Below are 72,089 nucleotides of genomic sequence, written 5' to 3' on the forward strand. Positions count from 1 at the left end.
GTAACAATTTTGTTGTACGGACGTTGCCTGTTGCAAGAGATGTTTGTTTACTCCTTTTAAACATGCCCTCATCCATCAGGCGTGATAAATGATGTTCGATTCAAAAACATGAAAATATATTACAACGTGTTATCTGATATAAGTAATTAGTTTTCTGCAGCAGTGGTCTTTTTATCAGGAAGTTCTCAAGTCAGTACTCGCTTTCTACAATCAGATCTGTCCGCTTGAAATAAATGATGGTTAGTCGTTGTTTAATCTATCTATTTATAACAAATAATCTCTATTTCAGAAACCAATTTTTAGTGAGTTCCATTTCTAGCTATTTAATTCAATTGTGTCTTCTTAATACATTTAGATTAACAATTCGTACTTTTTTTCTTGTTTATGTGTAGTCTTGATTTATATTGGCTAGCTGTTAACCTAAAACAAAATCGAATGACTATCGACGAATTTAAGATGATAAGTGCATCAACATGATGATTTCTCTATGTATAACCGTATAAACAACTACTGCTAGAATACAATAAAAATGTAAACGTACAAAACCCGTTTATTTCAATCATTCAAAATAGGTAAATTTTCGTCCAATTCCTGAGGCGAGTTTACATTGAGATCAATATCAACATTACACACTGGTATAGTCAGTTCCTTAAGGTCCATATTTCCGTTTGAATCCCATGTGTCCGGAACACACGTGTGATGTGTGTCATGGTCTATAGCATATGTTTTTGAACGTGATGACATGTTGCTTTGACGACGCATTATTCGCCGACGACGCCAATGCTTCTTGATTTCTCTTTGAACCTGCGAATTACAATCAATAAATGAAATACACTCAATGAATGGTTTTAAACTGATACAAATGTCATTGGAGCCAATGGAATTCGGCAAGCGTATACAAATCATATAAATTTCTCATCTAAATTTGGGATACAGCATATGATGTGTCAAGTGTCAAGATATATCATGGTTACTCCTTATTAAAGGTTTTGAACGTGACAAGTTGTTTTTCTTAAATATCATACGCTGTCCCTGCCAATCATTCCTGATCTCTGTCTGAACCTGTCAATTAAAATCGCTCTATGTCAAAAATTAAAGAAAACACAATCTCCGAATAACTTTGTTTGTACGTTGGTTAATACTAACTTTGCCGATCATTCACGAATGGTGTTTTCAGTGACGTAGACAGCATATTAATCAAGATTACCTTACTGACTTATATTAAACCAATGTAATTTTTTTATACTTATATAGCAGACACATCACTATTATTTTATCCCTTTGCGTCTTAGGCTTAATTCCCAAAATTTCAAGTATGGATAGCTCTTATATCCTTTTATTACATTCACTGTAGTCAGAGCAATACATTGCAACTTGTCTTTTCTTATACTGACAACATCAGCATGATCAACATAACTGAAATTGAACTGAATTCTGCATCGGTTCCAAAACATTTCTGTAAGTTACACCTATGCGTAGGAACTATTTTGTTTTAATCTTAATAATTTTCTGGTATGTTCTGTAATTTTGGGGGACGAACTTGTGGTGTTACACCTTTAACTTATTATAAACACAGAAAACTCAATATTGAGTATATGTCATACTATCTGTCACTCACATATAATGGTCAACATGAATGCACTACGGACAGAAGAAGGGTTGTAAAATAAATGTCTTCGTAGAATTAACACTTTTGAACTATATTTTAAAATCGTTCTGAATTTAAAATGATTTAAAAAAAAATATGATGTTCAGTTTACCAAATGTCCGTCATCTTCACATTTCTCGTTTGTTAAAATTCTTTTCTGTCCTATCGTTTAGCTTACTCAAATTGTAATGGATTGCATACACACGTTTGTATGCTGTATTTATCAAGGCGTTCTCTTAACGTTTAATCGACCAAGCAGGGATTTGAACGAAACAAACATATTAAAATTGATGACAGCAATCAACAGCAAACTAACAAGAAACATGTTTTCTGAATCGTTCGTTTAAAGACAGCAGAACAATAGTCTAATTTGCACATCTTCCAATTGTGGCGTATTCCTTATCGAGTGGAATTGCACTGTTGGTTAAGACATTATTAAATTGACTCAGACCACTGCGCTCTGTTCTGAGTTTAAGTTTGACCCCTTTAGGGGTTGTGTTCTGTTCTCTCTTAGTTGAGTTATGATCATAGCCTAACTACTAATACGCTTAACAAGTCTAGAGCAATTCAAAATCTTGTTAGATGTCACCAAAGATACAAGTATAATTGAAAATCAATTTAACAAACAATTTTAAAGATAGGCATAATTTTTTGATATGGCAATTTCGTGCGATTATGAATTTTTCATTCAATTTATCTCAACAAAAAATGTAGTTTATCACTTTATATTTGTTGCGAGACCAAAATGAAATTTAAGCTTTTTGTAGTTAATCATCTATGATAGTATGTCACGATATTGTTTAAGATGCGTTATATTTACCTCTCCGTTCATAAAGCAAAATAATAAGGCAACTGCAAATCCCTGAAACGAAATAAAAACCAATCATTAATTTGATATGTCATATTTCTTAACATTTAATGTATGCAAAAGAAACCGTGAACCTTTATCCCCTGTAAAACTGGTAAAGACCACCATTATTATACCTGTACCATATATATATATTGCTTCTTGTCCTTGTTTTGGTTTTTCGGTCGGGTGTTGGTTGTCGATGAGTTTAGATGTCCTGTGCAGTATTCCTGGCAATTCCAGGTATCTCTTTTTATTATTATGTAGAACTGTAATAAACTGTATACATTTGTGTTTACATCTTTACCACTTACCTGGAATGAATTGAAGAACATTTCTGAATACATCCATATGACCTCTAAATTAGGGTCCATACATATAGGCACTGCTATAAAAACTGCATAATACACACCAAACAAAGGAATAAGTACCAATGTTGATCTGGCTAACTTTCTACAAAATATAACAACTATTCACATATAGCGTTAGTAAATACTATACCATATACTTTTTAAGGCTTAATAATAAGATTATTGATATAAAAAGATGTGGTATGAGTGCAAATGAGACAACTCTCAATCCATGTCACTATTTGTAAAAGTAAACCATTATAGGTCAAAGTGCGGCCTATGTCTTGAAATTGTCAGCTCCGTTAAAATAACCTGATACTATGGACCTCTGTTTATTTCTATGGTTATCATAAAATCAAGGTTAATAGAAACCTTATTTTCTAGATTTGTTTTCAACAAGCACTCTTAAAATCTTCTAAAACGAAAACCTTCAAGTATGTCCACACCTTGAGGGTTGGTTTTTAGATTAGACTGTCCGAAATAAGATAATCATATCCATATATACTTTATTTTTTTGAGAAATTTATGGAATGTTTCATTTGAGTTTGATAAATCTAACATGGCTAATTTTAAACAGCTGTTTATGTCGATGATGGTTTTTAGATTAGACTGTCCGAAATAAGATAATCATATCCATATATACTTTATTTTTTTGAGAAATTTATGAAATGTTTCATTTGGATTTGATAAATCTAACATGGCTAATTTTAAACAGCTGTTTATGTCGATGATGGTAGGTATACAGTATGACAGTCATATCATTAGTTCAATGATCACAAATAAATACCTATATCAGCACCAATTCAATCTGCCTCACAAAGTTATCATTCGTTTATTCTTTTCATTGTTTGAATGTCTGTTTTTTGTGTGTGTACTGGTGTTGGTCGTTTTTGTAGTATGATGTACTAAAAGGCAACTCCTGCTTTCCCAAAATGTATGTATCACTTGATGACACATCTATTGAACCACGTAATGATGGCTACACATGTACAAAAGGGAAGAACAAATGATAAACATTGTTATCAAAGTTAAAACTTGGTATAATATAGATATAGGAAGGTGTGGTATGAGTGCCTATGAGACAACTCTCCATCCAAATAACAATTTATAAAAGTAAACCATTATAGGTCAATGTACGGCCTTCAACACGGAGTCTTGGCTCACACCGAACAACAAGCTATATAGGGCCCCAAAATTACTAGTGTAAAACCATTCAAACGGGAAAACCAACGGTTTAATCTTTATAAAATAACGAGATACCTGAATTTATTTGGATCTTTTGTGTGTGCTGCATTCAATTTAGTATACAACACTCGGATAATATTAATGAAAAACACTAGGTTTATCTGCAATAAAAAAAAAATAGAAGATATAATTTTCCATGAACTTATAATATTGGATCAATTACGTAATCAAATTAAATTGTAGCTCCATTGTGTCTGAATAGATGACCTTGCAATGCAATTTTTACCAACAAATACCATACATCTTTCACACACAGGAAAACGACTAACCGTATTTAATATCGATCTACACGGAAGACATTTTGAAAATAGGGAGACATATTGCCATTTCCGACTATTTTTATTTATTTAAACTGTTGCTGGTAATTTTGACTGAAGTAAAAAAAATTCTTACTGCTGACAAAATCTGCTTAATTCATATTTATTTTTCTGTTAAACGGGATGACTATACACTTGCAACTTTGTATATATACCTATCTATTGTTGACAGTGAGATTACTATCGAACAGAGTTCCAAAGTCCAGGAGTATAGCAACTATATGTCACAAAACGACCTGTCACGTATAGTTTCGGTTTGTGCTTTTTGAACTTAAGGACGCTTAACTATGGCAACAGAATACGCATGCTCGAAAATCCTTTCTGTGATTGGACAAAATGCTGTCATGGTGGGTGATTTTGTTGTGTTTGAAAAAAACGTCTCGTAAATTATATCGTGATTGAAAGCAAGTGAAAAAATATAAATATTTGAACTAGATCTTACAAAGATTTATATTTTTATTAAAATAATTGTTTCTCCAATAGCTCTTTGCGTTCATAACATCTGTTTATTCGGGACAATTATATAATTTTCAATGTAAATTTTGTTGTACGAACGTACATGACTTTTAGAACGCACCTACGCATGTGTGATTTCCGCGGGGTTTTGGTGAATGTAAACAAAAAGATACGAGGACCGAGAATACTGAACACAAACAAAGAAAACGTTATTTAAATGGTAAATCGAAATGATAGTTTTAAACAGATACTCAAATTTAAATACGTCGGATATCTTTTTTAAAGATAGTTCTTGTTTAAACTATATTGATCTGATCGTCACTGATGAGACTTATGTACACGAAACGCGCGTCTGGCAAACATTCAAATAATAGTACAGAAGACACATCATGGAAACGTAAAGACTAAACAACACGAACCCCACAAAAACTGGGGGTGGGGGTCTCAGGTGCTCCGTAAGCAGATCTTCCTCCACATGTGGCACCCGTCGTATTGTAATTAATCCTCAAAATAACAATGCTAAATAATTCTAATTACAGTGTCACTATTTATTAGAAAAATATTGTTATTGCTAAATTGACATGTTTCGCAATAATTTATATAGCTATTGAGTGTCGTATTTTAGGAAGTATGCTACTATAAATCGTTAACTTACAATACATGTTACCATAATCGGACCTTTGATTATCCAGAAAAATCTATTGTCCATAGTGTTCCAACACCTAAAAATATAAAATTATAATTAATATATATAAATATATATATGCATGCTAATAAAATAGTGTGAATTCGAATCGCTTTTAACGAGCCTCCTACATCCGTAGCATGTTTTAGGCGTGCTCCTACCTTATCTTTTGAAAGCAATAGATTTACAAGTAGAAACTATTGCAGCTATATGACTTTGTAAAGGAATATATATTTCACTTTATCCCAAGAAACCTAAGAATAACTCTTATCAGTTTATGAAACCAACGTTAATCTTAATCGAGTAGACTCTGTCTACGTTTTCTGATATACTTGTTATATACTTGTTTTTTGTCTTTATGTTTTACTGCAATTTTGTTCAACAGTTCAACGTGATCGTAACTGTACACACCCGTCATTAGGCTAATGACTTGACTTTTCCTTTGTCAAATCCGTGTTGTGTACCCCAGTTAACATGTATGAAGAACCAATTCCTTAGTATTTGTTTGTTATCGTGGTCTGTCTTTTAAATCCCTCAATTTTAGTTTGTAACCCGGATTGGTTTTTTCTCTATCGATTTATGAATTTCGAACGGTGGTATACTACTGTTGCCTTTATAAATCGAATTTCTAAATTTGTACATAAGAAAACCACTGTTGCCATCTAGTTTAATTTTGTGATTATCCAACCATTACTAGTATAAAATGTTCATACGCATTCATAAAAATAATCATAGTGTAAAGGGTTCTTTTCTAGTTAATATAAGTTTTGTTATATGACTACGATATTTGTCAGAATAAAAAATCTGGTTATTCGACAGTACAGTTTTTACTATAGCTATATGTATACAAAACAAACCACATTACTCATAACAGACCGAAAAAACAATCAAGGTAATTTTTAGAATATCTCATATCTCGGTAGTATTGAATGCAAAACCGTAAATGATGCAACTGCACTGCTAAATTTTGTTATTCAACTTAAATGTATAATAATTCAAAGTTTGTTTTCATGTCCAAAAAAAAAATAAAAAAAATAATACAAATTTCACAAATTGTATTATAACGTCAATATTGTATAGTGTTTACTTACAGTGTGTTTTCGAACATATATCGCACAATTAACCATGGTATAACTGACAATAAAGGCACACCTGAATAAAAGAGTTCTGTTATTAAAATATGTAAAGACAAGCTACTTCCATTTTGCTTGAATAGGTAAATGTGTTAAATCTACGTAGTGATATGTAATTGTTTAGAGATATGGTAAATAGTTTTCCGTGTTCACCCCCAAAAACGTATCAAATAATCAAACGTTTCAATGTAACGTCACTGAAATCCAAAATGTGTCTTGTTGAGGAAGGACGGCCAAAGTGGTCTTGTCATGATCCAATTTTGTTAACATTTTCAAAAGCGCTTAATCAAGAAGGTTTTTTTTTCACATATGCTTTTTGAAATCAAATATAATCAAATATAATCGAAAGTATTAACATATTTGTGTTAATTTTTTTAGGGGGGCATTTTATACTGCAGTTTTGATAATTCTTTTCAAAATGTAATTGATGTATACGAAACTCTCTCTTGCTTAAATTTATATTCTGTATAGTAGGTTTTCACTCTGGTAAATACAACTGTTACATATAAAGCTCAAATATTTTAAGCACTCGTATGTTCCAATTGTCGTAGCAAAAACCCCGTCCATCACTATTATTAAACAAATCTTCATCTAAAAGGTCATTCTGATCTGAACATCTTTGAAAATCTATTCTATGGTTTGTTATACTGTCGTTTGTTTTGAAGTCGTTTTGGTTTTTTGTTAGCTGTCCAATTTTATTCGACTTATGAGTTTCAAAATCTCTTTGTGCATCTATCTTCCGTCTTTGTTTTTAATATCAAAATATTCTAATATATACTTATATCTATTAATACAGTTTTGTAACTCAGTTAGTTGGGTTAAATGTACAGTAACAAAAGAAGACTATTGCCAGTTTTTTTAAAGCAATGACATCATCAAAATGTTAAATATACTCACACCATCCTAATATAAGAAATGTTCTGTATATATGTCGTGATACGTTGTATTTTGTAGACAAAACAAATGTATGTAAAAATAGTCCTTCAACAAATATCCACATAAAATTTGCAGTTAACACATAGTAGAAGATGACGTAAACCGATTTACATATCCATGCCTACAAATTGAGCTAAAGATTAATATGCTATATTGATATTACATCGTTGAACGAATTGAAGCATTATATGACCGAAAGGTTCAACTTTGAGTGCATACATTATTTTAATGAGTAAGGTATGGCTAAATAAGATCTAGAGGTGTTATATTAAAGACATATTACACAAGTCAAATGTTAATGATAACTAGAGAAGTTGATAAAAAACAAGACTGGGCGCGTAGAAAGTGTACACGTCTCCTAATACACACGCCTCATTTAGACTATTTACCGACTTAGTAATAGCATAAGCAACAAAACGGGTGAAACATATGGAGCAGGATCTGCTTACCCTTCCGAGCACCTGAGATCGCCGCAGTTTAAGGTGTTGCTTAGTCTATAGTTTTCTAGGCAGTTTCATTGTTCTATTATTTAGATATAGGAAGATGTGGTGTGAGTGCCAATGAGACAACTCTCCATACAAATAACAATTTAAAAAGTAAACCATTATAGGTTAAAGTACGGCCTTCAACACGGAGCCTTAGCTCACACCGAACAACAAGCTATAAAGGGCCCCAAAATTACTAGTGTAAAACCATTCAAACGGGAAAACCAACGGTCTAATCTATATTAACAAAACGAGAAACGAGAAACACGTATATATTACATAAACAAACGACAACTACTGTACATCAGATTCCTGACTTAGGACAGGTGCAAACATTTGCAGCGGGATTAAACGTTTTAATGGATCCAAACCTTCTCCCTTTTTCTGAAACAATAGCATAACATCACAACAAAGAAAAACATACGATAAAATATCAATTGGCAGACTTAACTCAATCAAAAAATGTTTGCTTGTCTTTTTCTTTTTCAACCGTGGCGTTGTCAGTTTATTTTCGATCTTCGACTTAAAATGTCTCTTTGGTATCTTTTGCACCTCTTTTACAATGAACCAAAATGTCCAAATTGGGAGTAGAATCAATCGACATAATAAAATTTTAAAGACTGTTTTGATATCTTCAGATTTAAATCGCGAAAAACGTAAATATATTGTCAAATTGCCTTTTTGTTTATAGATCACGTAGCTTCTCTCTGACCTTCATTGACCTAACGGAACACTGTAATAAGGGTTAGGATTTTGTGTTATCGAAAACATTAAATCTTAAAAGTATAAATACATTGCTGTCATGTCACGCTTGTTATTGCAGTTTCTTGTGATTCACGGACTTTTAATACATTTCCATGATGATGATGATAAAGCAACAGTTCACTGTAAGTGGTCAATAAGTTAATATAACTGAAATCTAGTCATGTTCGTGCGAATTTACTCAAAAAATAATAACGGTTTACATTTCAAAGTACACAATGAGAGTTGTTTCTAGCATTTCTGCGTTTCATAAGTGGTGTACAACCTAAATGTAGCCTCTCAGTTGACAGTAGTTTAATGTGAACTCTGCTCCTGTTTAGTCTACTTGTTATTTTAGTGAATACAATATTGCTTAACTCGTAAAAATGGATATCAATTTATAAATCAATCTTAGCAAATAATGTGCCACTTCCGTATTGCATTAGTAATTATTTTTATTTGTAGAAAACAATACAATAATTACTGATAGAACACCAGATTTGTTATAAGGGAAGTATCTATTTAGTGTGGTTGTATAATGTCACATCGTTGTTGCATTGTATGTTTGATATCTTTAACTTTTTTACATTAAACATATTTTAGAGCCTTGCATTGATTTTGAAAGTTCTTTATCATATAAATGTTTAAGTGGTTGTGTGCCAAGGTATTATTTGGTAGTCATAATTGATATATAAGAATCTCTTGAGTTATCTATGGCTTGAACTAAGTATTAATGTTGACCATAGCACTCGTATTTAAATTCTATTTTAAATATTAATGCATACTTGAATATTCGCAATCTTTCTCAATGCTTATCATTTTTGGTTATTAACTACAAAATATAGAAAGTTAAGATGAAGTTTTTACCTGACCAAATGATGTTTCTCCTTCTATGGTGGAGGAGTAATATACCTCAGGTGTTATATCTATGTCCTTGATGAAACAAATTATTGATCGTAATATAAATGAAATAAACATGTTTATGTGAACAGTATTCCTCTGGCAATGAAGTTTTCTGAAATAAACAAAAGATATCTTTATTCACATATTTATTCATCGGATTTAAAAAAAAAAAAAAGAAAAAAAAGAGTGTTTTTTGTATTTCTTGGGCTGCTTTCATGTTCATATTTGACCTTCTTTTGTAAAAGATCATTCGTTAGAAAATACAAACAATTACACCATAACAAACACAATTCAATTGTTATATTCTTGTTATGGTTAGAAAATATATAAAATAACATTACTAGAAGCTCAATCCCAATTTTATATTCTATTTTTCGAAATTTACCCGTGATAAATAAACGTCACAAAAATACGTTGATAAACACTTACATTTTATAATTCTATTGTCATGTTCTGGTGTGCTATAATGCCCGTTGTTTTTATGGGGTTTACATCTTTTAATGCACTATTATATATTATTCGTTCATGTATTTCTTTGTCCTGAGTGTATCTGCGAATATGTTTACTAAATTCATTTCACGTTATGATGTCATTCTAGCGGAAATTTTAATATTGCCATTTAAGCGGGAAGTATGGATAGTCTTTAAATCAGGTTTAAGCAACCATTTTACCTTTTAAAAAATGATACAGAAATTGACAACTTTAGGTCAGAAGACGACTTTCAACAATGAGAAAATCGCATACCGCTTACTCAGCTATAAAAGTCCCCTAAATTCATGTTTTGTCCTTTTAATTTGTATCTTAATATTTGTTAATCATAATAATTTAAGAACAATTTTTATCTGAAACAAGTATAAAATTGCGTTATTTAGCCCATTCACGTGTTTCTTTATATTTCTACGGCAACAAAATGTCCATAAAAACTGCATTTATCATGTATTTGGTTTTCATGTTATATTTGTTATTCTCGTGATGTTTTGTCTGATGCTTGGTCCGTTTCTGTGTGTGTTACGTTTCGGTGTTATGTCGTTGTTCTCCTCTTATATTTAATGCGTTTCCCTCGGTTTTAGTTTGTTATCCCGATTTTGTTTTTTTTTTTGTCCCTGGATTTATGAGTTTTGAACAGCGGTATACTACTGTTGCCTTTATTTATGCTATATTAACTTTAAATATTCAAATCCGAAAATATGAATGTAAGCACCCAAATATATAATCCAAAAGCTTATTAAAATTTAGTTAAACATGACGACATTGTTAATGCGACTGTCCCCCTAAAAACCGTAACAAAAGTATAAGTCAGAATTCCGTTTTGTAGTTTTATGAGTTTTTTGGAAAAGAGGGGCGAAAGATACCAAAGGGACAGTCAACTCAGAGATCGAAAAAAAAAACTGACAATGTTATGGCTAAAAAAGAAAAAGACAAACAGACAAATAATAGTACACAAGACACAACATAGAAAACTAAAGACTAAGCAACACGAGCATCACCAAAAAAACTGGGGGTGATCTCATGTGCTCCGGAAGGGTAAACAGATCCTGTGGAAGTATTTGTACTTATTCTTTTTAGGACTGATCTCCTGGCGTCAGATCTTGGATGTTTTGAGGTGTAGTATAAATTTTCACTGTCTATTAAATTGGAGATTTATTAATGATTCGTAATACTTGCAATCAGTAAAACACCGGATAATGGTCTCTTAATCTTTGAATACTTTATTTCTGGTTTGTCTAAGTTTGTTTATTCGAAAAAAGAAATGTGATGCCTTAGGTTCGAGGAATACAATTTTGACTTGATGGAAATCTAATTATTATAACTGCTATTCAACTAAAATAAGTTTATCGTCAAAACAATGTTACTTAGCAATATTTGCTATGTTTTTAAATGAAAACAAAATATAGCAGGATATAAACATTTAAACGTTTGAAGCTGAATTAAGTGCCTTTTTTAATTGAATCACAGTAATAATATAGTACAATCAAGTAAACATTTAAAAAAAATCATAGTTATATGCATGTTTATGGTGTAATCAAAAGCCGCAGGAGATACAATATAAAAGATATATAATAAAAATGACTACCTAAAATAAATCATCAGTATAACTGCAACAAGAAGTGAAACCAGCGAAATACCATAACCAATGTTGTAGAATATCTGGATCCTAGGCATATGTTCCTGTTATAAACATACAGTATATATCTAATGAAGGAAATAATGTACAGAATTCCCGACCAGATGATGTAATGGTCAATTTATATACCATAATGATTGTAGGTTGGCTAGTCCTAATATCTACGACATGGCAAATTTGATGAGACTTGAAGCACTTATCATTATAACACAACCATTTCGTGAAGTCGGATGATAAAGCATATTTTTTTTTCTTTCTTAAAATAGTAATATCAAAGAAAGACGAACACTTATATTAATCGTTTCTTTATGATCAGTATAATGTTGACGAACCACGCGTTGAACGTAATAAATCATAATAAATCTGTTGCTTGCAAAGATGCGTATAATTATCCTGGACGATACGTAGTTGAGGCAATACATGGTTGCGTCAACTCTAGATTTCAACACAGCAAACATAAAAACCTCTGTTATTATGATGTTTACTTTTTTAAATCTTCAATATTGCAATCAGGTAGAAAAGTTATTTCTTCTCATTCGTTATTTATACAATTTCATAAACATATCATATATACAGCATGACAGAAATAGGTGGAAAACTTTCATTAGTCAAAAATTGTTCAAGCTACATACTTTCATCTCATTGAAATGTTATTACATAATCATGTAATTGATAAAAGATAAATAGATATCTAAATTGAAGTCGGTTGAATTATATAGCGATTGATGTTGGGGTTTTTTTAAACTCCAAACGGAAGTACAAAATGTAGTCCAGATAAGAGTTCGTCGTACTGTAAAGTAACCCATTTACTATGTTATACCTGAATGACATCGGGCACTAGTGATTGGTTATCTGTATTGTTTCCAACACATCCGGAATAGTTTGTCCATGTTTTGTTTAATTCGGGATGAAAAAACCAGTCGCCGTTTTCCAAACATATCCGCGTTGCAAAGCCTATTAAAATGGAAATAATTTTATTGCATATGAAACATTCAGAGTTCATACATAATTTATTGTCCCGTATAATTTATTTTATTGTGCGAAATAGCTTAAGACACGTTATTAATAAAATTAGTTTCGCCCTTTGTAATTTCACTATTCACTATTTGACATAACTCTACGATCTATACAATGATGTCAAGGCAAACACTGAAAAAATAGGAAAATACCAGAGTATTCAACAATCTTTGAAAAGGTGTTTAAATAGAATAGCAGAAATAAAATCGAAGGAAATTGTAATTCCAATAACGAATACATTTGGTATAAAAAATTATTAGCCTTGTATCGATGACATTTCTTGTGAATGTGTTCTCCCTAATAGTCGACACTTATGTGTTGACATTAAAAATCATTGATATGTTTATTTTTTGTAAAAGAATTACGAAGAAACTAAGGTTTAGTCGCTATAAACACCAATGCGATACTGCCGTCAAGCATATATTTCCGTAGTAGTATTTGCAGTACTTTTCGTTACGTGGGTTGTTAAATGCTATTCAACTTCTCATTTTAGTTGGTCTTCTAACTATATCTATTTAAGAGCTACGGGTGAGTTTTATGCAAACAATGACTTATTATAGTCATTCTTAACAAAAAGAATAAGTGAGCAAAATTCTGATAAAACAGGACATTCATTTTAAAACTTTTGAGGACGACGTCAAACGGACAGCGCACCGGTATATGATATGTATGTATGGTTCATACAGCATATGTTCAATCACATTTTGATATACTAGTATTGAGTTTCTTAGGTGAGCTCAACTAGTGTAAAATAGATTGCTCCGTCCGACTTAACTGAAATAAACCGCACAATAACCTTACATTTCGGTCGTTTAGTCACAAATGATTGCAAATGTATTTCCTGAAAGGTTCTGTGTTCTTTTATCGATTCCTACTAATCTTACTTAATGCTTGTCTTTTGTCAATAGTCATTACGAAGCAAGATATAATGTTATACCTATAGATTGCTTGATGTAACTCTAGGTTTCGAATATACATTAGTTTCAACTGTTCACTGTTTTATACTTCTGTCTTGTAAATAAGTACAAACGCCTCATAGCTTGTGGTTTTTCTAATTTAAGAAAGGCATTTTTTTTATTCCCGTAACGATAAAGCTTTCTTTACTTTCTTCCTATTTTTTTTTTTTTTTGTTGTTGCCTATTTACATCCAGAAATCTACAAAATTCTCACACAACGATTTAGATACAGACAGGAATTGTCTTTTTCTTTATACCCATGACGATTATTTTTATAACACATTATTTTGTAATTTATTGGACAAACACATTAAACTATTTCCGTTCAATTCCCATTTACTCTCTATTTTATAGATGTACATTGATTAATATGTCTGCTGATTCACGATTGTATCATCATCGATGTCAAAATCAGAAAGACAAATACGAATAAAGACAAAACTTATACATTAAGTAAAAAATACATACAGTTACAAAGTGCTTATAATATTAAGTAGACGTGTCTTTGTGTATCTCAAAATGATAAAGTTGTGTTAAACTATGGATGTGTACAGACTTTTGAAAAAATCTTCTTATCCTTTTTCATGATTAGTGGGATCAAATTGATAAAGACGGATTCATAATTGTATAGGTCAAGTTTAGACCACCTGGTTCACACGACACAAAGAGATGTAAATTAAAACAAAAATATAATTTCCAGGGAAGAACAAAGTAAAAGAAACTGCATAAAAAATAAAATGCTGATCACACTTCAAATTGTTAAAACAAACATATTTCTGTAAGTCATGTTAAATAGGTTTGGCCCATTTTCCCTTAGATTTGTTTCCATAATAGGGTCATCAACTAATTTGTTTATGGAAGTCACAGACCTTCATTATTTTAGAGCTTAAAAACATACAGAAGAAGTCTTCACATTTAAAAGACATACATTTCTTTTCAATATGACCTTTAAACATTGTGCTATAACATCACAGAAGCCTTTTATATACTGTTGTTACTTTTGTCTACCTATTAACCTTGGTGATTGCCTTCAGCGTTTACTGCTCTTACGCAAGTCATTGTATTAAATGATCAATAAAAGAATCACTGTAATTGGAGAGAACCAATTATATTAAGATATTCCTTAGAGATATTCCAACTATTACTGGTTGAACAATTAGATAACTTGACGTACATACATTGAAGTAAACACTATTCGATGCAAGAAATCGGTCCCCAATAACGCCATTGGAAACTTGATGATAACTCTTTAATTGGAACCGTAAATGAAATGGGTTTATTTATTGATTAAGTTTAAGAAGGTTTCTTGTCATTTAAAATTTGTTTTGTACCATAGTCAGCATTTAAAAAAATGTTTATCTCCAAGTTTTGAAAGGCTTTATTATTATTTAGGTGATTAAAATATACAAGAAAGACAGAAACAACACATATGTACAGGCAGATTCCAGCCAAAATGTTGTGTTTTCAGTAGATTTAATAACGCATTTCTAGAAGACAACACCTACACTAACCATTATTGTAAAACATGTATAATTTTTCTAACATAAATGTAAGAAAATTTTACTAGGATAATTTGATATAGTTCATGAGGGTGTCGTGATAAGAAAGTGTGAACACAAAATAATAACAAAATTAAACAAGTAGGAAGAACATTCGGGTTTTAACTCGACAAATGTCAAGTTCTTAATCGCCTTAAGTACAAAATCAACTTTCAAACCTGTTATCAACACATGTTTTCTTAAAGGACGAGAAACATGAGAATACAATTGGGACAAAATATTCAATATATGACGGGGTATCATAAGTTCTTTTAGCATTCATGATTATCAAACCTCTTTTTATTACAACCAGTTAAATCACTAATGGTAAATTAACTAGTTCAAAACAGCACTTTATATAGGGGTAATACCACAAATCAGAGTAAGTCAAATCAAGTTGCATACGAAAAACAATCGAAATAAAATATTCCCTTGAAATTGACAGTTGTAGGAAAACTATCCTACATTTCATTGCAGTAAAAAAATATATATCTTGGGTGTTTTAAAGCACCATATTTTTCATTTGGTGTTTCTATAAAATAATTTGGAAAATTGAGATTATATGGTTAATATAGCTTATACACAGGAAGAAAAAGGGAGAAAATGTGATTGATTAACTTCAAGCAATGGTTATTTTCTTATATGAACTGAAACATTATGTGAAATATATTCTATAGTACTGGACAGTATAAAAACTTTACTCATGCTAAGTATTTCTTTATTTGAAATGAAAGCTAAATTCGGCGCTTTTTTTTGAAAAGTGCAAGAAAAAACATAATAGGGGAAAATCAAGGTGGTATAAGTGTAATAGTATTAACGGTTCAAGTGTACTGACTTGATGCACATTTTAACATTTATGTCTCTTTATAGATGTTTTAAGTGAAAACCTGATATAATTGTTGAGAGATTATAAAACCAAATACGAGGAAAACATAAAGCCAAACCCGAGGACTGAATCAGTAATATGTAGATAAACTCATCATAGAAACCAGGACTAAAGTTTTACACTTACGCCAGATGCGCGTTTCGTCTACAAAACTCATTAATGACGCTTGAATAAAAAAATGTTTAAAAGGCCAAATACAGTACAAAGTTGAAGAGCATTGAGGAGCGAGATGCATTCCTTAATTCAAAATGATTTTGGAAGTAAATTAAAACAATATTCGTATTTTAATGCCAGTACCAACGTACTTGCTACTTGACTTGATATTAGATATCATCTGATAATAATCTGGCGATTTATAAGTCTCATAAAAGAATGAAGCTTTTGTATAATGGAATGTGTTTGACGATTTCACTCAAACGGAACACTATATATAGATAGCTATATAACACTTAAGGTACTATTTGTATTACACCATATGCATATTTCGACACTTGACATTTCTTTAGTGATGCCAGAAATTCAAAACCTATAACTGGCGAGGAATAAATGACTAAAAGCTCATCCGGCCTTGTACTGCCATTATTTAACTGTTCTATCTAAGTAATAAAACTGTGGTGAAATAAAGAATTTCCCAAGCGTACTTTATGCATTGAAATTTCCGCGCTTGGTTGAGTGCCATTTTCATAATCAGAGAAAAAAAAGTTATCAAAGGTACCAGGATTATAATTTAGTACGCCAGACGCGCGTTTCGTCTACATAAGACTATCAGTGACGCTCATATCAAAATATTTATAAAGCCAAACAAGTACAAAGTTGAAGAGCATTGAGTATCCAAAATTCCAAAAAGTTATGCCACATACGGCTAAGGTAATCTATGCCTGGGATAAGAAAATCCCTAGTATTTTGAAAAATTCAAAATTTTGTAAACAGGAAATTTATAAAAATGACCACATTATTGATATTCATGTCAACACCGACGTGTTGACTACTGAGCTGATGAAAAGAGAATAAAGTGGTGGCTTCGACTTCGGGGGCATATTGCAAGGTTTTGTTTTGTGATCTGTGATACAAGTATTCGATATGTTCAACTTTGACATAATGGTTTCTGTAAAATATGATGAGATGCCTTTAACTTAATGAAGGATATATAGACACTAAAGTATATTCTTCTTGGCTTTTCTGTAAGCATTCAAATATAGTCAGTCGTTCTTACGGTCCCTCATTTTATTCTTAATAGTCCCAAATCTATTTATATTAATAAAAGACTTTAGTTAAAACTGAACATGTAGGCTCAAAACACTGTTTACCTAAAATATATTTGACTTCCAGTTTTGAAACCTGATGCAGACATTTACACATAGTTTTGTTTTTTCTATTTTACATTTTTATTAATTTTTGTAATGAAGTTTGAAATGCTCGGTGTGTATTGCCTTACAGCATGTATTTTTTTCAAACTCATGCATAATGTTATAGCATTACGAAAAGACTGTTCTAAAATTGTATGAATTAAAGACAGCAATCTTACCATCTGGTTTAAACTTATGGATATATCTTGGACATTGCTGAACGCTTGTGGTTCCATGTTCGACCGGCGGCCAACACATAACACCGTCCCATACTTGTCCACATTGGCTTGCTGCAATATATTACAGTTTAAGGTATTGATAGTATTGTCGATCTTACCACACAACTTCAATTTTGTTTCTGCAACATTTCTAAATATTTCAAATAAGGTTATTTATTATAAGGTTATAACGCATTTGATTAACATAAAATGGAAGTGATTTTTCATGATTTTTGTTTATTTCTGTATATTTCAAACCTTTTTATACTTACAGTTTTTAGCATTTTGGTTTTTAATATTGGTAAAACATCGTATCAGTTCTTGTTCAATCAAGGCTTGTTGTTGATGTTTTGACAAAATTTGCGTCTGAAAATACAATTACATGAATTATCAAAAGACAAGTTCGCGTATGAAAAGACAGAAACTGACGGTGATTGATGTATTCTAAAATAAAGTAATATATATATATACAGTATATGTTGTTTCTGTGTAGACTTGTAATATTTTAGACATAATCATGTGGTATGATTTTTTATTTTGTCTTAGTTAATAGCAAAGGTTAAATCAAAATGACCTATTGCTAGCTAATAGTGTTTTAAAAAAGTTAATTAAGATAGGGGTGCTATATAGTTTCAACTCAAAATATAATCTAAAAATTAAGGAGTACCTGTAAATAAGAAACCGAATCAAAATCTTGACAAATGAATTTCTACTTTTTGGGTAGATAAAGCGAGAACACTAGACTAGAGGAAACACTTGTTGATGAGCAAAATTATGCAAACAGAATCTTTAGTTATGAAAGCTGCGACACTATATGCAGTTTGCGTGTTTATTCATACCAAAAGTGTTGAAAAGGCTTGTGAACTATTTTTCATAATAAAAACACAACACTCACTAAAAGCTACCATTGGTTGATGCAAACACAAATAAAAACCATAAAATCTCCCGAATACAAAACGTTGACAAAAACAAAACAAAACATTTGGTTCTGTATGTGTGCGTGAGATAATATAAGCGCATGACGTCTATTACAATCGCTGCAGTATGATTTTAGTCGATTCTTCAAGATTTCCGTAATGATTTAACTTTTCTGAGAGATTAGCTATCTTGAATATTGGTCATTTGCAAGGTACTTCCTGTTTAATTTATCTTATCACGTTTTGTTAGTCGCTTGAGAGTTTTCCTGAAATATCTAATCAATATATGATTTTGTTATAAAATATGAATTGCAACTATTCAAGATATATAACACCACGATATGTATGAAGGAATACCATCTGTCAAACTTAAACAACAAATCAAAAACAGGAGAGACCGAGTGTAAGCACATATTTTCTATTCACCTGGTTGACCGTACCAAAAATGTTTATTATATGAGGTTTTCACAGTTCATGTTTATTTGTTTTTGGCTTGAAGCAATCACATAAAAAAATGACGCTAAATTCACAATCTGGTCGAAAACAAGTTCGTTATGAAATGCTTGTTGTGTGTGTAATTATAATGGTTTTATAATTAGTTATTTTTTGCTTTCTATAACTATTCATTATTTCACAGGCTATGTAAGCCAAGGAACCTAATCTATTGAAGACAGTAATGGGTAAATGCATGAAGAGATTTTAATCAATTTTTGCCTTTGTTCTAAGCGTATAATTCATATTAAACGTCAGTTAATTTTTCTACATCAATGTTGATAAATTAATACTCGATTAAAGTGACATGAAAATGAAAAACATCCATTTATTCCACTACATTAAATAAAAAACAGTACGTGAAGTGTCAATAAAACTAGAAAGCTAATTAGGGGTAATTGTTTTAAGCGTTGAAGACAATATGCCATATGTTATTGTAGCGTTAATTTTCCTATATTTGAATAAAAAAAAAACAGGACAACTCTCAAGAATTATAAAACCATAACATATTTTTAACAGTAATGCAAAATCTTTATAATACTGTAGAGACATTCCTGCTGTTTTGGTTTTAGAACTACTGGTATGTAAACAAAACTTGTGTCTTGTTTACAATGTTGTAAATAAAGGCAACAGTAGTATGCCGCTGTTCAAAATTCACAAATCGTAAGTCTTGATTTTTTTTATTGATTTTATCATTAATATCATTGCCATTATTGTTGCTTTTATATCAAATATGTCTGGTCTGCTGTAATGTAAAAATATTTCCTCGGCAATAAACTACTATTCTGAGGTCAAGGTAAATTTAAAACAAAATGCAAGAAGTAACACATCAAGAATATTAAAAGTTAAATGGTTCACTAATGACCCCTACGAATCTTTATCGCACCGCAAGTAAATTTTGACGTTGTGATTGGTACAACGCCGTCACGTGGTGACCCCCTATGGATCCCGATTTCATAGGGGTTCATGACGTCACGTATTCTGTTAATGTTGACGTCATCTATTGATGTTGTATTTCATTGCTTATTTTTCTACAAAACGCAGCAATAAAAGTCCTGCTTGTGATAAATTCGACATACGGTTCACTACTGGTCCTATATTATTCTAAATATTTATTATTGGTTTGCCTTTATGTAATTCTTTTCATAATACTGATCTATTTGCTGTTTATAGCACTATTTTTGTAATTGGGAAAGACAAAGACAAAGGGTGTATAAGTCAGACACTTAATGTTGTATTAGAAAATATTTGTCATTGGGTTGATGAAAACAAAATGTGTCAAAAACTGAGACAATGTGTTTAGGTTCAAAACAAAAACTATCTGTCATGTGCAATGACACATTAAATATATCTTTTAATTGCCAACAAATTAATGAAAGTCACTGTGAAAAAGTCCTTGCAATTTTTGTTGATGCAACTCTTTCTTGGTATGATCAAATTAATCATATAATCCAAAAAGTTAATTCTTCATTAACTTTATTAAAAATAATAAAGAAATACTTGAATCATTTTGCACGAATTCTATTTTACAATGCGTATATTCTTACAAATTTAGATGAATGTTGTTCAGTATGGGGAAAATGTAACAAGATTTTAGTTGACAGTTTACTAAAATTGCAAAAAAACGCAGCTAGAATTATTTTAAACGAACACAATATTCGTAAACCATCTATTGAACTATTTAAGGATTCTGGAATTATACCCGTTACTATGAGAATACTTCAAAGGTCATTATTTTTGTGTAAATCTAAACGTGAACTGTCACCTAAAATCAATCTTATTGTGCCCCCAAATAGTAAACAATCGTACAATACTCGACTTTCATCATCGAATAATTGGATTGTCCCTAAATCAATTACAGAATAATACAAATCAAGTATTACTTTTGGTTGCCCAAAAGTGTGGAATTCACTATCCAGTGAAGTTAAAAAGTCAAAAAGTATATCAGCATTCAAATATTCTTACAAGTCATTATATTTAAAAAACAAAACAAGAGTTTCTATCTTTAAATAAAGATATTATCGTTATTATTATAACTGATACCATAAGAATCCATAGAGAGTTAGTAAAATCCATAGGTGACTCGGCCTATAGTCTCACCCCAAATCTTCCATGAATTTTACTTCCCCTCTATGGTTTGGAGGTGGTCAGTAGTGAATCGTATAACGAATTTATCTCACGAACATTAACTGATGCATTTTATAGAAAAATAGGCAATGAAATACAACAACATCAATATATGACGTCACCAACAGTAGACGTGCAGGCATGAACCCACCTATGAAATTGATTAGCCCCAATAGGGGTCACCACGTGATGGCACTAAACTGATCACAACGTCATAATTTACCCGTGGTGCGATAAAAAAAAACCATTATCAATATACAAACAAAATATTGTTGACTAAATGTAAGGTTACAATTTTTTTTACTGAAAAATTCACCTTAATAGTAAAGTTCAAAAAAATCAAAAATCGCCAAAACTTGCTGAAAAGAGTTAGATATATAATTTTTGTGGTTATCCTTAGTGAACTTAGGGATAATTTATTCCGAAGTTTTCAACTGTTAACTCAATCATTTCTATTCTAAAAATCTAAAAGATATCTCACGGTATGTGTTTTGCGAAATATGTGAATAAAAGAGGGACGAAAGATACCAAAGGGACAGTCAAACTCATAAATCTAAAACAAACTGACAGCGCCATGGCTAAAAATGAAAAAGACAAACAGAAAAACAATAGTACACACGACACAACATAGAAAACTAAAGAATAAACAACACGAACCCCACCAAAAACTAGGGGTGATCTCAGGTGCTCCGGAAGGGTAAGCAGATCCTGCTCCACAAATAAGGTATGTTTCGATTTAATATAATACCTTGTACGTTAAGTAATGTTGTATACACATGGATTATATCATATCTTTTCAATGTTGCTGCTTTCGTTTTCATATACTACTTACAGCATGAATTAACCATGAGTAAATAAAACGATAGAATTGCATGCGCAAGACAGAACCATTAATCATGTCAAAGTATTCCTTTTATCAGGTATAAGCCTGAACAAAGAAAGATATTAAGAATAATAGAACTGATTAAAATGGCTTAGTACGAGCTTTGATACTATCGTGAAATTTGTGATTTTTCTTCACGCAACACAACCATTCAATTAATATTACTTCATAAAATATAAAATAAGGCTTTAGATACCGAAAAGGATTTTTATACTCATGAGTTGAGGACATTCAAACTAAAAACGCCTTTGTTAAATATAGACAAAAAAACAAGAGAAACACAATTTGGACAACTAAAGACACAGCAACACAAACCCACTCAAAAGCCAAGGGTGTTTACAGGTGCTAAGCAGACACTGTTTCACTTTTGGCATCCGTCGTTCATGTGAGGATACACTAGATGATAACTGTAATTTATTAACGTCAGAAATGACGAAAAGACGATGAGTGTGTGATAACAAAAACTGGAACGTATATGTAATTTTCTGTTAAACAGATATTCCTTAATGGTCAACTAACTCGTTTTCGTCCATTAATTCAACCTTATCAGTACAATATACTTTTCAGGATTTCTTTTTAATGGCTTTAAATTATCAAATTGTATCTTTTACATTCATGCGGCACTAAAAAATCATGGTTTATGGATTTTAATCATATTGTACAGAAAAAAAAACTTTTAAGGAAAAATACTATTTTCTGTTACGTAACAAACTTTACTTATTTTGAAATTATTAAGAAACTAAGGTTTCAACTCCCTCAGGCAAAGTTAGTTTTAGATGAATTTGGCTACCTATTTTAGGTATTTATGACATATTACTAGCTCTGCTACTGTTTCGGTACTTATACATCTTCGGATTTCAAATATTTGGCTATGAGCGTTCCTAATGAAGGTAAATCCAGAAAAGCGCTTCGGACGCCAGAAATTATTAACGTGTTGTTTTCAATTTTTTATTTTCTTGTTCCTTGTCAGATATAAAACTATTCTATCAACGTATCCCACAAAAATAGTGCAAACGTTTACTATCAGAATCCGCGGTGAAACATCTGCCCATAAAAGGGTTCTTTGGAACTACCTTGATTTATAAAATATCTTTCTTAAATTGAACGTTTTAAGAGAAGGTCCCAACTAAGTTAAGGTTGACTCAAGATTTATTGTAGGTCGTATAGTTTTTATTTGGTACTTATTTTTTATCATCCTCGACTTTCAAAGATATGACTTTTACCGTTCCTGAAGAGCACTTCGAACTCCTTAAATTTCTATATGTATTATAATTAATCATTGACCATGTTGATGTCAAATCGTTGATAATTGCAATTTTATTTAAAGCCGCAAAATGATAAAATGTGAAACATTTAAAGCAAAAAAAACTAACGGCATGATTTATAACAGAACGAAACAAAAAAGCAAAGCACTTTAATTTTCAAACGATAGGTTTATCTTTGATCAGAAGTACATGTATCGCAGGTGAATTAACATGGGATAAAAAATAACAGTCTAAGAAATGATTTATTGTGTTCCTCATTTTTACAGTTGAGATATTACTGTCAAAATATAGAGAACAGTTTAGTGACATACCAGTATACTCTTCCAACTGTATCTTTATTTTCAACCTATCATATATGTACTAAATACATGTTCGAATATTTATAGAAATAAAGGATGCACTAACTGTTAAGTCGGCCTCATATCATGACTTACATCTAGAAATTGACAATGAGGGTCGATTGAAAACAAAACTTTACAACAAAGAGATGATTTCAGCTTTCCAATTGTGAACTTTCCATTTCTAAGTAGCAACATTCCAGCAGCACCTGCATACGGTGTATATATCTCCCAATATATACGATATTCCCTATCTTGCATTTCCTATCATGATTTTCTTGATAGAGGGTTGTTGCTCACAAGGAAGCTATTAAATCAAGAGTTCCAAATGGTGAAGTTGAAATCATCACTTCGTGAATTTTACGGACGCCATCACGAGTTGGTTGACCGTTATAGAATAACCGTTTCACAAATAATATCGGATATGTTTCTGACGTCGTAACTACAATCCCCTTTCCTTTCATGAATGTGACCTACCGAATAAGACTATTTACCGGATTTGTTATCTTATAAACAACACGACGGGTGCCACATGTGCAGCAGGATATGCTTACCCTTCCGGAGCACCTGAGATCACCCCTAGTTTTTGGTGGGATTCGTGTTGTTTATTCTTTAGTTTTCTAGGTTGTGTCATGTGTACTACTGTTTGTATGTTTGTCCTTTTTATTTTTAGTCATGGCGTTGTCAGTTTATTTTCGATTTATGAGTTTGGCTGTCCCTCTGGTATCTTTCGTCCCTCTTTCATTATAATTTAATCGAAAAATCAATGTAAACTAAAATTGTTGCTTTGTTTTCATTGCTCTAAAAAAATTGTTTAAATGCAAAATCGAGATAACTTTAAAATAAAAACAGACTTACGTTTTGCTCATGACAAATCTTGCTTAATGCTGTTCCCATAAATCCAAAAAGGAATACCAGCATTAACGATAAGTTCAACATGTCAGTTATTTAGTTATCACTGTTTAATGAATTATATATTTATCACAGATTAATCAAACGTATTATAAAGTCCTTTCCAGGAATGATCATATTCTTCCTCATGTCTTGCTTTGTCATACAGTCTTATTACAATCTGGAATTAAAAATAATTGACATTTTATTTAGATGACTGAGACTACTTGACAATGAATACCATTAACCAATTGGCTTCGTTTGCATATTGCGACACTTTATTAGTTTGATCAATACCAGTAGTTACAGTCCTCCTAATGATGTTATATATTACTTAGTTGCTACATTCTCAATTGAATTTTACCACTAAGTTTTTTATTCAATAAGTCTGAAACAGATATTTAGTTATATGAAGAGCTCGATAATTGATCAGTAAACCTAAGATAGCACCTCAGTGCTTTAACTTCTTAAATGAAGTCATTTAGTACAGTAAATAAAAAGTTTACACGGTATTCTGATATTCAAGTATTTGTACTGAATTAATTCTTAGATTTAAATGTGTAAATCCAATGTCATATATATATATTATTCCCTGGTATCAACACTTTTTTATTTGCCCTTAAGTATCTGCTTAAGTTTTTAAGTTTTTTTGTCGTTTTTGATAGTATGAAATTTTAAGTACAATGTGTAACGGTTGATTTGAAGTCAACTGAACCATTAAACAAAAAAATATTATGAAATATTAAGTTGCAAAAACATATCGTTATTTGAATTTTAGATCAATATTTCTTTTATCTATTGTTTGCCTAAATACAAAATAACAAAGTTAGAAATTATTTGTACTTACGAGTTCCCAACTTTTTTTTAAAAATAAAATGTTTTAATACGTCGCTGAAAGTTTCTTTCAATAAATTAAAAACAAATATTTGATCTTCGTTTCTTTTATGGTTTCGATTTTGATTATTTGATTAATTTACGTCACATATATATAGTGTTACATTTTTGTGCAAACCATTGACACATTCTGAACTACATTGTCTATGAAGATTTTTTTTTCATACTAAACTTTTAAGAATATGATATCGAAACCATATAACCTAGAGGTAAATTTTAACTCCATAGAGTTATGAGATTAAAAAGAAACATGCATTTTAGCCTTTTAATGGGAAATTCTTAATTTTAAAGACACATTTCGAATAAGTAAAGGCTGATGATCACTCCTTGAAAATAAAGTGTAATCAAATGCATGTACAATATTTCGGGAGGAATATAGGATATATAAATGCTTATTGGGTCTTTGCATCAGAAATAAACACATTTTTTTTTTAAACAGTTATTGGCATGACACGGGTTATGTTCTTATGTTCTCATATATTTTATGATAGTATGATACTAAACCCCTAACGGGAGGAATTGTGCCTGATATTCATATGATGAAGACATAATCTTTCAATCAGTTTAATTGAGGTCTGGAGCTGGCATGTCAGTTAACTGCTAGTAGTCTGTTGTTATTTATGTATTATTGTCATTTTATTTATTTTCTTTTGTTACATCTTTTGACATCGGACTCGGACTTCTCTTGAACTGAATTTTAATGTGCATATTGTTATGCGTTTACTTTTCTACATTGGCTAAAGGTATAGGGGGAGGGTTGAGATCTCATAAACATGTTTAACCCCGCCGCAATTTTGCGCCTGTCCCAAGTCAGGAGCCTTTAGCCTTTGTTAGTCTTGTATGATTTTTAATTTTAGTTTCTTGTGTATAATCCGGAGTTTAGTATGACGTCCATTATCACTGTACTAGTATACATATTTTTAGGGGCCAGCTGAAGGACACCTACGGATGCGGGAATTCTCGCTACATTGAAGACCCATTGGTGGCCTTCGGCTGTTGTCTGCTCTATAGTCCGGTTGTTGTCGCTTTGGCACATTTCCCATTTCCTTTCTCAATTTTATTCAATATGAAAATAAGCAGATCTTTACAAATAAGACAACTATCAACATTTAATGCTCTTCAACTTTGTACTTGTTCGGCTTTATAAATATTTTGATATGAGCATCACTGATGAGACTTATGTATCCTGGTACCTTTGATGACTATTATGTTGACGAAATGCGCGTTTGGCGTACTAAATTATAATTCTGGTACCTTTGATAACTATTTTACCAAATATGACCACACTATGGCATAAAAGACTAGAAGACAAACAAGAGTACAAAAACCACAACATAGAAAACTGACGACATAGCAACACGAACCCCACAAAAACTGGAGACGGGATTGGAGTAACGACATTAGGAACTTATCCAATATCATCTGAGTTGCGGATATTCCATCACGATCAACGAACTCGTGATGGCGTCGTTAATAGTTATCAAAGTTACCAGGATTATAATTAAATACGCGAAAACTTATAAAGGGATGATTTCATCTTTAGGACTCTGAACTCGTTGTTTAATTGGTTTCTTGTGAGCAGCGATAGGAAATACAAACCCTGAAATATCGTATCAACTGGGAGATATATACTCCGAAAGCGGCGCTTCTGGAATGGATGGTGCTATGTAGAAATGGAAAGTTCACGATTCAGAAGCTAAATTTTAAGAGACAATTAAAGTTTACCGATGTTCAACCTCATATAATATGTCGACAGGGTAAACGCTTCTATATATATTCATCCCACACATCAAACGAATCCACACTCAAAATATCACAATCGATACATTCGATTTTATAGATGGTTGTAAAAAATCAAAATCGACGTTTTCAGACAACCAGGCGTTGATGATACGCTAATTTTTTTTATGGAATTCCAATTTTGGAATTTACCTTGTTAAACGGTTTTTTTTTTCGACGTTCTGTGGTATTTTTCATCTCGAGATCAACTTTGTATGATGAATACTAATACTATTGTATCGAAGTCCTTGATCGTACCATATTGTTTTTTACAATATTCATAAGTTAAAATTCTATGGATTTGAAATTTGAGATTTGGTGGTTTTAAAAAAAAAATGTGAACGTTGTTTGCCGATATTATGTGATTTCTACAGAAATATTCACTTAATTTCAGTGAATTCAATTAATAATATTTGAAAACATAAAGAGCAAAGATTTTCAGTTAGTTTAATTGAAAGAGCCAAAGGTTATTGTATTCAAATTTTCACCAAAATCTGTGACATATGTAGCCCATTTATTGATTTTTTTTTACCATTACAAATATTTTACATTCAATACATTAACAATTATCTCCGGACAAAGTAAAACAATCACCAGGGCACAAAACGGTACATTTACATTGTGTTCACGGCAGTATTTTAAGTCACAGTCTTGGTATTAAATATGTATAAACCCGTACATATACAACATAACAAAAATGTAAAGAAGGACAGCTGAATTCAAGAAAAATGTTATGTTGTTGAATGATCTTCAAAGCTTGAGTAAAAATTATGCACGTACTTATCCAACTGAAAATACACACTGCTATCTTCCAGTCTGGAATTGTATCTGACTTTTTAATGATTTATATAAATGATGGACCAAAAACTAGCCGGATAGCTGCATCTGCATCGCAACGCTTAAAAAAATAATAACCTGGGATAACCTAGTACTCCAAATACACATCCGGAGAAAATACTGTAATGCTGATTTTTTTCTTAACAAAATTTTTATCAGTAGGTCAATAAATTGAACTACATACTCGCTATTGGTAGTGTTAATTGAATGCTCTCGTGGATTCAAGTAGTTATTGTGAGGCAAGTGGCCTCTAAAAGTACACTCTGTTTTGTATATTCAGAAATATTGAAGCAGTAATATTAGAATTAACAGATAAGAAAATAATAATTTACGTTAGTTGATTCTGCTAGCTTGACTCGTGAAGAAGTTGTTCAATGCGTTTTATAAATATCATAACAATAGAAAATTCACGATTACTTGTAATCTTTATAAATTTCTAAACGTTAACTTTGATATAAAATTTAAAAAAATAAAGGCCGCAAACGTTTGTGTTTCTATTTATAATTAAATAGTTCATGTCATTCATTTATATAATGACATATTCTTCGGACGCCCTGCACACATAATCACATTATCCAGTCAATCTGTTTACGACAAAAGCCGAGTGTTTTGATTGCAAAGTCATCGTAGGAATGTTCATATTTTCAAAATTGTACAAATAGCAACGTTGAAAATGCGAACGTAAGTGTTTTTGTCATCTTAAAGTATTACCGTAACTGTCTTCTATTTGTTTCTTTGGAGTAATTACAAATACAAAAACCTTACCTTGTTTTTTAAATAACGCAAAAGCTCGCATTATGTTCGAGTACTAGTGTCTATTTATCGTAGATGCAAAACAAGTCAGCAACACATTTCGATTCGATGTTATTGGACACATTTCGTTGAACAACTTGACATAATTGGCACAGTATTTAACATTATATATATGTTTTGTTTGATTTTACTTCAATAATATTTATATAATGTGAATTTTCATAATTCAAACATTTAAGTTTTAATTGTTGCAGATATTTTTGTTATGTAAATTATTTTAATCCGCTTTGGTATGAATTGAATATATGAATTAAGACTTCTTCAATTCCGACCCTCTCGTTTTATTTTACATATTCGATGTAAACAAAATATTAAATTTTTCATTAGGGAGGTGACATATGATCAATATACATAAATTATTAATTTATTAAAACTTTAAAAGACCTAAAAAATAAAAGAAGATTTGAGCGTCACTGATGAGTCTTTTGTAGACTTAACGCGCGTCTGACCAATATACAAATTTTCAATCGTGGTATCTTTGATGAGATTATTCCAAATAGTGATAAACATTCAGATATGCAGATATGACATATTATTTTACCTCCTATACATTTCCAGGAATATGATTGGTTAAAAGCGTCCGCGTGCAAACCGTGTATATTTGATATTAGGTTATAAGTAGGGAGGCGGAGTACTGGAGTTACGTCCCTTTATATTCCTTATTAGGTAAGAAGGGGGGGCTTATTTCATACACGGTTAGTAATGGTGTTATGTCCCTTTGTAAAAAAACAAAACGGTGCTGAGAAAAAATCTTAAAAGTTCCAACAGACGAAGAAATTGATGATTAAGATTGAAACAAATTCATAAAACACATTTAAACCTTACAAGTCGTTATTGTTGGCATCTGTTTTTGTAGGATCAATGGAAGTATTTTCTTAGCGCTAACAGTATTGAAGACTTGCTCGTTTTGAGAATCACTAGTCTTAATTTCACACGTTAAGATAGTCGGTAAGATAAATTCGTTACATAGTGTGCTAGTGACGTAATACGGTATATATGGGGTCCTCATGGAATTTACTGACCCCATATATACCGTATTAGGTCACTAGCACACTATGTAACTAATAATACAACAACTGGCGATGTTTCTGGTTCGTGAAAAAAACAATTGAGAATATAAAGGGGATCTAAATAGTTTTTCATCTCGTCTATGTACCTTCTTTGATAAGCAAATTCACTAAGAAAAAAACAAAGGGCATATTTGTTTATTTTCTTATTATTATCAGAATCTAAGAGCATCAAGCAGAATATTATATCTTTTATGTAGTGTTCATTTCCCCTCTCGGTGCATTTTGTTTTATAAGCATGATAAAATAAGATTAAAAGTCTTGAACGCAGAATTGAACTTAAATGACTGACAATAAATATCCTTGAAGAAGGCATATCCACACTACATGTATATCTGGTATTGATATTCAAAGCAACTTCAATTAAAAAGGAAGAACTAACAGTAACTACTTTACGTGAACGGTTGAAGTTTATCACATATTTACTACAATATATATATGTTTCACTTACATGGGCTTATGTATCCTAATATTGTATTGGTACTAAAGATTGTTTTATTTTAAGATATAAGCATATCACGCATATGCATTTCAAGATATGCGTGCATCCATTGTTATCTTTTAAAGTTTTCCTTATAAAATTCATAGAACCCTTTACATTGTGACGTATCTCGAACGTTAAATTCACATCCGATATTACCTTTTTTTAAATGAGAGGCGAAAGATGACCAGAGTGACATTATAATCCACACATCGAAAATAAACAGCCAACACAATGGCTAAGGAAGAAAAAGACCATCAAACATATAAACAATAACACACAAAAATACAACATAGACAACTTAATAATGATCTACATGAACCGCAGAGAAAACAGGGGTTGGTCTCAGGGGCCTTGGAAGAGTGATCAGATCCTAATCCACATCTGGCATCCGTTGTGTTACTCATTTGAGTTCAAACCAGGTTATAAATTTAATTCGTTATGTCACATTAGAGAAAAGAGGATGGGCTTGAAGTAACGACATAAGGAACATATCTATATCATCTGTGAGACGGATATAACAGTCAACCAATTCTTGATGTCGTCCGTAAAACTCATGTTAACTTTATTTGACCGGTACTTTTAATACAATGCTATTCAACGCAAAATAAAGTTAGAGCAACAGCCTTGTTCGTGTTCAAAATATAAATGTTCTGAATGACTGTGTTACTGATAATACTTTAAGACCGGACGTAAGACGACTTTATATCTTATCTTAGTACAACCAATTTTGGCTATATTTTCTGAATTTTTTTATTAGAGGAGCTTTTTCACTACAACTAATGATGTATTATGTTCTTGAATATTTGGGTTAAAGAACTTTTACACTACAACAAGTGTGTCTTAATTGAATAAATATTTCGTAAATTTGTTCATACAATTAAATCGTATGTAGTTTTCTTTCCCTTTGAATGGAAAAAGTAATTTTAATGAAAAAATACGCTTCAAAGATTTAATAAAAGTAAAATAGTGTTTTAATTTTTCAATTAACAGTGTTGACATTCCTCAACATGAAAATGACTTTTGCAAAATTAGATTTTGGTTACTAATTTCTAAAATTTATCCTTTTTGAAACAGTATTATATCTCAAGGTAAAAATGTTGAAAGTTTAATTTATTTCAAGTGCTTCTTTCTGTATTTTTATAAAAGTAGTTACCTGACATATAATTCGAGTCTTTTATTTACATATCTTCTCACTTCAATATGGATAAATATTTACATAAAAATTTATATCAATATCCAGACCAGTTGACATGAGATGACCTTTTTGAAATGTCAGTTCATCAATACTATTTTAAGATTGTATTTTATTTCGGACGATATTTAAAAAAAATAATAATACTGACTTTCGTAGATTAGAATGCAAAAAAACAACACGGAAACTAAGGAAAAATACATAGGTCAACACTACAACAATTAAGGCTGCACACACATGTTTAGCTAAAACTCTTTCAAGTGCATTTCGACAGGAAAAGAATGCCAAAATTGTTTACCACTATTAGGAAATGGGTTAATGCATGTGGTTGTTTTCTGTAAAATAGTTGACTAAGTAGAGATAAGTATATGCATACTAAAATAAGCGCTTTAAATAAGGAACATAAGTTTGTGTATTAATCATTTTTTCAAGGAAATCAAATACTATCGAAACAATAGAGTAAGCAGTCTAAAGTTATTTTAACAGAAAAGAATAACAATGTTTATTCTAGTTCAAGTATAGCGTTTATAAACTTCAGATTTTTAAAGACGAACTGATACATATTTAAGAAAATCAGAAGGTATCAAATGTATATTTCATATTTTTTTTTGCCTAAATATGACTGCAAATTAAAAAGTTATCATTCATATTCTCAAATTTGTTCTACCTTGACTGAGGTACAAGGTGAAAACAAATATAAGTTTCACATTTATTGAGAAACCATAGCAACAAACAATGCCGAAATTTGTAGCATTTGTAAACATTCTTGTTCAAATTATTTTTTGAATTGGCAGTTTGTGCAAACGCAAAGAAACTGCTGAAATGTTGGTGAGATTATATCGATAGTTATGACAAAGCTCCTTTAGAAATTATTTTGTTATAGACGACTAACTGCATGATTATTTTTATTTTTCATCGTTTTCACAGTACTTCTATGTCATTTGATCCTCAGACGCTTACATTAGGACTTCTATGTACGATTTTCTCAATCATTAATTATTTTTTACGCTTATTTGCGGTCCATTTGTTACAAGTATTACACAATGAATAAAAAATGCAAAACTCATAACAATTGCTATGGATTAATGGTTTTTGACATTTTACCTATTATGTCTGTTTGTTTGTTAACACATCGTTGTCAATATAATGGAACTTTTCGACTGCCATACAAGTGAAAGGTTTTGATAGCTATTAAAGCAGGTTCAATCCACCGTTTTTTACATTATAAATTGCCTGAACTAAGAAAAGAATATTACGGTTGTCATCCATCTGTTTGATGTGTTTTAGCTTTTGATTCGGCCACATGATAAGGGGTATTGCGTTATTAATTTTCCTTGGAGTTCAGTATTTTTTTATTTTACATTTTAAAGAATTATGTATAGTCCGACGGTTTATGAAGTTCATACAATCAGTTTTAAAATGAAAATTAGAAGAGGTGAACCAAGTTTCTACAAAATTTATTTCAACAAATCAGGAAATCACTAAAATTCATAGTATCTTTTAAACAATATCCACAACTCGTTTGATGATATGTTGTATGCATTTTTTGTCAGCTAAAATTTTTAAAAAATGAATCTGAGCTGAATGATGAACGATGTTGTATTCATATTAGTTATAACAACCTGCAATCATCACATCAATTATGCTGAAAACCACTTAAAAGATATATGAACCTATACATATAATCATAAAAAAATCCTGCTATCTATAAAAAACATTATAATGCGTTATATTTGTTTATTTGTGTGTGCATTTGATAAGATTATGTAATAATTCTGTTTGAACTTTCATAATTCAGTGTGATTAAACTACACCTGATCGAACATGAACATATGCATGTGTAAGTATAAGGTTACCTTGTTAGTCGTTAAATATAGTATATAAGATAGTTAAATTTTAAGCTGAATGTCATAAAGTTATGAGGGGAGAATAAAAATTCAGAATACTGTCGTTGAACGATTCCAAGCAGAAAATATGTCTAAAAAATTGTCAGATATCAAGAGCAGTCATAATTCTGATAGAAAGTTATTGCATAATACATGATATGCCTTTTTTATAACAATAGATTTTTTTCTCGTCAGCATTTTAAGTAGTAGAAAATTTCAGCTCGCATGGATATCTCCAAATATACCAACACGATTCTTATCATCTTCATGAAAAAGTCATCCAAATATACAGTCATAAAATTAGAAATTTCAAAAATAAAGCAAAACATTTAAGGGATACCTTTTCCGTCCCAGATAAAATATAAAATACAAAGTAATTGCTTTGTACCTGACCATCGATTTGAATATATTTATCACTACGTAGTTAATTGTTCAAATGAATGTCATTTCCTATTGAACACTATTCCCTTTTTAAATCATACACCAATTGCACAATTCAAAATTACCGTAAAACAATGTGTATAGAAATTGAATTAGTGATTGCAGGTTTCGCTATTTATCTTTGAATTAACGATATGCATTGAAAAAAGGAAAGAAATCGATGTACTTAAAGTTTAACAGAATAATAAAATGATAATACAGAATAATTGTTGAACTTTTATTGATAACACAACATGTTTTTAAAAACATCATAAATTGCCTGAACTTAGTAAAGAATATTACGGTTGTTATCCATCCGTTTGATATGTTTTAGCTTTTGTTTGGCCACATGATAAGGGGTTTTTCGTTGGAGTTCAGTATTTTTTTATTTTACATTTTTAAGAATTATGTATAGTCCGACGGTTTATGAAGTTCATACAATCAGTCTTAAAATGAAAATTAGAAGAGGTGAATTAATACTCTTGCAAGAACCAGGTTTCTACAAAATTTATTTCAACAAATCAGGAAATCACTAAAATTCATAGTATCTTTTAAACAATAACCACAACTCGTTTGATGATATGTTGTATGCATTTTTTGTCAGCTAAAATAAAAAAAAATGCATCTGAGCTGAATGATCAACGATGTTGCATTCGTATTAGTTATAACAACCTGCAATCATTACATCAAATTATGCTGAAAACCACTAACAAAAAATATATGAACATATACATATAATCATAAAATCCTGCTATTTATATAAAAAATTATAATGCGTTACATTTGTTTATTTGTGTGTGCAATTGATAAGATTATGTAATAAATCTGTTTGAACTTTCAAAAGGTGTTTGGTGAATGTAAATCCTCTATGACAGTTTCTATAGGATTGAAGGATTTTTATTGACCTGACTGAAATTCTTTTAATCAATGTATTTTAGTTTTTTTTTTAAATCTAAATAGTAAACATTCAATGTCATTTTCTCTGAATCATGAAAGCTCGATCAGAGAACTAACTTATGTTTTATAAAAGATCGTAAACAAAATCGAACAGAACAACGCCTTGCGCTAAAATAACGAATACTAAGGAACAAAAACATAAATACAAACAAAAAAGGAAAAGCAATGATTATATAAATAGTAATTATAATAGCAAGCTTAAGTTATTTAACCTGTTGATATCAAGAAGTTTTACACTCTGATATTAGTGACTGTATATAATAACATATCATATACAATAAAAAACATTAATAGTACACAGAAAGGTCTCTCTTCCAACTTTTTTGTTTATAATATTTCCGTATCAATGAATGCCTACGCATTCTTTTTTATCCGCCAAGGACAAATAGGATGCAACATAGCTTTGAATTATCAAAATTAATAATTTGAAAAAAACAAACTTGGGTTGTTTTTCTTCTTGGAATAAATGAAAATACGCGTGAATCATTGGGCGTTTTGATTTGAAAAAATTAAATATATAATTCGCTTTTTAAATAAGGTATAAATGAAAAATTGCTTTCCAAAATTTCCATATTAAAGACTAAAAGAGAAAAGACTATTGTTTTTTTTTTGTATGGATAAAGAAGTTATTTCTTGATTTCTTCATATTAAATTTCCAGACTAAGTTCACTTTTATTTTCAAAAGGAAAATCAAATTCGCATGCAGAAACCTTTATTTGTTATAAGTGTATTTCAAAAACCAAAATTGAAATGATGTTTGTCTTTTAGTACATTTTTTGTGTATTTTTCATAATTTGAAATAAATAAGTAAATGTATCAGGAGGAAACGAGGTGGTCCAGATTCGTACTAAATTGTGGAACGGATTATTATATTTCTAGTATTCATTGTAGAGACAACAAAAAACGTCGTGACGATAACAAAATTAATGAAAATGTCTAAAGGTCAATGGTGTCAGGTCAAATCCGTGGGATTAAAATTCTTTAAAAAAAGTTTTGATTATTAACCAGACATCTTCATACAGAAATATCTGTATATTAATCCAAAATTTATGGTAATATTCGGTACATAGCATAAAACGTGTCGCCAATCACCTCAAAAGTTAACTAAACCTTTAAAAAATACTTATTCAGAAGTGATATAGTAACGATACTGTTGTCAAGTAATTAAAGACATACCACTCCAGGGCTTCCGTAAAAGACGGCATTTTTTGGATAAATATTGATTCACTCAGAAATAAACACCACTATTCTAAAACCAGCTGTTGGCATTAAACATGTTGTTTTCTGTTCGTTTAATTTATGATGATATGAAACTAAACACCTAAAGTGAGGACTTGTGCTTGATTTTCATATGAGGAAGACATACATTTTCGATCACTTTTATTGAGGTATGGCGCTGGCATGTCATAAGCTGCTTTATTCCATTATTAACACATGTTAATCATTGTCATTTTGCTTAATTTCTTCTGTTACCTATTCGAAAATCGGACCTAGATTTCTTTTAAACCAAGTTTTACTCTGCGTATTGCTGTGTGTTTAGAGATACGTCAATTTCGCTGAATCAGTTTACATCATTGTTAAGGGGCACCCTGAGCCCGACTCTGGATGAGCCACGTTACAGACCTATTGATGGGTTAGCCTTGTTTCTTGTTGATACGCTCTGCGTTTCACTTTTCTCAATTCTATTCTAAGCAGGGAAATTTGAATAGATCTTAGAATAAGCCTTACATCATAAAGATGTGCCTCTGTTTTCACGTGCAAGATTTACAAATTAATATTTGTAAGGCCGCTTAAAATCATGCATACTCTATTCAGCTTACACATTATTAATAGCAACAATGCATTAATTACAATCGGATGTGTGTAGGGTAATATAATATTTTATAATGACATTCATTAAGGAAACAAGTGACCGTATATAAATCTATAGTATGAAATAGTCAGGGAATCAAACAATATTTTTATCATGTATACCATACATAATATATCAATGACCTAGATAGTTAATATTAAGTTTAAAATGTTAGTTTAAAGATAAAGTACTCACCTTTACTGTTAATGAGGTATTGTTGTTTATTTTTTCCTTGTCATACGTAAAAATCTATCATCTATTAAACATCCGTGTTTCGATATGTATTTTCACTTCTATTATAAACAAAAAGCAATGATTATAAAATAGTAATAATAATAGCAAGCTCAACTTATTTAACCTGCTGAAATCAAATAGTTTTACGCTCTAATATAAGTGACGGTATATAATAACATACCATATACCATAAATCATTAACAGTACACAGAAAGGTCTCTGTTCCAACTGTTTGTTTATAATATTTCCGTATAAATAAATGCATATGCATTCTTTTTTATCCGGCAAGGACAAATAGGATGCAAAAAAGCTTTGACTTATTGAAATTAATAATTTGAAAAAAAACCAAATAAAAAGATGCATGAATCATTGTGCGTTTTGATTTGAAAAAAACTCAAAATTAACATATAGTTCGTTTAAAATTAGGTATGAAATTTGAAAAATTGCTTCTAAAATTTTCATATAAAAGACAAAAGAGAAAAGACTATTTTTTTTTGTATGGAGAAAGAAGTGATTTCTTGATTATTTGAAATTTGTAACTACTTTACGTGAACTGTTGACGTTTATCATATATTTACTACATTATATATATGTTTCACTTACTTATGTATCCTAATATTGCATTGGTACTAAAGATTGTTTTATTTTAAGATATAAGCATATCACGCATATGTATTTCAAGATATGCGTGCATCAATTGTTATATTTTAAAGTTTTCCGTATAAAATTCATAGAACCCTTTACATTGTGACGTATCTCGAACGTTAAATTCACATCCGATATTACCTTCTTTTTAAATGAGAGGCGAAAGATGACCAGAGCGACTTTATAATCCACACATCGAAAACAAACCAACAACATAATGGCTAAAGAAGAAAAAGACCAACAAACAAATAAACAATAACACACAAAAATACAACATAGACAACTTAATTCTGATCTACATGAACCGCAGAGAAAACAGGAGGTGGTCTCAGGGGCATTGGAAGAGTGAACCGATCCTAATCCACATCTGGCATCCGTCGTGTTACTCATTTGAGTTCAAACCCGGTTATAAATTTTATTCGTTAGTTCACATTAGAGAAAAGAGGACGGGCTTGTAGTTACGACATAAGGAACATATCTATATCATCTGTGAAACGGATATAACAGTCAACCAACTCTTGATGTCGTCCGTAAAACTCATGTTAACTTTATTTGACCGGTAATTTAAATACAATGCTATTCAACGCAAAATAAAGTTAGAGCAACAGCCTTGTTCGTGTTCAAAATATAAATGTTTTTCATGACTGTGTTACTGATAATACTTTAAGACCGGACGTTAGACGACTTTATATCTTATCATAATAGTACAACCAGTTTTGGCTATATTTTCTGAATTTTCTTGTTATAGGAGCTTTTACACTACAACTAATGATGTATTATGTTCTTGAATATTTGGGTTAAAGAACTTTTACACTACAACAAGTGTGTCTTAATTGAATGAATATTTCGTAAATTTGTTCATACAATTAAATCGTATGTCGTTTTCTTTCCCTTTGAATGGAAAAAGTAATTTTAATGAAAAAATACGCTTCAAAGATTTAATAAAAGTAAAATAGTGTTTTCATTTTACAATTAACACAGTGTTGACATTCCTCAACATGAAAATGACTTTTGCAAAATTGGATTTCGATTACTAATTTCTAAAATTTATCCTTTTTGAAACAGTATTATATCTCAAGGTAAAAATGTTGAAAGTTTAATTTATATCAAGTGCTTCTTTCTGTATTTTTATAAAAGACGTTACCTGACATATAATTTGAGTCTTTTATTTACATATCTTCTCACTTCAATGTGGATAAATATTTACATAAAAATTTATATAAATATCCAGACCAGTTGACATGAGATGACCTTTTTGAAATGTCAGTGCATCAATACTATTTTAAGATTGTATTTTATTTCCGATGATATTTTAAAAAAATAATAAAACTGACTTTCGTAGATTAGAATGCAAACAAACAACAAGGAAACTAAGGAAAAATACATAGGTCAACACTACAACAATTAAGGCTGCACACACATGTTTAGCTAAAACTCATTCAAGTGCATTTCGACAGGAAAAGAATGCCAAAATTGTTTACCACTATTAGGAAATGGGTTAATGCATGTGGTTGTTTTCTGTAAAATAGTTGACTAAGTAGAGATAAGTATATGCATACTAAAATAAGCGCTTTAAATAAGGAACATAAGTTTGTGTATTAATCATTTTTTCAAGGAAATCAAATACTATCGAAACAATAGAGTAAGCAGTCTAAAGTTATTTTAACAGAAAAGAATAACAATGTTTATTCTAGTTCAAGTATAGCGTTTATAAACTTCAGATTTTTAAAGACGAACTGATACATATTTAAGAAAATCAGAAGGTATCTAATGTATATTTCATATTTTTGTTTGCCTAAATATGACTGCAAATTAAAAAGTTATCATTCATATTCTCAAATTTGTTCTACCTTGACTGAGGTACAAGGTGAAAACAAATATAAGTTTCACATTTATTGAGAAACCATAGCAACAAACAATGACGAAATTTGTAGCATTTGTAAACATTCTTGTTCAAATTATTTTTTGAATTGGCAGTTTGTGCAAACGCAAAGAAACTGCTTAAATGTTGGTGAGATTATATCAATAGTTATGACAACGCTCCTTTAGAAACTATTTTGTTATAGACGGAAAACTGCATAATTATTATTATTTTTTTTTTATCGTTTTCTAAGTACTTTTATGTCATTTTTTTCCTCAGACGCTTACATTAGGACTTTTATGTACGATTTCTCAATCATTAATTTTTTTTACGCTTATTTGCGGTCCATTTGTTACAAGTATTACACAATGAATAAAAAATGCAAAACTCATAACAATTGCTATGGATTAAAGGTTTTGGACATTTTACCAATATAATGGAACTTTTCAATATAATGGAACTTTTCGACTGCAATACAAGTGAAAGGTTTTGATAGCTAATCAAGCAGGTTCAATCCACCGTTTTTTACATCATAAATTGCCTGAACTAAGAAAAGAATATTACGGTTGTCATCCATCTGTTTGATGTGTTTTAGCTTTTAATTCGGCCACATGATAAGGGGTATTGCGTTTTCAATTTTCCTTGGAGTTCAGTATTTTTTTATTTTACATTTTAAAGAATTATGTATAGTCCGACGGTTTATGAAGTTCATACAATTAGTTTTAAAATGAAAATTAGAAGAGGTGAACCAGGTTTCTACAAAATTTATTTCAACAAATCAGGAAATCACTAAAATTCATAGTATCTTTTAAACAATATCCACAACTCGTTTGATGATATGTTGTATGCATTTTTTGTCAGCTAAAATTTTTAAAAAATGAATCTGAGCTGAATGATGAACGATGTTGTATTCATATTAGTTATAACAACCTGCAATCATCACATCAATTATGCTGAAAACCACTTAAAAGATATATGAACCTATACATATAATCATAAAAAAATCCTGCTATCTATAAAAAACATTATAATGCGTTATATTTGTTTATTTGTGTGTGCATTTGATAAGATTATGTAATAATTCTGTTTGAACTTTCATAATTCAGTGTGATTAAACTACACCTGATCGAACATGAACATATGCATGTGTAAGTATAAGGTTACCTTGTTAGTCGTTAAATATAGTATATAAGATAGTTAAATTTTAAGCTGAATGTCATAAAGTTATGAGGGGAGAATAAAAATTCAGAATACTGTCGTTGAACGATTCCAAGCAGAAAATATGTCTAAACAATTGTCAGATAACAAGAGCAGTCATAATTCTGATAGAAAGTTATTGCATAATACCTGATATGCCTTTTTTATAACAATAGATTTTTTTCTCGTTAGCATTTTAAGTAGTAGAAAATTTCAGCTCGCATGGATATCTCCAAATATACCAACACGATTCTTATCATCTTCATGAAAAAGTCATCCAAATATACAGTCATAAAATTAGAAATTTCAAAAATAAAGCAAAACATTTAAGGGATACCTTTTCCGTCCCAGATAAAATATAAAAAACAAAGTAATTGCTTTGTACCTGACCATCGATTTGAATATATTTATCACTACGTAGTTAATCGTTCAAATGAATGTCATTTCCTATTGAACACTATTCCCTTTTTAAATCATACATCAATTGCACAATTCAAAATTACCATAAAACAATGTGTATAGAAATTGAATTAGTGAGTGCAGGTTTCGCTATTTATCTTTGAATTAACGATATGCATTGAAAAAAGGAAAGAAATCGATGTACTTAAAGTTTAACAGAATAATAAAATGATAATACCGAATAATTGTTGAACTTTTATTGATAACACAACATGTTTTTAAAAACAAAAGGTGTTTGATGCATGTAAATACTCTATGACAGTTTCTATAGGATTGAAGGATTTTATTGACATGACTGAAACTTTTAATCAATGTATTTTAGTTTTAAAAAAAATGTAAATAGTAAACGTTCAATGTCATTTTCTCTGAATCATAAAAGCTCGATCAGAGAACTAACTTATGATTTATGAAAGAACGTAAACAAAATCGAACAGAACAATGCGTTACGTTAAAATAACGAATACTAAGGAACAAAAACATAAATACGAAAAAAAAGGAAAAGCAATGATTATAAAATAGTAATTATAATAGCAAGCTCACGTTATTTAACCTGCTGAAAATCAAGTAGTTCTACACTCTGATATTAGTGACGGTATATCATAACATATTACACACCATAAAATCATAACAGTACACAGAAAGGTCTCTGTTCCAACTGTTTGTTTATAATGTTTCCGTATTAATAAATGCATATGCATTCTTTTTTTATCCGGCAAGGACAAATAGGATGCAACATAGCTTTGAATTATCAAAATTAATAATTTGAAAAAAACAAACTTGGGTTCTTTTTCTTCTTGGAAAAAATGAAAATACGCGTGAATCATTGGGCGTTTTGATTTGAAAAAAAAATAATATATAATTCGCTTTTTAAATAAGGAATGAATGAAAAATTGCTTCCTATTAAAGACAAAAGAGAAAAGACTATTGTTTTTTTTTTGTATGGAGAAAGAAGTTATTTATTGATTATTTCAAATCAAATTTCCAGACTAAGTTCACTTTTATTGTCAAATGGAAAATCAAATTCGCATGCAGAAACCTTTATTTGATATAAGTGTTTTTTAAAAACAAAAATTGAAATGATGTTTGTCTTTCAGTGCATTTTTGAGTATTTTTCATAACTTGAAATAAATAAGTAAATGTATCAGGAGGAAACGAGGTGGTCCAGATTCGTACTGAATTGTGAAACGGATTATTATATTTCTAGTATTCATTGTAGAGACAACAAAAAACGTCGTGACGATAACAAGATTAATGAAAATGTCTGAAGGTCAATGGTGTCAGGTCAAATCCGTGGGATTAAAATTCTTTAAAAAAGGTTTTGATTATTAACATTTCTTTCAGATAAAACAAGACATCTGCATACAGAAATATTTGTATATTAATCCAAAATTTATGGTAATATTCGGTACAAAGCATAAAACGTCTCACCAATCACCTCAAAAAGTAACTAAACCTTTAAAGAATACTTATTCAGAAGTGATATAGTTACGATAATGTTGTTAAGTCTTTAAAGACACGGCATGTTTTGGATAATTATTGATTCACTCAGAAATAAACACAATTATTCTGTTGGTATTAAATATGTTGTTTTCTGTTCGTTTAATATATGATGATATGAAACTAAATACCTAACGGGAGGACTTGTGCTTGATTTTCATATGAGGAAGACATACATTTTCGATCACTTTAATTGAGGTATGGCGCTGGCATGTCATTAGCTGCTTGTAGTCTATTATTAACCCATGTGAATCATTGTCATTTTGCTTCATTTTTTCTGTTACCTATTCGAAAATCGGATCTAGACTTCTTTTAAACCTAGTTTAACTCTGCGTATTGCTGTGTGTTTAGAGATACGTCAATTTCGCTGAATCAGTTTACATCATTGTTAAGGGGCAACCTGAGCCCGACTCTGGGTGAACCACGTTACAGACCTATTGATGTGTTAACCTTGTTTCTTGTTGACACGCTCTGCGTTTCTCTTTTCTCAATTCTATTTTAAGCAGGGAAATTTTATTAGATCTAAGAGTAAGCCTTACATCATTAAGATATGCCACTGTTTTCACGTGTAAGATTTACAAATTAATATTTGTAAGGCCGCTTAAAATCATGCATACTCTATTCAGCTTAAACATCATTAATAGCAACAATGTATTAATTACAATCGGATGTGCGTAGGTTAATATAATATTTTATAATGACATTCATTCACAAATGATTAAGGAAACAAGTGACCGTATATAAATCTATAGTATGAAATAGTCAGGGAATCAAACAATATTTTTTATCATGTATGCCATACATAATATATTACTGACCTAGATAGTTAATATTAAGTTAAAAATGTTAGTTTAAAGATAAAGTACTCACCTTTACTGTTGATGAGGTGTTGTTGTTTATTTTTTCCTTGTCATACGTAAAAATCTTTCATCTATTAAACATCCGTGTTTCAGATATGTATTTTCACTTCCCTTATAACCAAGGTAAAATCAAAGTTTTGCACTTGGTCATAATTATTGTTGTTTGATATTAATTACAGTACATTAATATGGATCGGTCATGCGTGGGGTAAAAATACATCCGTATCAAACATCTGGATTCAAACAATGAAGTTGAATTTCCGTAGAAATTGTATAGGGACGTGTTATTTAACGATTCCTTTAACTATAGTACATCATCATCCGAGATTTTATGTATATTCAACGACAGTAAGTACAAATAGTAGTTACCAGTCTAAGAGTAATTGATTATATTACACATGTTACATAAGTAGTATTTCATGGCGTTGTGCTCTATAACTGTCCTGATCATTCACTTGGTTATATAAAATGTATGTTAAAGTTTTATTGCAGACTCAATATCATATTCCAGGACATCTTCATATTGTTGAAAAAATAATAGCGAAAAGTACGTCGAGGTCAAACAAAGCAGAATTGCCTATTAGAATAAATCAACGAGTTAGATGAATAGAATTTGTGAATGATAAGATTTACATTTTTGTATTTGACAAGATTTTGAAATGTTGATCTAATTTATAATAAAATATTTTAAAAGGACAAAAATTATCTTGTCACTACTTATATTTGCCTAGCCTTCCGTTTAACCTACCATAAAGGATAATCAAATATTTAAGTTCGCGTTCATTAGACCTTCATCTATCAATTACCCCTTTTGGTAGATTAACACCATTCTTTGATTTCCCTTGTCACCTGAAACCTCGCTTTAGAAATATTCTGATTGAAAATTAACAACACGGAGCATAAGAGGTTATTTATTAACACATTCATCAAAAGTCTTTTGTTAAAATGTGTAAAATATTATAAAGTTAAATAAAAACATATCTTATATTTGAACTTTAAGAAAAAAAATATATATCTTATCATTTTCGAAATAACTGTTCCGTTGTTCAAGTTTGCAAGTTACCTTGTTGTATTCGACGTTGGTAACACAGTGGATTAAATGGGTATTGTATACTATATTATTATTACCTCCTATCCTAAAAACTCAATATTTGATTGGTTTAATCCAAACATCTGGTATGTGTTGTGAGTTGAGTTATGGATAAATAAAAAAAAAAATTCTAAAAGAAAGACCACAAGTGGGTACCATTTAATTATTCTTAAACGAAATCCTGTATTTGGTTTAATATTATATTGATAAGAAAAATGAAGCACTTAGAGTATTGATCTTTTCAATTTAAAAAAAATCTATCTATATACAAATAAAAAATAAAAAAACAAGACCATTCAACAAATAGTGGCAATGGTAATGTCCTTTCACAATAGCATTGGTAGAGCAGATCCGCTTTATTCTGATGGCATGGCTGAAGATATTTCTCTTTTTGTCGTGTTTTGGATGCCAACTCAGTGTTTAGTAGGATCAAGAAATGCACGAAAAAATATTTACTGTGGATTCATCATTATTCGTTGGATACTAATTTTCGTCGATTTCGTGGGTACAGGTAAACCACGAAACTAAATGTAAAACGAATAACAAATTTCCTATAGTCTTGTCTGCAGTGCTTTAATTTAATTTTGATTCTTGATCATTGAAATCTTACAGTTATATAGAATACATTGCGCAAAAAGAATCAATTACTTTGAGGTTGTCATATCACTAATTGAAGCAGACCACGACTTCTCCAGAAAACACACCATGAGAATGGCGGTTTATTCTATTATCGTTGAGTTGCAGTTCCTGTAAGTTTATGTTTGCAGTTAGGCATAAAAAAATACGGTCATAAAATCTTTGTCTAATGTTCAAAGATATCTAAGGACCAATGCAGATCTATATTACTGTAACAAGTTTTACTGTAAACATTAAAGGTATTTTTTCTGGTTATTATATTTGTTCTTTTTCGCTGTGTAAATATTTACTAACATGACCTTTAATTACAGATTAAACATATTAATTACTCAACGCAACATTTTAATTTGCGCATAACGGTGTGATAGTATATTTACTTTTGTTTGAAGTGTGACTAATTATTTGAACAAATTGTCAGACGAGAGTTTTTCTTCCCTGTTGGGATAATTACGCCGATATTTCAAATTGGTTATAATAATGATTGAATCAATTTGATCTACATTTGTACTTATTTTATTGCTTCATTCATGTTACTGCTTCATGCGTCAATTTTCAAATGACATATAATATATTTGATAACAGAAAAACATTGTGTTGGTACAACTGTTTCCAGAGGGAATATCAAGAAAGGTTTTTGAAGGACAGCCAGTTTAAATCTGTTTACGTATAACACAAACAATTTCTATGCGTAGAGTTTTAAGAGGATTGAACTCAATTTAAGTAGTCCAACTGATTTTGCGCATCAATAATACAGCCGGAAAAACAAGCTAGTTCAATGGTTACCCTTCTTTAACACAATAAAGAATTTCAAGTAGGAATATTTGTAGCCGTTCAAATAATTGATTATAGTTTTTGATTTATTTATCAGATTTAATTAAACAAAAATGTAAGCTTCCCATCTGTTATATATCCTACAGAACATGTTTAAGTTTAAGTAACAACTTACAAGGCTTACTCAGTCTCGTTATTGGACGTATACATCGAATTTGACATAAGCGGTTATCTCAGTTCCAGCATCATAGACAAACTCATCATTGTTCTAAAAAAAAAAGTTCCATTTGAACAGCACGCGGTATATTACTGTTGCCCTTTTTCATCTAAAGATACTAAAACCTTGTTCATAAATATTCTATACATTATTCAACTTAAAATGATACATGATGGTTTTAAGTATGGATTGTAGGTACTGACGTTGTTTGGCATCTTGGTTACGTGTTGTAGTGTTCTTTTTTTCGTCTTTGTAAAAATTTAATCATTACTGTTTAGTTCAGTTTTGGTAATATCATGTTGGCTTAGCTCAATACTAATACAGTACATATACGCCATTGTGTTATTGTGCTATGATATTTTTTTGTATTCGTGTCTTCCATTTTTGCTTACGTACTAGTCTACATGACATTTTGTTTTTCTATATTGACTTGTTTGTTTTTTATAGTGATTCAGATTATAACACAATGTTGACTGTTGTACTCCTTTATTTTACTTTATTGAAATGCCTGTACCAAGTCAGTAATAAGACAGCTGTTTTCCATCAATGTAATATGTTAAAGCTTTTGGTTTGCCGTATGATAATGAATGTTGCGATTTGAAATTTCCTTTGGGTTTGGTATTTCCGTTATATCTAACTGAAAATGATACCACGCAAATTTACATCTCCACTCTTTTCCTGTGGAATTCCACCTCGGAGACCTTCCGTAAACGTGTCAGATGAAATATATAGGTCTTGAATACTTTTTTTTATTATCCCATTTCATTCATTATTTCATTCATTACAGGATTTTTAAGGCATAGCCACAAGAACGTATCAAAGGGCTTTCCAGGGAATCTCATAAACTAACCTGACATGTTTAAAATAAAAGATGTCACATATCAAACCGATAATTAAACCCGATACAAATTGACAAGTCAATTACAGAATACAAGATACGAACGAGCAAGAAACAAACCAAGAAACAATATTCAAAACACAACATAGACAACTAAAGACTTCACAACATTAACAACACTAATCCCACCAAAATTACAAAAACATCTTTGAACAGAAAAAAACTGTTCGGGGCAATCATGTAAAAATAATCTGTCAGTGAACTTCTAACGGTAGGGAGATTAAATATGCTTTAGTTTGGAAAGTGATCACAGCTTGCATTGAACAAATAGATCTTGACAATCGATTTTAACTTTAAAGCGTCATATAAACAGAAAGAAAATAAGGATTTTAGACTGTCAACCGAATTTTGTTGGTAAAACTATATTAAGAAGTTTAATATTTAGGTACACGGTGACTAGACAAATATAAACCTTCTACTATAATATGTATAATTTGTCACATTTTCATCTAGTAGACATATTGGAAATGAATCCTCCTTTTCGTGAAAGTTTATTTTGTTAAGTACTATAAGTCATCATTTAGTTATGTGTCTCCTTCAATTTTTTGTCTGTATCAAATCTGTTTTGATTACAAGATTTTCGTGTTTATTTTCAAAAATCAGTCTTTTGTAATTCTCTCATTTGATTTTAAACTTTCTATCTGATATTTAATTTATAACCATTTACATTATAGTATATAAAATCATTTATAGATAAACAAATAAAACTCTTGTGTGACAAAAAAAAATCAACAATAATTTGAAACTAAAGAAAGTGTTTATCTTTAATTCTGATGACATCAGCCGACAGGTGTGCATATACTCCAATAATAATTAAAAAAAAATAGAAAAAAAAGGTACATACAGTATGTTTGCAATGAGACATTTATCCACGATCGTCGTAGTGTTTCCGGTGTTGAGAAAGTACGAAGTAATAACGTTACGTTTCCCGTATTTACCGCCATGATAAATATTGCACGCAAAGTAAACACAACGCAAAGTACATAATTATACAACTTACTTAGATTATTCCATACATTTATGGTGCCGTAACCATTAGATAAGACAGACAGCAAGCTAAAATCAGTCAGAGCCGGTCACAAAAATGCAATAAAGAGACTTTAACGGAAAGTGGAAGATGCTTCAAACTTTGACAGTGAAGAAAGTGCTGAACATTTATTCAAAAACACAAAACAATTAGTGCATTAGACAAAGATATAATGAATTCTTTAAAGGAGGAGGACATTAAAGAAGAAATTCGTAATGCAAATGAGTACAAATTCTTTTTGAACACCAAAATACGACATATACGGAAAACATTTGCAAACAAAGTATGTTCTAATATCCTACAGCATGATCACGCATTACATTCTCACACTTTGAAAACATTAATCAACACAGTTCTGTTCCGTACACAACACACTTAGCTTGTATCCCATACAGCAACCTAGCAACAAAAATTACCATTTGCCGAAACTTACGCTACCCATCATTTGGGACTCTTTTGAAACTTCCGTAGATTACAATGTAACACTCACAGACTTACAGAAATTTAGTTATTTAAAATCCTAGCTTGTTAATGATGCTGCAAGAACTATTGACGGGTTATCGATCACAAACTCAAATTACGTGGAAGCTAAAAAAAAAACATGTAAAGGAGCGATTTAGACAATCGCATAAGATTACAAAAGCTTATATGCAAGCTATGCTAGAACTTATAGCACCACAAAACAACCTACTCACTGTGCATGGTTATTACGACAAGTTAGAGAGGCATATTTAAGAGGTCTTTTAAAATCGTTAGGCCGCTCCGGAGAATCGTATGGTGCATTACTTATTTCGATAATACTGAACAAGCTTCTGTCAGAAATACGACAACACTTAGCCCGTGAAAACGTTTCCGATAATTGGGAAGTGATTGATTTGAGACGTGTAATTTTGAAAGAAATCACTATAATTGAAGCTGGACAACGCTTGTCGTCGTTTATGGATTTAATGCAGCCTATCACAATGTCCGCATCGTGTTTGACAAGCGCTAACAAAAAAAAACGACTTAAGTCGATACATTCGATAACCGTGAGAGACAAACACCAAATATTCGACAAATACTGAGAATATTCTGCTAGAATTTACATGACCCTGCAAAAAGCTAATTTAACTTATCATAGATACCAAAATCAAAATTTATATTTACGCCAGACGTGCGTTTCGTCTAAAAAAAAAGACTCATGTTAATGGCTTTGAGCTAGCCGTCAGATAACTGCGAGTACTCTCAGATCTGTTCTTTGTTTCTTTTTGTGTCGGGATGTATAAGTACCGGGCCACGTCCACTTGTATGTTTGTCCATCTGATGAGTTAAGCCTTTTTCAACTGATTTTTATAGTTCGTTCTTATGTTGTACTGTTATACCACTGTCTCATGTTAGGGGGAGGGTTGGGATCCCGCTAACATGTTTAACCCCGCCACATTATTTATGTATGTGCCTGTCCCAAGTCAGGAGCCTGTAAGTCAGTGGTTGTCGTTTGTTTATGCTTTACATATTTGTTTTTCGTTGTTCATTGTTTTACATAAATAAGGCCGTTAGTTTTCTCGTTTGAATTGTTTTACATTGTCTTATCGGGGCCTATTATAGCTGACTATGCGGTATGGGCTTTCCTCATTGTTGAAGGCCGTACGGTGACCTATAGTTGTTAATGTCTGTGTCATTTTGGTCTTTTGTGTATAGTTGTCTCATTGGCAATCATACCACATCTTCTTTTTTATATCATCAGTGACCCGAATCAAAAAATGTTTAAAAGGCTAAATAGAGTACAAAGTTAAAGAGCATTGAGGGCCACAAATTCCTATAAGTTTTGCCAAATACAGTTAAAGTGATATATTCCTGAATGTTACATATAACAAAAAAGTTATGCTGTAACTGCTTAGGATCACACCATTCCGTAAATTGTAAATCGAAATTTCGCTGCCGCCAGTGCCATAAAAGAGGGATGAAAATAAACTGATAACGCCATTGCTAAAAATGAAAAAGACAAACAGACAAACAATAGTACACATGACACAAAATAGTAAACTAAAGAATAAGCAACACGAACCCACCAAAAATAGGAGTGATCTCAGGTGCTCCGGAAGGGTAAGCAGATCCTGCTCCACATGTCGCACCCGTCGTGATGCTTATGGGATAACAAATTCGATAAATAGTCTTATTCGGTAGGTCACATTCATGAAAGGGAAGGGGATTGAAGTTACGACATAAGGAACATATGTGATATTATTTATTCAATAACGGTCAGCCAACTCGTGATGGCGTCCGTAAAATTTACGAAGGGATGATTTCAAATTCACCATTTGGAACGAAAATTCAAGTACCTGTTCAATGATTACGTTTAGCTCATCTGTTTACAAAAGACAACTCTTCTTTTGAAATTTCCTTTCTCATCGGAGATGATTTCTATTGGGATTTCGTAGAGGATACAGACCTTCTAAAATTCAAACTGACCATTATTCCGTGCGTTCATCGTGTATCGTGCGTGTTGCGTGCGTGCATCGTGCGTGTATCGTGCGTGTACCAATCGTGCATTCATCATTCATCGTTCCGTGTATTTTCCGTGTAACGTGCGTGCATCGTGTATTCTTAATCGTGTATCGTGCGTGTATCGTGCGCTCATCAATCATTCATTCTTAACCGTGTATCGTGCGTGTATCGTGCGTGTATCAATCATTCATTCTTAACCGTGTATCGTGCGTTCGTCAATCGTGTATAATTGTGTATATCAGATAACTTGCATTTGTCAAACGTTCATCTCTAATTGTGTAACGTTCATACATTGCGGTTTTTATATGATAGTCGGTTATAGAGCTCACCAAAGCTTATATTTTTTCTCACGGTTAAAGTATATGTATATATATATATATATATGTATGTTCCGACTTTAGATAAAATTTACAGTCATACTTACTTTCTTGTGAACACTTAATTAACTTCATCGTACATAACATTCATACAGATTCATGACTTTTTGTGTAAATATTTTATCATCTGTAAATATTTCATGGTTATTCAGTGAATCTTGACTGGGACTGACACATTTTGATATAATGATACATGTTGTACGTACAAACAATAACATGATATTGACATTTCTACGACAGAAGAGTTAAAATTTGAACTTCTATTCAGCTGAGTGAAAATGGACTTAAAAATATACTGTTGGCCAACTGTTATTTACGGAAGCGTATAAGCGCCACACATTTTTTTTTTATTTTTCTTCCTATGTTTGCGTTATAACGCAAACCTTTGCGTTATAACGCAAATATCTTTATTTAAATTATTCATTAAGTTTTGTATATATGTCCGTCTGTCATTCATTTCAGATGTGATTTACTAGTAGATAAAAAAAAAAGAAACATACATACAAGGCCAAATCATTATAATAAATATGCATAGGAATAATGGAATAATTGAAGTGCAATTATACATTAATTAAGACTGATTTGTGCATCAGAAAAGTATATAATTTAACAAGAAAATAGATAGAGTTTAGTATATAGTCATATTAAAATTGAAAGATCAAAAATAATGTCATACAATTGTGAAACCTCCAAGTCAAATAGACATTTTAATGATCTTTCTGCTTTAAAATGAATTATTAATAAGGAAACAATTTTTTTAAATCTCAGAATTTGATCAAGATTCTTTGATAGAAAGTCATTGAATTTTCATTTCAATATAATGAAGTATTTTTAAGATGCTTGGGTAGCAATTTGAATAGAGAGAACATAATTTTATTAATAAAACATCTTCATTCTATACATTAATTGCCAAATGGTAGCTTGTTTGAATGTAATCTACTTTACACAGTTCTCAAACGAGAGCTTACTTTGGAAGTATATTTATATTCGGTTATAGCTATATTAGCAGGGTTGATTTTTTTGTTAGGTATAACCTCAATTTACTCAATTTTCTTTGTAATATGTATACTAGTAGTAACTTAGATATCGTTTTTGGGGACCTTTATAGTTTGTTGTTTAGTGTGAGCCAATGCTCCGTGTTGAAGACCGTAATTCGGCCTATGATGGTTTACTTTTACGAATAGTGACTTAGATGGAGAGTTTTCTTATTGTCACTCATACCACATCTTCTTATATTATTCTGCTCATTATTAGTCATTGGTATGATCTAATTATTCAAGCAGTTTACTTTGCAATTACTACAAAGGTGATAAATTCTATTATATACAGCCTCCTCCATTAATAACTACTGTTTCCTTTGAATCTTGAATAAGAAATAAAATAAAACAAATGTTTGCGTTAAACGCAAAGGTTTGCGTTATAACACAAAAAGGTTTGCGTTATAACGCAAGGGTTTTTTGTTATAACGCAAAGGTTTGCGTTTAACATAAACATAGGAAGAAAAATAAAAAAAAAATGTGTGGCGCTAATACGCTTCCGTAGTTATTTGTTAAAAATATTATGTCAATTAAAAACAAATGTGCTTTTGCAAAATTTAAATGTGGGGTAGCTCCACTAAAAAAAATAGAAACTGGAAAGTATGAAAGAAAAGAAGTCCACGAGATGACATGTGTTGTAGCTCTACTATTGAAGATGAACTTCATGTCATTCTATGTAGTTTTAAGACAAATATTATACATTTTAATGAGCATTTTAACCTATAATTATCAGATAGCGAAAATTTTATATTTTTATTTAATAACGGCAATGTTGCTGCTATAGTCGCCAAAAACACCAACAATATTTTATCGAAAAGAAACTATACAAATCCTTGGTTTTAAATCCAAGGTTAGATGATAATTCTTCGCTTATTTGGCAAATTCATATGCTACTAAGATATTTTCAAATATTTAAGTTTTGATAAATACCATTATAAATATCATTTTTGTCTTAGTTTCTGATGGTCACATGCACGTTATGTTATTCTGTTGAGAAAATACAATATACAAGATTGTCGGGTAAATGTGGATTGCGGATTAAAATGTTAAATGTCAAACTTGAATTAACAAATTAAACTGAGGCGAATTAACATGAATATGTATATTCTCTTCAACAGTGTTTGAATTCTCTGTTCTGAATTTCATTTAAACAAAGCTAAAATGTTTTGTGGAAAATTGAATAAAAATAAACATTATATGTATTTGAAGGCATTATTTTAATAAAACAAATATATTAAGATCAAGCAAATATATCATGTATTATTTTAAATTAAGACTTTTAAAACTTGAAATTGGATTTACAAGTTTAAGATATAATCTTGTTTTTTTTTGTTTTTTTTTGTTGTTTTTTTTTTTTTTATAAAATCGTTAAATATATGGTATTATCATAACAAGTCTTTATTTGAATGGAATAAACATGGAAAACTTTCACGGATTAATTTTTCATTGTGTTCATGGTTGCCTATCAATGACACCGTTTTTAATGTATGCCTAAAAGATTATTATCCGGAAAAATAATTCACAATAGTACGTTGTTACTGACTAGGTTGGTCCCCTCCGTAAAACATTCAGTATGCCTTCGGAATATACAAATATTAAGGTATGGTCAAGAATTTCAATAACGGCCGGGAAACAGACTAGTTGTTAACCTTCTATGATTATCAAAGAATGACGGATGGTATTTTTTCGGTACGTCTAAACACTGCTAAGGAGTCCTTAGTGCACGAAGGCTTTGACTATACAATGCCACTATGGACTAGAAGGTTTGCTGTTTATGTATTATTTTTATATATCATGTTAGAGATTGATATTTAATGCATAAATTTCAAATTTTCAGAAAAATAATCATAATTAAACGAGATGTTCGACATTATTGAGACACGTGCCGGGTTTTCTTTGATATGCCGAAAATCAATGAACCGATTGACACGTGCCAAATAACATAGCAACTGATTAAACAATGACGATATTTTTTTTATTTTAAGTAATTTAAAACAATTGTATCGAAAAGATTTATGCTTCAAATATTTATAATTAAATGTGTTGATAAAAAGGAAAAATAATTTTGCTGTTGTTTTATTTCTTTCCCAACAAAATTGTTTCTCAAGTTACAGTGCGACATGCGGACGGACCCACGCCAGACATTGGTATACCATTAAACGTCCCGTCAAAATATTGACAGCGGGTTAAAAAAAAGCGTAGTGCGCCCGTATGTCAGAAAGAAATCTGATTTCAATTGTGTGGTTTTTTTTGTCGAGTCTTCGACTTTAGTCGAAAAAGCGAGACTAATCGATCCTGCATTCCGTCGGCGTCAGTGGCGTCTACAAACATTCACTCTGTGGTTAAAGTTTTTGAAATTTTAATGAACGTTTCTTAAACTATCCTTGATTTCTATTAAACTTGGACAGAAGCTTCTTTATAATCATAAGATAGTATCAAGAATTTTTTAAACATTTATCAGATTCATAAACTGTCCTGGGTTTTTACCAAACTTGGACAGAAGCTTTTTTCAATCAAAAGCTAGTATCAACAGGAATATTTTATTGATTTATATAAATTTTCCTCATTTTTGTTGAGCATGCGATTAACAGAAAGAATAGGCGAGACACTGGGTTTCGCGGAACCTTTACGATTTTTTTTAACAAATTGTCTGTTTAACATATTGTATGAGATAATTTATGAAATAATGACTGTGGTATGTTCATTACTCACTGTTGAAGGCCGTGGGGTGACTTATGGTGAAAACTTCTGTGTCATTTTATTTCTTGCGATGAGTTGTCTCATCCCCAATCATACCACATCTTTTTCTTGTTATCAAAACTTCAACACGTATGTTCAAAAACTTAAAGAACGATTGTACGCATATGTATTGAAACCTTATAACCAGCTTCAACATGTTCATGTGTGGACAAGTATCATTTGCAAATCTATAAAACACGTATTCAAAATGGCGATTAACTGGAAACAATAAAGTATTATAATACCAGAATTTGAAAACACTCCACGAACAAGTCAAGCTGAACACGTTTTTTTTTTACCATGGGGTGTTTTTTGTTCTGTTACTGAGGAGATTGTTTTGTCCTTTATGAATCCATATGACAAAGACTCCATTAAGGATAAATTTTGTTTCATAGAAAAATCAGTAGTTTTTATCCATTTTTGTTCATTTTTATCGGATATAATAGATTGAAAAATACAAACAATTAATTGAAGTTTCGTATGCATCTATCAAGACCAAGCAATTTTTGACTAGTATAAAGATCTATAAAGGGTTGCCTTTGTTTTATAGCTCAAAACGGTCTTAATACATTGGGTTGAATAATGAAATAGTAGCTCAGCACACTTCGGCGCAGACCAGTAGACTTTGGCGCAATGGAGTGCGATGGTTTATAAAACGCGGGATATCTTAATTAAAGTCTACATATGTGCAATTATTATGAGCAGTATATTTGTTTCAATGTCCGTATATAAAGCATTTACTACAGTGTTATTGCCTATGGATGTTAAAGTTCAACTTGCTGCGTTCTTATTGAGAGATCGTCCTATTTGATGTTTTGCAAGTATAAATTATTCTTGCTTCTACATGTATCGTTACTTAATTTGTTCCTCTAATGAGATCCTCATTTACCATTATATAATCGTAAGAATAGTTTGTGGACCCGTATGTATTTAGGGAATGATACTCAATCGTACGTATAAAACCAAATCTTTGTGTATTTCCCGTTTGACAGTCCTACATGTATATTGAATTTTACTCACAACTCAGTAAGTTGATACCAGCGCGGGCTACATGTATGCTTAATATATATGTACCTCTTATTCTAGATGTCAGGTAACTTTCTTGAGTTTATGTTCATATGTTGGATTGCTGTCTGATTGACGAATACCCGTCATTTTATATATTTAGATTTTTTTAAATTTGTTTTTTAGGGAAGCACCCAGTTGCACCTTTTCATTGAAGATATATTTCCGTGACGTAACCTCGAAATATTAGTCACATCACTAAAAACAATAAGGGAAATGAAACTTCTTCTCGCATGTTGCACTTTGGGTAATAGTTCTCTTCGACAAAATACTGCCTTGAACTCAATTTTGGTATAAATATAAAGAAGTCACAATTTGGTTCTGAAATGGATATTTTTGTAAACACCAAAAGCTAGGTAGCATATCCCTTAATTGATATAGGCTCTTAAATTCGGCAATGTTTAGAGACATGTACAGTGCTAGGGCTGTTAGCAAGTCAAGGTCGCTAAATTCTCATTATCCGTTTAGAGATTTTCTGAAAATACAATGGCTTTTGCCTTATTCGAAACTAAAACATTAGCAAATATAACTGGTGGCCTTCGGCTGTCAATTGTTCTTTACGGGTTTTTATCTCTTTGACATATTCTCGATTTTCATTCTTAGTTTTAAAATAACTAAAAATACTATTTACAATTGTCAGTACAAAATACATTTAAGGAGTCAGTGCGTTGATACATGTTATATTCTACTGAATTTACTATATCCGTTATTATTACGTAATATATATATTATATAAGTCCTGTGTCCAGGTGGAAATAACGGGCCGTAATAACAATATGTGATTTGTATGTCAGGTGAAAGTGACAACGGGTGGTATGTATACCAAAATGTGCATCGTCTTCCATTATACATGAGGGTGTGAATGGGGGTTTATAGAAGAAAATAGACAAAAAATAAAGAATACAAAAAATAACCAGACAAATAGAAAAGAAAATGATGAGGTACTAGAATATATGGAATAAAGAATGATCGACAAAAGGTAAAACGAATTATAAAACAAATTGCCTAAAATTATAGAATACAGAAATAATGACTCCCAATTCAGACCTCATGATCTGACATTTAAAGCTTTAGGACATTTATGGGCATGCTATACAGTTTTAGACCGACAGTGATTTTTTACAAAATCAATTTGTACATGTGTATATGCGCTAAAAGATATATCTTCATGTGCTTAATTTAAAAGACAAATGGGGTTGAATTATTCGACATTTACTTAATATTTCGGTTTCTTTGACATTTCTGTCCTTTGAGCAGACACCCTTAACATTTTATGTTTCAAAATATAAAGATATGCAGATTTCGGTAAAGAGATAAGAAATATCTTTGTTACAAAATTGGGTTCTTACTACATTTGTGTAACAATTCTTTGTTAATAATTGATTTTTGTTAAAAGAAATTGATTTAGAAAAAACAGTATTTTTGTTGAATATTTATCTAGTTAAAAAAAGTCGTTAATTTCTTCATAATAGTTGGAACAAAAATCTCCATACGGTATCAAGCCGAATTCCTAAAAAGAATGAACATATGCTCTTAAGCTAATGGTTAAATCCCGAAAAAAATGTTAAATGCTAAAAGTTTTTAGAAGAAAGAGTTTAATGCTATTTTAGATTAATTCTGCGAATTGTTTTTGTCTGCAAAAACATCAAACAGAGAGATAAAGAGAATCACAACTAATTGAATAAAATGGAGGATTGAAATGGAGAATGTGTCAAAGAGACAACAATCCAACCAAAGAGCAGAAAATGGTGCGTCTAAACACGACTAAGGACTCCTAAGTGCACTAATATGTTATAATATGCTACTAAGGACTAAAAGAGTGATGTGCAATGTAAACCAATTTCTTATCTAGATCAAGATTGATATTTTAATGCATATATTCAAATTTAATCAATAAAAGATCACAAATAATAATTGAACAATGCCTGTGCCGGTTTTCGTTCATTTTTCCGAAAATCACTGAACTATAAGACACTTGTCAAATTACATAACTGATAACACTATTACCTTAAAAAATGAAAAAAATAATTATTTGGAGAAGAAAATAACCCAGACATTTAGATATATTTACCATAAAAATATGTTTTTAAATTTTTAAAAAATCATTTAATATGCATCGGTTTATGATTTAATGAAAACATATAGAAAATTGTTAAGCTGTTTTTTTTTTAAATGAAAATACATAGATCATTCATTTATTGCAATCAATTATATCAAACATGTAGTTGAAATAATTTCTAGAACCAGTCACTCTCTGTAGATATAATGCGTCGGACATTGTATGCATAAAAATAAAATTTAGATTTTTAACTGTATGAAATAAAATTAGTAAGGGTTTCGCGGAACCGTGACAATGTCTCGCCTTCGTTTGCCGTAAACTTGAACTTTCGGGCTGAACAAAATCAAGACACTATATTTTGATTGTTAGGAGCTTCTGCCCAAGTTCACAAATATTTCCGGTGCCTATAAAATAGCCTACTTTAATTAAGTTATTTGAATCTGAGCTGGTAAAATAGCATATTATCTATTATGCTGGTATCGGCAAAACAGCTACAAGTATTGCCTTTAATGAAAATGCATATCAATTTTAAATACTATTCTAAATAAAATAGCTTTGAAAATCGTGTAAAAAGCGTTCGTTGTTCAGTCGTCAATGAATCATTCAACGTGCGTGTATCGTGCGTGCGTGTATCGTGCGTGTATCGTGTATTTATCATTCATCGTGCATCGTGCGTGTATCGTGCGTTCATCATTCATCATTCATTTTGCGTTAATCCTCCGTGTAACGCTCATCGCTCATCGTGCGTGTATCGTGTATCGTGCGTGTACCGTGCGTGTATCGTGCATTCACCGTGCGTGTATCGTGCGTGTGGTCAGTTTGAATTTTAGAAGGTCTGTACAATATTAAGAGGAAATGGTCAAAACTTGGTTATTTGTTGTCTGGTCCAATTCCGACGTCTAATCGTGCCTTTACTTATCGTGAAAAGAGTAATGATGTTAGGTTTTTATATAGATTAGAAGGTTGGTTTTCCCTTTTGAATGGTTTTACACTAGTAATTGTTGGGGATCTTAATGGCTTGTTGTTCGGCGTGAGTCGAAGCTCCGTGTTGAAAGCTGTACCTTGACCTATAATGGTCTACTTGTTACTTAATTGTTACTTGGATGGAGAGTTGTCTCATTGCCACTCATACCACATCTTCCTATATATATGTACAAAATTAACGACACATATACGTTGACTGCTGCAGATATTCAAAAGCGTGCTCAATTATTATCTACACTTATTGTGTAGATGAAAAGCGCGTCTGGCTTATTAAATTATAATCCTGGTACCTTAACTATTGAACCTTTTTTAACCGTTGAAAATTTGAGTACTTAACCTCAGTAAAAAAAATTCATGAAAAGACCGGAGACAATAAGATTAACATTAAAGTAGGAGATGTAGTTCGAGTGCATGACTATAGACCGCGAATTAAATGGAAAACAGCAGTAGTGGAGGAAGTTGTTACTGGTAACGATGGTTTAGTGCGTTGGGCGATAACCAGAACGAACAGTGGATGAACTCACGTCCGATCGTCAAACTCTATCCGCTAAAAATAAACGAAGTAACACCATCTGATGAAAATGTTGGAGAACAAAACAACGAAGAAATACTGACAAGAATATTGCGTGTGCGGAAGTTATCAATTCGTGCAAAGGAAAGAATAAAATCATGGACTCGTTAAAGTTTTATTCAAATTCCTATTTTTGTGATGTGAAGAGACAGTGGTTCCTGCAAGTGTAAAATTCTTTTCTTTATTGACAATCATTTAAAGTAATATGCCATTGTTTGTACATAAATACACTTGGCGGGCCCCAGTGTATTGAGAAAAGTATGAAATAATAACGTTACGTTTCCCGTATTTTCGTTCACAAGTTTGTGACGTTACTTTCACCTTGTATGGGCTTCGCCCTTTTAAATATAATACGCAAAGTAAACACAACGCAAAGTCCATATACTGCTTACTACGTTTATTCCACACATCCGGAGCACTTTGATTGAATTCGTGTTGCTCATTGTTTAGTTTTCTATGATGTGTTTTGTGCACGATGTTTTTTTCTTTTTTAGTTATGGCGTTGTCAATTTGTTTTCGACAACTATATGTCACTCTACGACCCTCAACAATAAACAAAACTCAGTTATAAATGTCGATTTGGTATATTAATCAAAACAAAACTGTTTCCATAAAATAGATTTTGGATGAACAGACAAAACACAATTATGTGCAAATTTCATAGGACTTTGATTACAAACAACAAAATAGTCAAATTTACCATATCTGATTGACAAAATCAATAGAGTTTAACCCTTTCGCTGCCACGGTAAAATTTCAAAATTCTACGTTCAGTGCCAAGGCTTGTTTTGGACGTCGTTGAGAAGGTAAACGAGGCTTTGTGACGTCAACAATAGAAGAAACTTCTATTGAGAAATGAATGATGGTTTACAGCATGTAATATGGCAATTACGATATTTTCGGGATAATGAAATATTCTAATGCAATTATTATGTATCAGTGGTTCTGATTGGATGACAGTTAGCGTAAAATTCTCTATCTCCTTGTCTGTAACTAAGGAAGCCGACATTTTGAATTGCTGAATGTATTGACATGTAATGTTTACAATAATAAGCCAAAAAACTCACATATTGCACCAAAAAATCTTCTGTTTATCAAATTTATTTACATTCTGAAGCGACACAGAAGCCAGAAAACGCCCGGTGTTAATGTCTGAGGCGGAAGCATACTTATGACGTCACCAAGTGTAGGGACCAAAAAAGATAACATCTTTTCGCGGAATTTTCTTTAATGAAGATTTTACACTGAAAGAATGGTTTAAATTTAATTATGAACTTGTTTTGCATTATAATAGAGATAACTGTATAGTATTTGAAGCTTTGCGGACGTCCATCGGTAGTTTACTGTCGCAAATACCCGTTTACCTGTCTCCGCTCTGCGTCGCCATGTAAACTGAATTTGCGACAGTAAAACTACCGATGGACGTCCTTAAAGCTTCAAATACAATGCAGTTATCTCTTAAATGTTACTTGTTAAAATTGATATCTATATAATATATATAAATAAATGTTTCTTCAATAACAAATTATATACCATCAGAAACATAAATCAAAATCAATAACACGGTATTATTTATTATAAACATACAGTCAATAAAAAAAAACCACCAAGTCTAGCTATATTTGAAATTGTGATGCAATGCAAATTATGCAGACCATGTAGTAGGATGTAAACGAGGGGAAAACTATAATACCTTCTGAAAAATGTATTGATACATAAAATGCAAAAATCAGATATTTTACAAAGCCCAATTTACGGCACGGCCACCATACACATTACGAAACCCTTTTGCCACCCGTCTCATGCTATGTCTGATGTCAAATATTATCAAGCATAGAACACTTTGCTCAGAGGTCCACCCGGTTCAAATCATTATTTTTACCAGAAATACTAAAGACTATAAAACGCCGAGGTCTAAGAAAATAGACAAGAGTTTCTTGATATTTCATAATATATATACAAAAACTAACAACTCAGAAAATTTTTAGGCAAAATTTCGATCTCGGCCTTGTCTTTCGGCACGCTGGTGCGCGCAATTTTTTTTCTGAATTAAAATAATCTTTAATTGTGTCCCCCTTTTGTGTTCCGGCTGTTTTACTTTAACAATTGCTCATCCTTGATATTTTCTCGAAGAAACCCCGTCCTGCATTTGATTTCAAACATCCCCTGCCCCCGGAATAAAGCTAAAATTGTTACTTACTGAGAAGATGTGGATACATAATTTGGACGGACGGACGATGCAAACGAAGATTGAGAGTAATAAAATAATTTCATGTCATGAAGCGATAGCGGTAAATCTTGTGTTTGGAATGTTACACATGTGAGAGAATAAAAATGTATATTTTATTATTCATAAAAAAAAACATTTGTACCTACACGTAGATAAAAAGGGGTACTTATAAGCTCATGAATGATCACACTCAGTGACTCTGTCCCAATTTGATTATTTGAGTTTTTATAAAATAGACCGCGCTATTTTTCTTGCGTCGCCAAAAAAAATATATATACTGTTTTGCCGGCTCTACATGTAAAGGGAAGGCAATATTGAAAAAAGAATTATCGGCGGAAGGTTCTGAAAAAGAAAATAAATGAAAACAATGAACCCCCTCCCCCCCTTTTCATAATTTTTCGAAAAGTGCTTGATTTTTTTCTACCGTTATGTGACGTCATAATTAAAAAAAAAGTGACATCATTTTTGGAACTATTGGCATTGCGTTTCCAAAATGTCAAACATTTCCGATGATTCCAAAGTTTTCGATATTGAAAGTGAAACAGATTCAGATGTTGATCTAGATCTAGAGATCACAGAATTGGAGAGTAGCGAAGATGAAAATGTGCCGAACCAACGACCATGGTTTAGAATCTACCCACCAGAAATAGATGAAATCAATGCAACAGAACTTTGCAGAGAATATTGGACTTCAAGACACTCCTCCAAGGAATTCAAGACCTATATCTTATTTTTTCCTGTTTATGACAATTGATTTCTTGAGACAAATAGATACAGAAACCAGCAGGTACTATTATGTACATATTTTATCGATCCATTCTTTATGTATACATCTGGCAACAAGGAATTGATAAATATAGAACATTTTCATAATTTAAAACCGGACATAAGTCGAACATTTGAGCTGCGTATTTGCTTTATAAAAGTTATATGGCATTTTATATATAAAAGTCAGAAGTTAAGATAATGAGCCCCTTCATCATCGATGTGTTGCCTTATTTCTCATCAAAACAATAAAAAAAACTATCTTAGCGCTAGCTCCTTTTTTTCGTGGAGAAAAGTTACATTTTCGTGAGAAAATTATAACCGCTTGCTTCTATAAAATCAAACAGTTTCAATTGAAAAAGTAACTTTCGATGGAAAACTTATATAACCAATTTCTTTGCAGGTATGCAGCAGTCTATGTTGCTAGTAAAGACAGAATTCAACGATTCTCGCGCCTGCAAGACTGGTTCAAAGTTGGGGTTTTAACATTGAGAGATATGAAAGCGTTTTAGCGGTTATTATCAATATGGGTATCATAAAGAAACCGGTTATAACCGAATATTGGAATACAAAGATTGCTAGCCAATCAACAAAATGGTTTAGAAACATGTTTTCAAGGAAGCGGTTCCAATTGATTTTGAAGTTTTTTCATATACCTAACAATGCTATGATTCCTAACCGTGATGATCCACAGTATACCCGACCGGAAAATTTCAATGCTTCGTTGATTTGTTTAATGCAAAATCTAAACAATATTATACACCAAATCAATCCTTAAGCATAGACGAAAATTTGATAGGAACACGGGGCAGGTCAATAATGATTCAATATATACCCTCAAAGGCAGCGAAATTCGGTGTTAAATTATGGGTGCTTGCTGAATCAATAATGGGATACATTGTTCATCTTAATGTATATAAAGGAAAACGTTATGACCCAACCCCTGCCGGAATGTTATAGAAAAGTTACGTAGTAAATTCACTCTTTACTAAATACTACCACGTTGTCACAGACAGCATTTTCACGTCAATTCATTTAGCAAAAGAACTACTGCGGAAAGGGACATTCATGACTGGAACTTTACGTAAAAATCGTGCCATGCCAAGCTCTATGAAAAACCCGACAATTAATGAAAACGAAGCCAAGTTTTTAAGACAAGGACAGTTATTGCTATGTGTGTATAAAAAAAGCTAGGCGTAGGAAACCTGTCCGTCTGTTATCCACAGCATGTAGAGCCGAACTTAATAATAACTGGAAACCAAAATTGATTGAACATTATAACACAAAAATCGGAGGAGTAGATCTAGCTAATCAGCTTGTCAGCGCACATGTCGATGATAGAAAAACATTGAAAGTATGGAAAAAAGCTGTATTCAATCTACTACAAAGAATGGTAACAAATGCTTATATACTTTATAAACAAAATAGTGATGCTCCACGTCTCTCTATGTTATCATTTCTGCAAAGTATAATTGGGGATCTCGCACAAGAGCATCTGTTATCGCGTCAGCAAAGACTCCATAATCGGGAACCAAACAATGCGCGCATACGACTCCGTAAGATACCCAACGGAAAGAAAAAAGATTGTAGCGTTTGTTCAGACAGAAACGGGTGGGATGGGAGAAAGAGAGCGAGAACTGTTTGTGTTAGATGTGGGAATGGACTTCATAAAAATGCAAACATAATCATATATTTGTGGACGAATAATGAATATATCAAAAATTGTGAAATCTATTTATTTATCCGCCATGTATATGCTAATGACTTACCCGGTCTCGACCCCCCCCCCCTTTCCATACCCACACACAATTTCTAAAAGAAAATCCAAAAAAAACAACAGAATCTGTCTGTACTATGTGCAAAAGAAAGTAAAAACCAAACACCAAAAGTATTGCAAACCTGTACAAAACATTTGAATCGTAAATAATCTAATGCAGGTAAAAGAAACAAATGGACTACAGAGTATCGATAGACAAAAAACAAACACGGGAACAGATTAAACACACATTTAAGGTCATTCAACATTGCATCTTCAAAACAAATGAGAAAAACGAACACAAAAACTTGGGCGACCTCAGGTGCTTCGGAAGTGTAAGCAGGTCCTGCTTCTGGTAAATATACCAGGCTTGTAGATCACTTATCGGTATTTGGCACAACTTTTTGGAATATTGGATCCTCAATGCTCTTCAATTTTGTACTTGTTTGGCTTTATAAATATTTTGATATGAGCGTCACTGATGTGTCTTATGTAGACGAAACGCGTGTCTGGCGTACTAAATTATAATCCTGGTACCTTTGATAACTATTTACACCACTGGGTCGATGCCACTGCTGGTGGACGTTTCGTCCCCGAGAGTATCACCAGCCCAGTAGTCAATATTTCGGTGTTGACATGAATATCAATAATGAGGTCATTTTTATAAATTACCTGTTAACAAAACATTGAATTTTACGAAAAACTAAGGATTTTCTTATCCCAGGCATAGATTACCTTAGCCGTATATCGCACAACTTTTTGGAATTTTGGATCCTCAATGCTCTTCAACTTTGTACTTGTTTGACTTTATAAATATTTTGATATGAGCGTCACTGATGAGTCTTATGTAGACGAAACGCGCGTCTGGCGTACTAAATTATAATCCTTGTACCTTTGATTAACTATTAACACCACTAGCTCAATGCCACTGCTGGTGGACGTTTCGTTCCCGAGGGTATCACCAGCCCAGTAGTAAACATTTCGGTGTTGACATGAATATCAATAATGTGGTCATTTTTATAAATTACCAGTTTACAAAACATTGAATGTACGCAAAACTAAGGATTTTCTTTATCCCAGGCATATATTACCTTAGCCGTCTTTGGAACATCTTTTTGGAATTTTGGATCCTCAATGCTCTTCAACTTTGTACTTGTTTGGCTTTATAAATATTTTGATATGAGCGTCACTGATGAGTCTTATATAGACGAAACGCGCGTCTGGCGTACTAAATTATAATTCTAGTACCTTTGATAACTATTTACACCACTGGGTCGATGCCACTGCTGGTGGACGTTTCGTCCCCGAGGGTATCACCAGCCCAGTAGTAAACATTTCGGTGTTGACATGCATATCAATAATGTGTTCATTTTTAAAAATTTCCTGTTTACAAAACATTGAATTTTACGAAAAACTAGGGATTTTTTTGTATCCCAGGCATATATTACCTTAGCCGTCTTTGGCACAACTTTTTGGAATTTTGGATCCTCAATGCTCTTCAACTTTGTACTTGTTTGGCTTTATAAATATTTTGATATGAGCGTCACTGATGAGTCTTATATAGACGAAACGCGCGTCTGGCGTACTAAATTATAATTCTAGTACCTTTGATAACTATTTACACCACTGGGTCGATGCCACTGCTGGTGGACGTTTCGTCCCCGAGGGTATCACCAGCCCAGTAGTAAACATTTCGGTGTTGACATGCATATCAATAATGTGTTCATTTTTATAAATTTCCTGTTTACAAAACATTGAATTTTACGAAAAACTAGGGATTTTTTTGTATCCCAGGCATATATTACCTTAGCCGTCTTTGGCACAACTTTTTGGAATTTTGGATCCTCAATGCTCTTCAACTTTGTACTTGTTTGGCTTTATAAATATTTTGATATGAGCGTCACTGATGAGTCTTATATAGACGAAACGCGCGTCTGGCGTACTAAATTATAATTCTAGTACCTTTGATAACTATTTACACCACTGGGTCGATGCCACTGCTGGTGGACGTTTCGTCCCCGAGGGTATCACCAGCCCAGTAGTAAACATTTCGGTGTTGACATGCATATCAATAATGTGTTCATTTTTATAAATTTCCTGTTTACAAAACATTGAATTTTACGAAAAAGTAAGGATTTTCTTAACCCAGGCATAGATTACCTTAGCCGTATTTGGCACAACTTTTTTGAATTTTGGATCCTCAATGCTCTTCAATTTTGTACTTGTTTGACTTTATAAATATTTTGATATGAGCGTCACTGATGAGTCTTATGTAGACGAAACGCGCGTCTGGCGTACTTAATTATTATCCTGGTACCTTTGATAACTATTGACACCACTGGGTCGATGCCACTGCTGGTGTACGTTTCGTCCCCGAGGGTATCACCAGCCCAGTAGTCAACATTTCGGTGTTGACATGAATATCAATAATGTGGTCATTTTTATAAATTACCTGTTTACAAAACATTGAATTTTACGAAAAACTAGGGATTTTTTTGTATCCCAGGCATATATTACCTTAGCCGTCTTTGGCACAACTTTTTGGAATTTTGGATCCTCAATGCTCTTCAACTTTGTACTTGTTTGGCTTTATAGATATTTTGATAGGAGCGTCACTGATGAGTCTTATATAGACGAAACGCGCGTCTGGCGTACTAAATTATAATCCTAGTACCTTTGATAACTATTTACACCACTGGGTCGATGCCACTGCTGGTGGACGTTTCGTCCCCGAGGGTATCACCAGCCCAGTAGTCAACATTTCGGTGTTGACATGAATATCAAAAATGTGGTAATTTTTATAGATTTCCTGTTTACAAAACATTGAATTTTACAAATAAATAAGGATTTTCTTATCCAAGGCATAGATTACCTTAGCCGTATTTGGCACAACTTTTTGGAATTTTGGATCCTCAATGCTCTTCAATTTTGTACTTGTTTGGCTTTATAAATATTTTGATATGAGCGTCACTGATGAGTCTTATGTAGACGTAACACGCGTCTGGCGTACTAGATTATAATCATGGTACCTTTGATAACTATTTACACCACTAGGTCGATGCCACTGCTGGTGGACGTTTCGTCCCCGAGAGTATCACCAGCCCAGTAGTCAATATTTCGGTGTTGACTTATTAAATCAATAATGTGGTCATTTTTATAAATTTTCTGTTTACAAAACATTGAATTTTACGAAAAACTAAGAATTTTCTTATCCCAGGCATAGATTACCTTAGCCGTATTTGGCACAATTTTTTGGAATTTTGGATCCTCAATGTTCTTCAACTTTGTACTTGTTTGGCTTTATAAATATTTTGATATGAACGTCACTGATGAGTCTTACGTAGACGAAACGCGTGTCTGGCGTACTAAATTATAATCCTGGTACCTTTGATAACGATTAACACCACTTGATCGATGCCACTGCTGGTGGACGTTTCGTCCCCGAGGGTATCACCAGCCTAGTAGTCAACATTTCGGTGTTGAAATGAATATCAATAATGTGGTCATTTTTATAAATTTTCTGTTTACAAAACATTGAATTTTACGAGAAAAAAACTAAGGATTGTCTTATCCAAGGCATAGATTACCTTAGCAGTATTTGGAACAACTTTTTGGAATTTTGGATCCTCAATTCTCTTCAGCTTTGTACTTGTTTGGCTTTATAAATATTTTGATATGAGCGTCACTGATGAGTCGTATGTAGACGAAACACGAGTCTGGCGTACTAAACTATAATCCTGGTACCTTTGATAACTATTTTCACAACTTGGTCGATGCCACTGCAGGTGGACGTTTCGTCCCCGAGGGTATCACCAGCCCAGTAGTCAACATTTCGGTGTTGACATGATTATCAATAATGTGGTCACTTTTATAAATTTCCTGTTTACAAAACATTGAATTTTACGAAAATCTAAGGATTTTCTTATCCCAGGCATAGATTACCTTAGCCGTATTTGGCACAACTTTTTGGAATTTTTGATCCTCAATGTTCTTCAACTTTGTACTTGTTTGGCTTGATAAATATTTTGATATGAGCGTCACTGATGAGTCTTATGTAGACGAAACGCGAGTCTGGTGTACTAAATTATAATCCTGGTACCTTTGATAACTATTAACACCACTGGGTCGATGCCACTGCTGGTTGACGTTTCGTCCCCGAGGGTATCACCAGCCTAGTAGTCAACATTTCGGTGTTGACATGAATATCAATAATGTGGTCATTTTTATATATTACCTGTTTACAAAACATTGAATTTTACGAAAAACTAAGAATTTTCTTATCCCACGCATAGATTACCTTAGCCGTATTTGGCTCAACTTTTTGGAATTTTGGATCCTCAATCTTCTTCAACTTTGTACTTGTTTGGCTTGATAAATATTTTGATATAAGCGTCACTGATGAGTCTTATGTAGACGAAACGCGAGTCTGGCATACTAAATTATAATCCTGGTACCTTTGATTACTATTAACCTTAATACTCCAAGTAAAAGAAACGGTTTGGCTAGATTAATGAGCTATTAGAAAATTTAGAATTCAGTTTAATGGGCTGTATGATTTCCAGAATCTGTCCGTTAAGGGAATATGTTTGTTTTTAAGTTGATGATAATAATTATTACGTCAATGCTCTACACTTATTAGGACAAGTGAAAAATCAATCAATTACCACTGCATTTGATATTTCTTGAAGTTTTCATACAATCTCATATCTCCCCATTAAATCCGATAACAAGAACAAATTAATATCTATATCCATATGTTCTGAGAATAATAGTTTACATCATTAGCAAATAAACGGATCTTGTTGATAACACTTAACAGAGAAAAAGAATAGAATAAAATATGTTTTCAATGGTAGTGATAGGAAATATTGTTCAAACCTTCAAACGTCTTCATTAACTACAAATATATGTTTAGACTATAAGTAATTGCATTACATTTCCTAAACCTTGTTGAGAGTTCTGGACGCTTTGATGTGGTGTACTCACTATTCAGATTGCTATGTTTCAATATATTTACAATGTATTAACTTTATTATAACGTAAGTCATTACTCAAACAATATCAAATATTCGAATATTGATATCGTGATCTTCTATTTACTCTGTACAAAATAGAACCTACAAAGAAAACGACTAATTGAATGTGCATTAAAGTGAAAATAACATGAATGAAAATGATTTCAATGCTGCAATTCGTGCAAAAGGTTAATAGTCGACACATTTTTTCTTTCATAAAACGCTCACAATCAACAATGAATTCTTATTTTCATTTTGTAACACCTGGAATGCTACTATAATATTTTTTAAATGCTCAAATTTTGACCAAGACCGGTCACTTATTTGAAATTCAATGATACCATACAGCTCTTTTTAGAATTGTATATCAGTTGAAAAAAAGATTTAAGGTGCCCTTAAAGCTAAACGATTTATTTTTTGCAAGGCTTATAAACTTACAACATTCTTACATGCTTAACTCAACTCGATTAAAACTGCCAAACATTCTAATGCCAAATTAAGGAAATAAATATCGTTCATATTTGTGCTTGGTATAGTATATTTGATATGGTACCAATGTGTCGTCAATGCGCTCGATTCTAACCTATGTAAGACATGGTAAATATATTCAACTTAAACTGGAAAAAGCGATGACTTCTATTTCAGATGTTTCCGACCTCGAAATGTCCTTTTAATTTGCTAAATGTCATAAATTTAAACAGCCCTAGATATTTTTTGTGGCGTATAATTTTATCCAAGTGTTTCCATTGCCCAATTCTGCATGAAATTACTCAAACAGAAGAAAATTGTATAAAAGGTTGAAAAAGATTTGAGATTATTTGCTGATATATTTTTTAAGATTTTTGAGTGTTTTTAAGAAAGACTGATCCTATTAAGTATTGTGGTGTCCATGTGAGTTTTGAAAAGAGAAGAATGCCCTGAGAAAAATGTACAAACCAATGAATTTGTTTTTGCTAAAAGAGATTGATTATTACGAATCACGCAATATAAAATTCTAGTACATAGAGTTTTTGAAAACAAAAACGAAAAAGGTCTAAATATATAAGCTTATTAAAATATGCAAGAGTTTGCTTTGTCTGAGGATATTGTGACCTTTATTTTTTGTAAGTGTACATGATTAAATCATAAACAAAACCGTATATTATTCCCCGTACCGAAGCAATATCTTTTTGAATGAACCACATTGAGACTGACAGCCAAACAGCTACGGTATCACCGCAGTAAAAGTAATTGTATTATACCGATTTGATTTCAGTGCAGGGTAGGACAAAATCAATGGTTTGTATTGCCTACAGTTACGTAAAAGAAGTGCTGAATTGCGTTTATTGCAAAACAAAACTTTTTACAGGCTTAATATCGTTATGAAAATCTCGATATCAAGACATAGAATCAAATTAAATGCATTCGAAGTATGTTGTTTGTTTGTACAAGTTAATCAGAAGATAAGTAGATAATATTGTCGTTGAATGACGTTAATACTACAATTAAGTTCTAAAGATAAAGTAAAAACATACTCAAATCTAGCAGACTACAATATGGGAAATCCCTGCCTGATGGCATTCGATTTGTGGCCACGTTGTTGTCAGTCCATCTATATCGCATTGATGTGGTAATTGCCATTTTTGTATATTTGTTTGTTTTTTTTAATATTCATAGCACTTTAGTTTCTCCGGTGTTGTGGAACGTAGTTTTGATTAAAGTTAATGATTACTGACAAAATGAAACTTGATTGTTGATTCGCGGAACTATTTACTGGCGTCCATGTATGTACGAAAAATCTCATCAATGATACGATTCTTCCATTACAATGTTAAATGCTAATTTTTTCTACATAGAATGCTGAAATGCCATGCTTAAAATGAAATGATTAAAAAGTCTAATCAATAACAAAGTTGTGGAACTTTAAAAAAAAAAATAATAATCAAAACGGCTAGGCTACGCGTGGCAAAAGATCGATCTTATCAACTAGTAGGCTTAAATGAATAATTATGTATCGAATATAGCCTTTTATGTTTTATGTATTTAGACTAAAAAAGAAAAAATACATCTCAAATCAAGACGGATGTTCAGATGACAAAAACTGATTAATTACGTATTAAACTTAATCCATTTTGCTAGGAGAACATCAGGTTAACAAATGTAACATCGCATATTGATTCAATAATGAATGAATTGTATAATCCCAATAGAAATTTCTGCATCTGTAAATACAGTTAAGACATTATTCTTCCGGGAAATTGAGTCCTTTTTGTTGCTGTTACTTATAGCAACAAGAACAAAATAATTGCTATCACGGCTTCTAAGAACCTCATATGAAATATGCACGGTCTCCACGATGTTGATTTGAATCAATCGCATTTCTAGAAATATATAGCAGACAAGACGCATATTTTTTTCGCAAGTTTCATATGCATTACTAGAAAAACTCGGTTCTTATCATCTTTAAAGAAAGATTGATATAATTCACATCAAAATAGTAGATGTTATAATATGCCATATGAAAGGGGGGTATATTCATTACAACTATTTATACAGAAATATTTAACAATATGCGTTTCGTGTTTTGCTTTCAAATTGGGTTTGAACGTACATCTATAGTCTTATAACAATATAATATTTGTAAATAAACTCAATATAGGTACCAGGATTAAATTTCTGTACACCAGACGCTCATTTTGGCCACAAAACA

General features: G+C 31.5%; 1 protein-coding gene across 4 annotated transcripts; it reads right to left on the reverse strand.

The window, feature by feature from the left end:
• Positions 1-532: 532 nt before the first annotated feature.
• LOC139513551 (parathyroid hormone/parathyroid hormone-related peptide receptor-like) lies at positions 533-44,297 on the reverse strand. Of its 4 annotated transcripts, XM_071302172.1 has the most exons (15): positions 43,690-44,020; positions 37,122-37,219; positions 24,713-24,926; positions 18,105-18,198; positions 17,794-17,904; positions 12,692-12,825; positions 11,821-11,915; positions 9,711-9,858; positions 7,579-7,738; positions 6,640-6,700; positions 5,519-5,585; positions 4,106-4,191; positions 2,810-2,948; positions 2,469-2,510; positions 533-804 (listed from the first exon to the last, which is right to left on the reverse strand). In XM_071302172.1, the coding sequence occupies exons 3-15, from the start codon at positions 24,791-24,793 to the stop codon at positions 556-558; spliced, it is 1,467 nt and encodes a 488-aa protein (XP_071158273.1). In that variant the 5' UTR covers positions 24,794-24,926; positions 37,122-37,219; positions 43,690-44,020; the 3' UTR covers positions 533-555. The 4 variants fall into 4 exon arrangements, with proteins under 4 accessions (XP_071158273.1, XP_071158275.1, XP_071158274.1 ...); XM_071302174.1 differs by lacking the exon at positions 37,122-37,219 and having other exon boundaries at positions 533-1,062; positions 43,690-44,297; XM_071302173.1 differs by lacking the exon at positions 37,122-37,219 and having other exon boundaries at positions 43,690-44,140.
• Positions 44,298-72,089: the final 27,792 nt, after the last annotated feature.

Source organism: Mytilus edulis, chromosome 2, assembly GCF_963676685.1.
Source record: "Mytilus edulis chromosome 2, xbMytEdul2.2, whole genome shotgun sequence".
Lineage (NCBI taxonomy): Eukaryota > Metazoa > Mollusca > Bivalvia > Mytilida > Mytilidae > Mytilus > Mytilus edulis.

Excerpts from the sequence above, each read along its gene's own strand:
- LOC139513551 (XM_071302173.1), bottom strand. The coding sequence starts at position 24,793 with ATGTTGAACTTATCGTTAATGCTGGTATTCCTTTTTGGATTTATGGGA. Across the intron at positions 11,916-12,691 it reads TAGTGCCCGATGTCATTCAG|GAACATATGCCTAGGATCCA; the intron begins GTATAACATAGT and ends TGTTTATAACAG. Across the intron at positions 6,701-7,578 it reads ATTTCTTATATTAGGATGGT|GTGTGCCTTTATTGTCAGTT; the intron begins GTGAGTATATTT and ends TCTTTTATTCAG.